The 72,089-nt window shown below is 36.5% G+C and overlaps 4 protein-coding genes across 9 annotated transcripts; 2 read left to right on the top strand and 2 right to left on the bottom strand.

The window, feature by feature from the left end:
- The first annotated feature begins 3,658 nt into the window (after window positions 1-3,658).
- LOC145806054 (uncharacterized) lies at window positions 3,659-6,723 on the top strand. 3 transcript variants are annotated; one of them, XR_014348489.1, is made up of 4 exons: window positions 3,659-4,523; window positions 5,142-5,237; window positions 6,436-6,527; window positions 6,607-6,723. XR_014348489.1 is itself a non-coding variant. In XM_082901711.1 (4 exons), the coding sequence occupies exons 2-4, from the start codon at window positions 4,461-4,463 to the stop codon at window positions 5,885-5,887; spliced, it is 351 nt and encodes a 116-aa protein (XP_082757837.1). In that variant the 5' UTR covers window positions 3,659-3,817; window positions 4,410-4,460; the 3' UTR covers window positions 5,888-6,401. The 3 variants fall into 3 exon arrangements, 2 of the variants coding, with proteins under 2 accessions (XP_082757837.1, XP_082757835.1); XM_082901711.1 differs by lacking the exons at window positions 6,436-6,527; window positions 6,607-6,723 and adding an exon at window positions 5,696-6,401 and having other exon boundaries at window positions 3,659-3,817; window positions 4,410-4,523; XM_082901709.1 differs by lacking the exons at window positions 6,436-6,527; window positions 6,607-6,723 and adding an exon at window positions 5,696-6,401.
- Window positions 6,724-8,776: 2,053 nt separating this feature from the next.
- Window positions 8,777-20,185, top strand: LOC114274023 (homeobox-leucine zipper protein ATHB-15). Of its 4 annotated transcripts, none has more exons than XM_028215882.2 (18): window positions 8,777-9,162; window positions 9,592-9,811; window positions 9,936-10,095; window positions 10,449-10,552; window positions 10,663-10,753; window positions 11,785-11,880; window positions 11,965-12,078; window positions 12,170-12,409; window positions 12,499-12,573; window positions 12,817-12,923; window positions 13,011-13,203; window positions 14,374-14,559; window positions 14,697-14,777; window positions 15,693-15,827; window positions 15,928-16,253; window positions 17,042-17,147; window positions 18,665-18,814; window positions 19,732-20,185. In XM_028215882.2, the coding sequence occupies exons 2-18, from the start codon at window positions 9,594-9,596 to the stop codon at window positions 19,876-19,878; spliced, it is 2,529 nt and encodes an 842-aa protein (XP_028071683.2). In that variant the 5' UTR covers window positions 8,777-9,162; window positions 9,592-9,593; the 3' UTR covers window positions 19,879-20,185. The 4 variants fall into 4 exon arrangements, 2 of the variants coding, with proteins under 2 accessions (XP_028071683.2, XP_028071682.2); XR_003633275.2 differs by having other exon boundaries at window positions 8,813-9,162; window positions 15,919-16,253; window positions 17,053-17,147; XR_014348490.1 differs by having other exon boundaries at window positions 8,813-9,162; window positions 17,053-17,147.
- A 9,337-nt stretch (window positions 20,186-29,522) lies between these two features.
- On the bottom strand, window positions 29,523-34,273 carry LOC114274024 (uncharacterized). The gene is made up of 3 exons (XM_028215883.2): window positions 34,077-34,273; window positions 31,027-33,604; window positions 29,523-30,208 (listed from the first exon to the last, which is right to left on the bottom strand). Exons 2-3 carry the CDS (start codon window positions 33,599-33,601, stop codon window positions 29,844-29,846), a joined length of 2,940 nt encoding a protein of 979 aa, XP_028071684.2. The 5' UTR covers window positions 33,602-33,604; window positions 34,077-34,273; the 3' UTR covers window positions 29,523-29,843.
- Window positions 34,274-58,387: 24,114 nt separating this feature from the next.
- LOC114274069 (uncharacterized) lies at window positions 58,388-61,474 on the bottom strand. Its single transcript, XM_028215940.1, has 2 exons — window positions 61,471-61,474; window positions 58,388-58,878 (listed from the first exon to the last, which is right to left on the bottom strand). Exons 1-2 carry the CDS (start codon window positions 61,472-61,474, stop codon window positions 58,388-58,390), a joined length of 495 nt encoding a protein of 164 aa, XP_028071741.1.
- Between the last annotated feature and the right edge of the window lie 10,615 nt (window positions 61,475-72,089).

The following is a 72,089-nucleotide window of genomic DNA, read 5'->3' on the forward strand; positions in this document are numbered from 1 at the left end:
GTGAGGGTCTTGGTTAGTAATAACAGGGTAAAATTTATGTCCAGTGCTTTGACATAGTGTGAGATTGAAACACAAATTGTCCCAATCTAATATATCAAATCTAAAATTTAAACATTTTTTTTCCTAATATAGTTTCGATTGATATTCATGTTTTTGTTTGCTTCTGTTGATCAATGAAAAGGAGCCAAGCATATGAAGCTAATATCAAGCTATCCTCTGCCAACCTGCCATACTGCCACAGCTATAGGGCAATGTAAAAACAGATGATCAATGCTTTCCTCATTCATCTTAATGCATAATGCTAATTGCTAAGAGATCCATTTGAAGAACATAGTGCCTAATTGAAGTAGCAAGCCTCTAACAATGGGTGGCTGATACTTTAACTGAGATAATGAAAAATCATTTCAACTTGTTAGTTGGAAGTTTAGACGGTTCTTGAAAAAAGATAGTGAAAAAAATAAATAAATATCCCAAGAGTCAAGACAAAGAGATAAACCAAAATTTTCCCTCTCTTTGGCATTTCTTCTTTTAGATTGATACATCTGTCCACTTCAATGTGTTATACAATGTTGATTAGATTTTTTAGATTGTCTTTTTTATTCTTGAAATTTTATAATAGCAACGTGATGATAATCAAACTTTACTATTTTAAGTCTTGAAATTTATTCAAATAAAATCTTATTATAAAAAGAAAATGATAGCATTCCGCTATCTAAAAAATATTCAGAAGTTATTGTAGTTCATTATTATTTTTTTAAAAAATGTTTGGCTTGTATGATAGGAGTGCGAGTTCATTATTTATTTATTTTTGATGGTTTGTTGTTTAAGACAACTTCATTGAATGCACAAATAGGATGAAGCAATACTAATTCAATCTGATTGACTACATAATATCAAAGGTAAACTCTTATTATTCGTCCATTTTAGTTCCATTTGAATATCAATACTAATTCCATCCTTGATCATCATGTTCAAATCCTTTCAGGTTATATCCATATCTATTTATCTAAAATGAGCTACTTGATTGATATCTTAGAATTGAGTTTGTATTTTGTAATATTGTTAATATATAATTGGACAAGATTTTTTTCTCCTCCTTCATGGATTCACACAGCAAGCATCATGTGTTCATGTAGGTCCCATCTTTTCCAAAAATAATGGTGGTCTCATTATTTTTTGAATATAGTGGGTCCTACATGTGCACATGGTGTTTGATTCTGTGCATTGACTTGGTTCTGCTCTTGGGTTCAATGCCTGTTTGTTACTGACTATACATTAAGATCATTTTTTTCCCCCTGTGAAATATGGCATAAAATTGGAGTAATGAAGGCATACAATTTGCATACTGGCATCATACTTGTCATTGATCATCCCTTTTTCTTGACATATATGTTCTTAGGATTAATATTTTTTTGCATTTACAAGGATATGGCAAAAGGTCACAATTAAATAAAGATCTTCAAAAAAAAAAAAATTTGAGAAAATATTTCCTTATTAATTAAGCCGAGTTACTAGCTTTGAGTGTAGTGAGTACTTGCTGGGCTTAGCTTGAATAAAGGTTGCCTTCCATTTTGTTTGTGATAGTATTAACTCATGCTTGGCATCTTTGATGCTTAACATATCAAATATCATTTTTTTGCAAGTGGGGTTTTATATCTAGTCTGAGTGGGGTCGGTCGGCTCTCTAGTGCGTTCGGTGCTCTAGCAAGCCCAAGCACTCGGTGAATGAGTCAAAATATGAAGAGTCTAAGGTATAGACTGAGGCAAGCTCATCTACTCAACCAGTCTGCTCAACAACAAGCACTGTGGCTTGGCACCCTCGAGTCCCAATTCGCCCAAATGAGCCCTTGTTCGACCATGGACCATCATACCTCATTTCCATAGGGTATGCCAAGGAGCGACCAGGAGCATCGCTCGACCAACATGCAACTCCTTAATTGATCTTAGAGATAGAGGGTCATTGATCAAATACTTGACACGTTGAGAGATATCGTAGCTACCATCTATGTAACTACGTTATGCCATGATACACCCTCCGAAGTATAATACCTAACTTTGCAGCACTCATGATACAACCTCTAAGGTCTGAATCATGTAAAGATAGGCCTGATACCTCTACTCTGTCCAGCCAAGGAGAACCAGGCACCTGTCCATTAGTGAGCTTGTTGGTTACGAAAACTATGCAGAAGAGTATAAATTTTAAAATTCAGATCTTAACTCGTGTTAATAATGTTCTAGATGGTGAATAGGTAGAATTGTTCCTTTGTAGCTCTTCTTGCAAGCCAAACTATGAAATAATGATAAAGATAAATTTTAGACTCTTCACCTAATCTCATAAGGATAAGAGTTATATATAATTGTGCTTATAGGTTTAGCATCTTTCATATTAAACATTTCAAGCGTCCATTCAATATACTTCACTCGTGACAACCACAACTGCTTAGCTTTCCTGTCACAAATTATTTATATTCCTAATAGTTTACGTGCATCTCCTAACTCTTACAGGTCAATTGTCTTGGATAATTCCTATTTCAGCTTGTTAATCATCTTCACATCATGTCCCGCTATTAAATGCCATCAACATAGAGTAGAAGGATTATGAAGTTGAATAAAATTCATATTGAGAAAATCACTTGATATGATGACTAAAGTTGTCCCTAAAGAGAAGTTTTTGTTCTGCACAAAGTGGCCGGTATGAGCTTCAATTACAATGTTACGTGGTGGTTTTATCTCTATGGACTAGAGGGGGTGATTGTTGTGGGTCCAGCCCATAATGGTACTAATTGCATTGGATAGAGAGTACAGCAATTTGTCGGATAATAGCTTTGGAAAGATGTATATGATGACTTCTTTCGAAAACTATTATCTGGCCATTATGCAATGTAATTATTACTATTATGTACTGGAACCACAAGTAGTGCATATTAAAATGATATGTTTTCAATTTCACACTTCTGTTATAGTTGAGTCATTTTACTCATATTGTTAACAAATTTTGCAGCTCCAATCTAAAGCCATTGGTATTGGACCAAGATATCGTGAAAAAGATATGGACAACATGGCCCAGATATTCAGGCATGAAGAATTGCTAGAAACATGGTATACTCAGTTTTTTGAGAGGTATAAAGCTACTAAACCATATAGGTTATCATTTGCGGATCGGGAAACAGACAAGCGTACACCTGAGCTGATGTCTACTTATCTTAAAACCCTCAAGAAGCATAAGAGAAGACGAGTAGCATTTAAGGAAGATGAAACTAATGGTTTTGGCAATCCCATGTTAGAAAATGGATCAAACATGCTCCGAAATTCGGTTTTAAATGACAATGATGCAATTGATGATGATACATATTTTTTCCCTGAAACGATGTGTCCATTTAATTGTGTCCCTGATAGTGCTCTTCCTCACATAAACCGAGTGGAAGAAAACCACAAAGTGGATTTTAATGGTGTTCTTGATATGCTGCCCCAAATTATGACAAGGAGCCCTATTATGATTGAGAGGCTTGGTATTAGACCAGAATACCTGAGCATGGAACAATGAGGGAATCAATGTCGTGGAAAAAATGGATCTCATGGAAACAGGAAACTTCTCAGTCAAGAGCAAGCATCAGAGATATCTAGAAAAGTGATAGCTCGTGTGCTAACAAACGTGGGGTTTGAAGCTTCTTCAGAAGTCCCAATGGAAGTCTTGTCTCAGTTGCTGAGTTGTCATATTGGTAAGCTAGGCTGTATCTTGAAAGTCCTTTCTGATAGTTACAGAAACAGTGCTCAGCCATCGAACTACTCAAGATGTTCCTTCAAACAGCGGGGTATAGGTGAGTGAAGCTGTTTTTATGTTATAAGCTTGAATTTGATTGGTTTTTTTTATTTACGTTTGTTTAGTAGACTATTGGCTTTGAATTTCTGATAAAGTAGAAATGAACTCTGAAGTAGGATATTGGTGGAAAAAAATTATTTATGCAGTATATATGGGAAGCAATTTGTTTGAATTCCTCTTGGGTTGACCTTGAATTCTGTTCTAGGCAGGCTTGGTCTGGTTTAAATTTTATCAAATCTGGTATCAAATAGTGAACTATGTTACTTTATTTAGGTATATATGATTTTTGTCCATGGAAAATTGGAATCAATGTTGTGCTATTTTAGGTATGTTATGCATGTTTGGGATCTTTATGTGCATGATAATGTGCTCACATGTATCATTTGTTTTGTGACTCTTTCTACGTTTACTTCATTAGTCTCTCTCGTTAAGTTTTGATTCATGAACTGTCATTTCTTGAAAGTTGTTATATATCTGGCTTCTCTCTCTCTCTCTCTCTCTCCCTCTCATCACAATTATCTAACCTATTTTCCCCTTCTATCATTACGTATTTTCCCCTTCCATCATTAGTAATCTTGGGGCTTTAGGAGAGCTCGTGAAGGATAGTATGAGGAATTCTGTGCAACAAAACTCATCAACAAATGCAGGTTATCCAGTCACAGATAGAGTCACAGCAGCAGGCGCCCCTTCGACAACCCCAGCAAGTATGTCTATCTACTTTTCTTGCCTTTCTATAGGGAAGTGCTCTGCTTCTGGTTCTATAGTGCATGTAGTTGTTTGTGTGGTGGTTAGAATCGTGTGATTCACGATTCGATTCTTACTGTTTGATGTGATTTCCCACCAAAATGTTCTGAATCATGCTGTTGAATGAAAAATTGAGTGAAACTGATGCATTTTGCATTTACAGTTTATAATATTCCTGATTTTTACTAGGGTCTTGGAATTTGTTGCTTTTAATTTGGAAGATAGCAGTAAGATGATGAAAATGATTGCTCTGGTGGTGTGACTCTACAGATACCAAGAATGTGAATGTAACTACTATCTAATCATTATTACAGTGCTTTACATATGCTTTTACAAGGCAATTAAATGCTTTCCAGACTGGTGATATGTTATTTGGCATGTAAGAGACTTTGTTTAAATGCTGTATAGAGTTGCAAACTATGTTCATGTTAATGTTTACTACATATTGTTCTTCATTAGATGTTTCTAAACATGAAAGGACGATGTTTCAGAATTTGCTATCTTATGGTGTCACTTCTTACACATTGTCTTCCATTAAAATGCTTCTTAATAAGCAATCATGCCCTTGTTTTTCATAGGTTAATTTAAAACCAAAGGTTCCAACCAAAGCTGTATGTGCAGAGTATCTTGAGTTGAGAAAAGAAATATTGACTTTATTGAATCTTCAGAAACAGGTACTTCTACCTAAGGTTCATCTTGAATTTGCATCTTTTTTCATTGTTCAAATATTTATATAATTTAAGTTTGCAAATGTTCTGCTGTGCTTTGACTGATATTTCAAGGTTGTGAATTTTCTTTATTGTGCTTTGCCTTTTTATAGTTTATAGAATCCTTAAAGTGACTTTAGGCCATGTTTGGATCTTAGATTTATTAAGGGAAAGCAAAATGAAATAAAAAAAGATAGGAAACGAGACTAAAGTAAAAGGAGTTAAATTTATTTATTTATTTTTTAATGCTTTATCTGATAGAAACAACTTCTTGAATAAACTTGCAATCTTCACATTTACCAGCAACTTATAGCAAATTAAACTAGTAAATCTCTAAATTCCTAACTTCCACAAACTTAATATCCTGTGAAGTTCTCTTGTTGCCTTTTGATTTAATATCTTGTGTTTCCTTCTCTTTGTTTCAGATATTGATTGTGGTAGCACTTGGGTTTCAAAGTTTGTCTGTTTTATTTGTTTCTAATGGCGGTATGTTAGACAATGACACATCGAATGGAATGATGAGAAATCTGCTCCTTTCTTTCTTTCTTTTCCTTTTGCTTATGTTCTTACTTGGGCCATTGTTTAGATTGAGAAGCTTTTTAAAGATGAAGCTATAGAAGAAAAGGGTGAGCGAGCTAATGTTTCTAGTCACTCTCAAGTTTGTAGTCAATGTTTCTAGTGACCTTCAGCAATTCGTAATATAAATCCCCTTGTTTATGTCAAGTTCTTCTTTAGCCATCCTATAATTTTTAATAATTTTAGAATTATACATATCATTCATGGCTCTGTTAACATTTGTTGTTATGCATAAGGGGTTTTGTCTAGTTCTACTCTGTGATGCTTATTCCCATTTTTTTATTTGTTACCTTCCCCAAGTAAGTATGTGAGATTTAGTTAACTAACTCCAAAATCCTATTTGTTCAGAATGATGAATAAATTATGGGCTCGTTTTATCGAGTATAGACCTTAATCTTGTTCGAGAATTTTCATCAGCGTTGGATATCACAACTTTCATCTTATTTTTTAATTGACTTTATTGTATTTTTCTAGATGGATGATGATTATTATTCAGAATATGTTGTTTCTAGCATTTCAATATCTAATGATTATCTTATGAAAATCCTGATAATGGAAGGGACTTAGTTTATTGGTGTGTTTTTGTCAGGACTTCTTGTAAAAGAAGGCCACCAGGTATCAATCCTATTGGGGGCAGTTTAACAACTGGATAAATTACATTATTTTTGGTGTGATCTAAATGTAAGTTTATAAATTAATTAGTAAGTTTATTCATATGCTTCTGGCGGTTTTTAAATTAATTTGTTTTTTTATTTTTCAGGTCAAAAATTTCTTGGAGAGATGCAAAATATGGTCAAAGAATTCAAGAACTTATTTTTTTCAAGTTTTTTATTTTTTATTTTTTAATGTATGTAATCAAAGTTAATTTTTTTTTTATTAATTTCTTTGTATATACTTTTAAACATTAAACTTTCATTTATGAAATATATGATATTATTTCATTCAATATATGGTTGTGATTCGAAATATAGTATATAGTGTGTATTACATTATTCAAATGCGCGTGCAAAAATAATATTGATTATTCTTTAAATATGTCAATTTTTTTTTTATCACAGGTTTTATTAGTTATTAATCACACTTAAAAGATGTGATCTAAATGTTTTTAATCACACTTAAAAGGTGTGAACTAAAGTCTTTAATCACACTTAAAAGGTGTGATCTAAATGTTTTTAACCACACTTAAAAGGTGTGATCTAAATGTTTTTAATCACACTTAAAAGGTGTGATCTAAAGTTTTTAATCACACTTAAAAGGTGTGAACTAAAGTTTTTAATCACACTTAAAAGGTGTGATCTAAATATTTTTAATCACACTTAAAAGGTGTGATCTAAATGTTTTTAACCACACTTAAAAGGTGTGATCTAAATGTTTTTAATCACACTTAAAAGGTGTGATCTAAATATTATTAATCACACTTAAAAGATGTGATGAAAGCATTTTTTAATGACACTTAAAAAGTGTGATTAAAAATGACCATTTTTAATCACACTCCTAAAGACCACACTTTAATAAAACTTAAAAGGTGTGATTAAAAAACATACATCACACCAAAAAAGTGTGATCTTTATCTATATTTGTAGTAGTGAGTGTATTACCGAACATAATTCTAACAGTCAGCAAACCAGTACTGAATAGCTCGAACGAAACAAGAACGACCGAAAAAGATCGAGAATGTTAATACAAGACAGATAAACTTACCAATGGAACGCCGGTCTCACTAGAATTGTTGTCCTCGTCCTCTATTGCTCTACACAGTGAAATAAGTGATGAAGTATACGTTATACTTGAAGCAAAACTTTCAAGTTTAATAGCGTTGATGATCGTGATGAAGATGACACATTCAGGATTTAATATGATTATGAAAAATAATAGATTTAGGGTTTGTGTTAGTTGGTTATGAAAAGTAATAGGTTTAGGGTTTACAAAGATGGAATACGTACAGTTGGAGTTGGAGGTGGGGGTGGGGGTGGGGGTGGGGGCGGGGGTGGGTGTCCAATATTATAAAGTATTAGTTTTTATTGATAGGTGGGTGTTCCATTTAATAATGTCTTTTAATGTAATTTTACTTTAAGGTATAATTGTAATAAAAAAAAATTATAAAATGGGGGATCCAAAGAATTTTGATAGGTGCTAATAGCAGCACTCTTAAATTTAGATAAGTGTCTTTTTGTCTTTTCAAAGGAGACAAATAAGTAGTAAAATTTACTATTCCAATCAATAATACTAAGATTAAAATATCACCTAAATTTATCCCCGAGATAATAAATAATTTCCCTTCCTTCCGTCTCTCCTTTGTCGTTCCCGATTTCTAAAGTCCCTCACATTGTCTTCCCTCTACTACAATCTCTCTAGACAGTATATATGACTGTATTTACTTGGACGGATTGTATTAGGTTAGATTAGCATTTTCATGACTAATAGTCCTAAAATTACAAATCCCTTTAAATTGTGTATCCTATCTTATGTTTGGATTGAGGTAGGATTATAAGAAAGGACTAATAGTCCAGACTTTAGTTTAGTCCTCTAATTTATATTTCACCCCTGTCTGTGGGATTGAATAGTTCATCATATGTAGAACACCATATCCTGGTAGATTGTTAGTCCGTATTTCAATTGTTTAACCAAACATTAGATTAATAATTTTATTGGACTATTAGTCAAATCCCAAACTCATGTCCACCCAAACAAACATGACCTATTTGAACTACATTATAAATATATATATATATATTTTAATTTTTTTAAAATTATATTATTTTCTTTATTTTTTTATACTATCTTTTAATAAAAAATTAAAAAATATGCAAACAATTCCTAATATGAAAATGATTTGACTCAAGTTGAGAATTGGACTAAACCGTTAAAATGTTTATTCAGAAAAAATCATTAAACGAATTATTTTAATTAAAAAGAATCATTAAACAGAATTTTTTTTAAAAAAAAATCTTACTAATAAGAACCTTACATTTAATGATTTTTTTCAGTCAAACATAATCTCCCTAATCCAGTTCAAATTTCAACCTGCGTGAAGCCAAATTCCTATATTATATACGCATAGAGGAGCAGTACCAGTGCGACAAAATCACAAGACTCACTTGGACACCGAAAGCTCTTTCTTTTATTTGTCCGTTCGTATTCTATGTTCTCTTCTCTCGTGTAATTACAGAATTTCCAAGCCTTACAAAACTAGAACTTGAAGATCATTCGAGCTCTCTCGACGATCCTGTAATGGAAATATCTAAAAATATCGCCCTCAATGCTACGTGGTAGTCGCGAGTTAAAAAGTCGGCAACCTTTCGGCTCAAAGAATAAGGTAATGGCGGTTTCTCTCCTTCTCTCGCTTTACTTTTCTTAATTTGCCTTTGAATAATCTCAAAGCTTCACACTTCACACACAAGCTTCACTATATATATATATGTATATATGTATGTACTTATCTATGTATGCGTGGACAAAGTGGTGGCTTCGTGTTTGATTGTCTTAAGAATTTGATTTGAGTTTTGAAAGCTATTGGACTTTTGTCAATTTGATTGCTTCAATATTAGCAGAGGAAGAGGATTTGCTTGGTTAGTCTGATTGTTTGTAGTAGGCATTGCAGATTAGTTTTTTTTTTCTATGCTTGTTTGATTTGGAGAATTGACAAAGAATTGCATATCTTAATTTTAATACCAAAAAAAGAAAAAAGAAAAGGGTTTTTGTTTGATTGTGAAAATTAAGGAATTTGATTTTTTGGATTTTGAAGTGATGATGGCGGTGACTTCGGCCTGCAAAGAGGGTAAAATGGGGATGATGGACAATGGAAAATATGTGAGGTACACGCCGGAGCAAGTTGAAGCTCTGGAAAGGGTCTACCATGATTGTCCAAAACCAAGTTCACTTCGCCGGCAACAGCTGATTCGCGAATGCCCAATTCTCTCTAACATTGAGCCAAAGCAGATCAAAGTCTGGTTTCAGAACCGAAGGTATTGTATGGAATTCAAATATAACTTTTTGATGAATTTCTAGCCTTTTGGATGCCTCCTGTATTGTATTGTATTGAATTGTTACTGTCTTTAATTGAGTGATATATGTACTTGGTTTTTGCAGATGTAGGGAGAAACAGCGAAAAGAGTCCTCTCGTCTCCAAGCTGTGAACAGAAAGTTAACAGCAATGAATAAGTTGTTGATGGAGGAAAATGATAGGCTGCAAAAGCAAGTGTCACAGTTGGTGTATGAGAATGGCCATTTTCGTCAACAAACTCGGAATGTAAAGAACTACATTTCCTTTCTATTTTCTCCGTTTTCTCAAAATATTAAAATTTAAAATAAAAATTTCATATCTGAAGTTCTCAACCAATTGATGAGGCTCAAGAAAATAAAAATTTATATGCAAATTGCTCTCCTGCAATTGTGTCCCTTTTCGGGGTTGTTTGCTTTTGGAAATTAGAACATCAACAAACATAAGAATCAAAATTTGTATGTGATTTTATTTTACTCAATTCTCAATTCTCTTGGCAACAAATTAAGAGTTTTTAAACTTTTGAACCATTTAAATGCATATGACAAGACCCCTTTGTTTTTATGTTTTCTGAATTGTGGGTTATGCTGACTGATTTGCAGGCAAATCTTGCCACCACAGACACAAGTTGTGAATCGGTGGTGACACGGAGTGGTCAAAACCACTTAACTCCTCAGCATCCACCAAGGGATGCAAGTCCCGCAGGGTTAGTTAGCGGAAAGTGCTTCTTTTTCTCGTTTGGTCGATTGCTGTTCTTGTTGGTTACAATTACTTGACTTCATATGGCTCATGGGATTGTGCTTGTATGTTTTCTAGACTTTTGTCCATTGCAGAGGAGACTTTAACAGAGTTTCTGTCAAAGGCCACTGGAACTGCTGTTGAGTGGGTCCAAATGCCTGGGATGAAGGTTAATGCCTTCTTTAATGTCAAAATTTTTTTTTTTTTAATTGTGTTAAGCTTCACTCCATTCCTGTTTATTATATTATTGACATGAACCAATAGACACTTGCTAACCCTCCAAGCAACACCCAGACTACTGCATCATGTCAGTCACTATCCCACATTCCCACTTTTGATATAGTAAATTCCTTTTGCTTTATCCCATGCTTCTGTTTTTTATTCTCTTTATTCTTTTCCTGTTTTCTTTGGGAAGAGAAGGTTAGGTTGACTAAAACAATACAGCTGCTCGCAGAACCAAAAAATTAATCTTGAGGGGGAAATAATTAGTGACAATCTCGATATTTTTTATTTATTTATTTCATAATCAATAACAATAAGATGATTTTTTTTTTGAGCTAATATTACGATAAAAGCTTAAATATTCATTACAAAATTTTTCAATGTAAACTTTTACAATTGATCCCGACAATTTTTATCATCTTTTATAAATAAAAATAAATAATTTCTTATCAAAGTCCCCAATTTTAGAACAAATCACTACAAATTAAAATTTCTAATTTTAGCACATCAAAATTTCTAATTTTAACACAAATACCCACAAATTAAAATCCCTAATTTTAGTAAATCAGGCATAGCATTTTTAGCACAAATAAAATAAAACATAATTTAAAAAAAAAAATACCAAGTGAGGGGGGCATGAGACCCCCTGAACCCTCAATAGTTCCACCCTTGGGTGCTCACTAGTGGATTACAATTTTCTTCCTTTTTCCATAAAACTTGCACAATTTCATTTTTCATAAAATACAATTGAAAAGAGTACATTTTATCTTTCTTTACGAGCATCATCTTAACTGCATGGCCTATGCTGCTATGCAACATATTAGGCATATCCATCTTGAGGATACAAACTACTGTTTCTTGTAATTGTTCGAAACATCTTCTCTTTGTTTTATACTGTCGTACTTTCGCACAAATTTCTGACCAACATTGGTTTTATTAGTTCTCCATGTTCTTATAATCTCTCTTTGATTGGCACAGCCTGGTCCGGATTCCATTGGAATCATTGCTATTTCTCGTGGTTGCACTGGAGTGGCAGCACGTGCATGTGGCCTTGTGGGTCTAGAACCTACAAGAGTAAGTTTTGTTACAGTCACTTGGTAATGGGAGAGTTTCACTTCTCAGAATTGTTAATAATTTTTATTGGTGACACTCCACCAGGTGGTTGAAATCCTCAAGAATCGACCTTCATGGTATCATGATTGTCGAGTTGTGGATGTTCTTAACGTGATGTCTACTGGAAATGGTGGAACCATTGAGCTACTTTACATGCAGGTTGGTGCTCTGCACTTGGTGTCTGGGTTATCTGTTCTAGGATCAATTGTTGACTTACTTGAGAAACTTCTATTTTGTATACTTGATGTAGCTCTATGCACCAACTACTTTGGCTCCTGCTCGTGATTTCTGGTTGTTGCGCTATACATCTGTTTTGGAGGATGGAAGCCTTGTGGTCTGTGAAAGATCACTGAACAACACTCAGAATGGTCCTAGTATGCCACCTGTGCAGCATTTTGTCAGAGCAGAAATGCTGCCAAGTGGCTATCTGATAAGACCCTGCGAAGGGGGTGGATCGATCATCCATATTGTCGATCATTTGGATTTAGAGGTATGTAAAAATCTTTCTACATTTGCTTAAGTCCTCTTTTTTTGTGATTGATGAATTAACAATTCTAGCTTAATGATCATGTCAACCAGCCATTGAGTGTACCTGAAGTGCTGCGCCCACTGTATGAATCATCAACCTTGCTTTCTCAAAGGGCAACCATGGCAGTAAGAATGTTTTCTATTCCATCCTGATAATAGTTTAAAGTCTGTCAGCACTGTATCAGTCTTACTTGTAAAGTTGTTAATAACCAACTTTTATAAGATGAATCATCTTTTGCAGGGAAGGTTATTTTTAATTTTAGTTTTCTTTAAAGCTTAGAACAATGTATTTTTAAAAAAATGTGTAGGGAGAGAAAATTAGGACTTAGGATTTATATGCTCTAATATAACATTATCATTTTCATACAGGCGTTACGCCAGTTGAGGCAGATTTCGCAAGAGGTTTCTCAGCCAACTGTCACAGGTTGGGGGAGAAGACCTGTAGCTTTACGTGCACTTAGCCAGAGACTGAACAAGTAGGCTTTTCGAGTTGTTTAGATTGTTCCATGCAGTGATTGGCTAACCTTTTGTCACATGGAAATCTAACATATTTTGTTGTGCAGGGGTTTTAATGAGGCTGTTAATGGGTTCACAGATGAGGGATGGTCTATGATTGAAAGTGATGGCATTGATGATGTCACCATTCTTGTTAACTCATCTCCTGGCAAATTGATGGGTGCGGATCCTTCTCATGCTAATGGATTTCCATCTATGAGCAATGCAGTGTTATGCGCCAAAGCATCCATGCTTTTACAAGTAAGGTTTAGATATGATTTTCCCCCTTCGTTTGTTTTATGTTCCTTTCAATACAGTGTGAATCAGGAACATAAAAGCAGTTTCATTGTATGGTTATGACCTTGAGGCAAGACAGGAACACTAGTGGTTTAATTGTTTTTCTGACGTGGGTATTGGTGAATAAATAATGGTTGATTAAATATTTGGCTTCTAGAGAACTGTTGCAACAAGAAAATAAATTTTGTTTCAGGATCATGGTACCAAATCCCTCAAATGTCCAATAGGAATCTTCCCAACATGACAGTGAGGCTTATTTAATGAATGAAAGCTTAATCATGTAGTGCAGAATCTAGCTTGTTATGTTGGGGATTAGGAACATAGAAACACTTTCTTAAGTCTAAATTTTTGTTTGATATCTGAAGTGCTAGCGAATGTGGTTGACTCTGTGAGGGATTATTTAAATGGTGATATGGATCTAGATCACTTAAAGTGGTAAAAAAGATGTGTTTTGATGTCAATTGTTGAGATTTCGCTTTGTTGAGCATATCTAGGTGTGAGACATGAACCACAATCATTTGATCATGCTTTATGGTGTAGCGCATTTCTTTGCTTGACCAAATGAGGTGTAAGCATTGTACCGTTGGACTCTGACACTAGTGAGCACCATGATTAGTTTTTGTTGTGCATATTTACATATGGTAATATAATGCTGAACACTTATATTGTTGGGTGGCTTGAGGAGGGCATTGTTTCTTTGTCATCATTGTTGCCCTCATTCACATCACATTGATGACGATGAAAATGAGGTTAGTGTTATAATGTACCTATTATTTGATGTTGTTGCAATAATTTTGTTCAACCTCATGATGTGCATTAAGATGAACAATCAATTTCTTCTAATTCAATGGCAAAATCTATGTCAGAACCTATTGAGAAAAATCCTAGAAATTGGTCTGATATACTGTTCATCAGTCTATAGCCAAATTTTTACCAAATCATTTTTCACCATTTTGTAATGGGTCCCTAAAATGTTTAACTTTTCTTTGGAACTGGAATGTTATAATCCTAGTTCTAGGGTGTGTGCTTTTTTTTTTTTGTTTTTTTGTTCTCTTCTTGTCTAACCAGTCCTGTTCTTTCCATTGTAGAATGTTTCTCATGATTCTCTGTTGTGCTTTCTTTCTATTTTGGCAGGATGTGCCTCCTGCAATACTTGTCAGATTTTTGCGGGAACACCGATCAGAATGGGCAGACAGTGGTATTGATTCTTATTCAGCTGCTGCCATCAAAGCTGGTCCTTATAGTTTGCCTGGGACTCTAGCCAGAAGTTTTGGTGGACAGGTTATTCTTCCATTGGCTCACACTATTGAGCATGAAGAGGCAAGCATTTGGTTCTAATTTATGGCTTCTAAAAATGTTACCATGTCTTTTGCTTCACCACTGGGGAGAGATATCTTCCTAATTGGCTATCCTACATAGCTGTTGTATGCTTATTTAGCTTTACTTCTTCAAAACAGTTCATGGAGGTCATTAAACTTGAGAATTTTGGCCACTATCGAGATGACGTGATTATGCCTGGAGACATCTTTCTTTTGCAAGTAAGTAGTTTCCACTAAATTGATGTCTTAATGCCAAATATTCCAAGACTACCTTTCCTGGAACCCCACATTGGCAGGACCAATGTTGTACAATGGCCTTTCTTTTAAGTTATATTGTTGTAGACATCTCTCATGCATTCATGAAAGGACTTGCCAGCCTTGATAAGAGTTCTATTTGTTTGTAATTTTTATAGTAGTTTTTAGTCGGACTTAATTTTATAAAGGGTGCTTTTGTTTCACATTAGTCAGCCACTAGTCCTCATTTAATAAATCCATTAATGGTAGGGTATCCAAATCATTCATTGCCCAAACCCAAAACTAATTTATTCTTAACGTAAGTTAAACAGATTCACTCCAACAATAGTTATAAAACAAACTACGGCTGAGGGTTTACATTTTGTCTCTTCTCCTTTTCCGTATATCATTTTTTTGGGGGTCACAAATCTAGGAGCCACGTGTTAGTGAGTGTTCCATTTTGGTCTTACTGTTATGTGTGAAAAAATTGATGCTAGCATCCTTCAGGTCTTATTGTTGGACAGTTATAGAATGCAGTCTTTTCTGGAAAATGTTATAGGCTCACACAGTTATGTTCATGCATTAAGGTAGTGTTTGGTTCATTGGAATGGAGGTGGAATGGAATGATCATTCCATCAGAATGGTCATTCTCACAGTTGGTTCACTAGAAAAATGATGAAAAATATATTGTGAATGGAATCATCATTCACAATTGTAAGTGAATGGTCATTCTGTAGGGAGGCTAAGGAATGGGCATTGTATCCCATTTTACTTTCATTTCAGTGAACCAAATATAGCACAAGTATTTTGTAGTAACTATAATCATTTTATGATTATCAAGCACATAAAAATCATAATCAGCATTTATGCTTACTTCTCCCGGTTAATTTGATCCCCCAGCTTTGTAGTGGAGTAGACGAGAATGCCGTTGGTGCCTGTGCAGAACTCATCTTTGCTCCAATTGATGCCTCTTTCTCTGATGATGCGCCTCTTCTACCATCTGGTTTTCGCATCATTCCTCTTGATTCTGGGATGGTAAGTGTTTCTCTTGTCTGATATAACCTAAAGATGGGTTCTTTTAGGCTCTTCCCTCTGTTGAGTTCATTCCTTAATACAAATCTTCAAGATGATGCAGGATGCCTCTAGTCCAAATCGTACACTTGATCTTGCATCTGCTCTTGAGGTTGGACCAACTGGAAATAGAGGGTCCGGTGATTATTCTGGCCATGGTGGGAGTGGAAAATCCGTTATGACAATAGCATTTCAATTTGCATTTGAGATTCACCTTCAGGAAAATATAGCAGCTATGGCTCGTCTGTATGTGCGAAGCATCATAGCATCTGTTCAGAGGGTGGCATTGGCACTCTACCCTTCTCGTTTTAGTTCTGATGTTGGTTTGCGGCCACCCCCAGTCCCTCCAGAAGCACACACAGTTGCTCGTTGGATCTGTCTCAGCTACAGGTGTGTTTTCAGATCATTTATTTTGCGACTTAGATATGGTTCTTACTTGAGTGCAACATGTTGAAGTCCATGTCATAATTAGAATTCATATTTGAATACATTTCACTATGAGTGTGAGGTGAGAAACATTGCTTACAATTGACATTCTGCATGCTGGCCAGAATAGTGAAATTTACCACAAGGAAACTGATATTCGGTCCTTTATAAAATCATGCATGGAAGCTGTTTTATGGTGACGAGAATTTTAGTTTGACTTTCGCGATTAAGTTGAGTCATGCTAGATTCGATAAGGAAAGATTAGATCAAATCTGATATTTGGTTATGAAGTTCCTTTCTTTGGAGCTTATTGATTATTTTTTGGTACTTCTATGATGGATATATACATGTATAAGTGAAGAGGCTGGTTTGGTTTTTATGTGGAAGCAATGATAATTTTCTTCAGAAAAAGATTCCAGTATGTTTTAATTTGAATTGGTAATCTGTGGGTAAGAAAATATGTTGTTAAGGTAACATTAAAATAGTATAGGACTGTTTAGACCATCCTTATCAAATCTCCGTAGTTTGTCTCAGAAGCTTGGACAACACTGCCTTAGTACAATTGACCACCTCTGACCCAATTTATTATTTGTGAGTGAACTGGACTTGCTAGCAACATATCTTCTGATACTTAAGTTATAGAAGCACTTTGGACATTCGATGTACATGACAGGAGTTAGTGTCCATGACAGTTAAGGACACCAGTTAGCAAATTTCTTACATTCTAGGTTCATTGATTGCTTCTTTGACAGGTGCTTTTTAGGTGTGGAGCTAATTAAACCTGTTAATGAAGGAAGTGAATCGATTCTCAAGACACTTTGGCATCACTCAGATGCTGTGATGTGTTGCTCTTTGAAGGTATTCTTTTGATTGTTTAACTTCTCATTTTATAACAAATTTCTGTTCTCTGTATTTGCAGAAGTCTAAATGTTCTTCATTTATGATTTTTTAGAAATAACCCTTGCTGTGTAACATTTATTTATTTGTCAACCAGTTAAAACGTAATTCTTTCTTTACCTGCTGAATTGTGTGATTGTGAATATTGAGGATGGGAACAATGTAAACATGTACAACAATATGTTCTGTGTTATTTAGAGCCTTGCCTGTTTTTGTCACTTTGAAAACAAACTAGCTTAGACAATTGATACACTGCTATGCATTTGGGTTGATCACTCTTGTTTTTTCAATTCCATTTGTAGTCAACAACAGAGCTATAATACGCAAGTAGCGGCCACCAACAATTTAACTTATTTCAATTAAGTTATATTCCATTCTTCATGAAGGATTTCTACTTAGAAGAGTAAGCTCAAAGTATATGCATTTGACTTAAGATCTTGTTTGACTCGTGACAGATAAAATTAAGAGGATTAGGGTGTTTGGACCACAGGGTCACAAGTAATTTCACTATATGAGGGGAAAATTTTAGTTAAGACACAACTACAACTTAAGAACTTTCTATTTGCTATCCTTCTACAATTTAAATTTCATAAAAATATCTCACATTTTGTGTGTGTGTGTGTGTGTGTGTGTGTGTGTGTGTGTGACATCTACATAAGTATCTTCTTTTGAATATTATAAATCTAATGTTAAATCATAATAAATCTATACTGAATTCCATGTTCCATTTGAAACTATGATTATTGTTACTCTTCCACCATATCATTTTCTTTTTAAACTTGGTTTTGTACACATTTCTTTTAAATATTTTGCTATTGTTTTATCGATGTGTAAAATGTTGCCTCTCCAAAGTAATTTAATCTTTGGTTATTTTTCAATTTTCTTCGAACTTGTTCCTATGGGCCTTGTAACACAGATACGGGAAGGACACATCACAACATAAACACATTGACCCAACACATTTTGAAGTAGGACACATGCATGGCGCTGTATTATAAATTTATGTGTCTTCTTTAAGTGCATTACAAAAGAAAAGACGAAAATTAAGTTAATTATCTGGATTTTTGTATTTGCAATTGCAAAATATGGAAGAAGCTCCATCATGTCATGTATATGAACCATATTACCATGTCTATTGTTGTTAATTCTTTATTACTGTGTCCTTTTTTTATATTAGAAATTTCCTCATACTTCTGTTTTGTTGATAATGCATGTGATATCTTTCTTTAGCAATAATATTAGACACATCTGGGGTGTGTGAGTCACATTATCAAGAAATGCGGACATCACTCTTGTTAAGATATTCGCTATATTGGTTATATTGAGGAGAGTCTTAGAACTTAGAAGCATTTTCCCATGAAGTTTCAATTTTAAATTGGGGCACAAATCTAAGGAGTGTGCTAGTTTCTAGGAGTATACAAATAGCATTAAGTATGCTTGTGAATAGACCATTCTAACCTTAAAAATGGTTAATGCAGGCATTGCCAGTTTTTACATTTGCAAATCAAGCAGGACTTGATCTTCTTGAGACAACTCTGGTAGCACTTCAAGACATTGCTTTGGAGAGGATTCTTGATGACCATGGAAAAAAGACCCTCTTCTCTGAGCTCCCACAGATCATGCAGCAGGTTCAGTTCTTCATAATCTATAAAAGAGTAATTAACTGCTAAAGCTTAATTTGGTTGTTGGAGACTTTGAGGGAATGATGTTTTGAAATCTGATGAAGATAACACATATTCTTTCTTTTCTCAATCTCCCCAAAAACCAAAAAAGAGCTAACTATTGTCGTCGTTGTCATCATCATCATCTTCTTTTTGAACGATGTTCAGTGTATCACTGAAGTGATGGGGGCGCTGCATTGGCAATTCATGTTCAGTACCTATAAATATGTCTAGTACATTTTTGGACTTCCATTACTGTCATGGAAACGTTGAGAAAATTTGATTCCCAAATGTTTAAGAAGCAAACATATTGTATTTCCACAGTGTGTGATGGCACGTGACTTGCCACATGTTCATTGAATATATGCTTTTCCTCATTACTGGAACTGAAATTTTCAGAGAGGTCCACCTGAGCTTTGGTGGTAGGTTTCTTAGGAAATAGGTTACCTCAACCTTAATATTGTGAGTTAAGGTAATGATCTTGTTCTGGGACTGACTAGGACTCAGAACTGTCAAGTGGGCTCAATATTTTGTTAATTCAACCCATATAGTGTCATTTGTAACCGCTGGCCTTGCTTAACACCGATTCTTGACTTTGTTACTCTCAAAGCATTAATTCAACCTTTTATAAGTTCTTGAAATAGTTGACGAGACCAAGACAATACCAGCTGTCTTAATAAACACAATAGTCTAAAACGTAAAACCTAATCTTGGACATGGCCTCCCAAATTGCATGGCTGCTAATTAACTGTTGGCTCCTGCTATGGGTTTATTCAATTGAGCGTGAAGTAAAATACTGTTCAAACCATGTATTGTTTGTCCCCTTCAAAATATTGAGTTTGTCTATTGCTTTTGTCTTTAATCTCCCCATGTTTTCTGGGCAGGGTTTCGCTTGTCTTGAAGGCGGTGTCTGCTTGTCAAGCATGGGAAGGCCGGTGTCCTATGAGAGAGCAGTTGCTTGGAAGGTATTGGATGATGAAGAAGCCGCTCACTGCATCTGCTTCATGTTCATCAACTGGTCTTTCGTCTGATATGCTCTGAACACAAAGATAGGATTTAGAACAAAACTAGATTAGAACATCTCACCCTTTTTGTCCTCCCGGTATGGAATGACCCAGAAGTGCCTCCACGCTGTTTAAGCAAGCTGCATTCAAGGCATTTCAGGTTATTTCTCGGTATCCTACACTTTGTATTTTGCTCTGACCTTAATTTATGAATCTTCATATACTCTTTTGCCTTTTCTTTTGCATTTTATCCGTGTGCACATTGTATATCTAAACTTAAATGACATTAACAACTCTCTGATTGCTCAGCGACGGGGAAAAAATCTTATTTTCAGACGTGTTAATTGTGCCAATGTCATTGTTTAATCTCCACTTAGTATTGCAAAAGAAACATGTCCTTGAACTGTTGTTTGAATAGCAACTAGATAACATGATATGAAAACCTGTTCGGTTGTGTTTACTTTTTCTATTTTCATTTTCATTTTTTGAAAAACACTAAACTTATTTTCTGAACTGTTTTAGGACTGGTTATATATTTCTATTGGGCACGTTCTAGGGAGTGTTATATTTACGAGTAAATCTTTTGTCAATTCTAATCAGCAAACAAACCCAACAAGTAAGAAACAAATTGATGTCATTTGCTGATAATCTTGTCATGTTGAGGATCAATTATAATTTCAACGACTCTTCCCATTTAGGTAGGGTTAGAACTGATGTTTTCTTAGGGAAAAAAGTTGAAAACTGTACACAAGTTAATTAAAAATGGAATTCAATTACGAAATGTCATGCGACAAATGAGGTTCGGCTATGCTTCTCAATGTATCAGTCAAATATTGAGAATGAACTACTAAATTATGCAGAATGTACCACATTTTGGTACTTAATAGTTTGACCATTACATAATTGACTCATTTAAGTAAATACCATTTTAATAATTAATTAGTACATTTGGTAACATGCTTTGTACGTTTGGGTAGTGTGATTAAATCTCATTATAAAAAATAATCCTATTTCTTGTGATCCATAATGTCCGCAAAACAGCAAAGAAGAGGGCTTCCCAAATATCCTTCATCATAAACTTATATTTAAATCCAAACCACCAAACAACCATTCCCTCCATGCTTCGTGGACTCATCCATGATAACTCCCACAACTGGTTGATTTCACTCCAAACTTTTGACGCCTTATTACATAATAGAGAGAATTTTGGGGGGGAATAAATGAGAAATTTTGTTTTATTTATTTATTTATTTATATGTTGTACCAGTATTCTTTGTATTCTAAGCTCAATTTTCAAATTTCCAAGTTATTTTGAAGTTATGAGCATCCTTAAAGAAAAATGAAACTCCTGCCAATATTTGGCCATTCAGTCAGAAATTAACAGATGTGGTTGTTCTTGATTGAGGATTTCTTGGGGGTTGGAATGCAGTTAAAAAAGTTACTTTTTGGCTAAAATAATGAACTAAAAAAAGTAAATAAAAAAAAAATTCAACTTTTTCACTCACAAAAAAGTAACCTTTTTAATTAGTTCCCAAATTAGTTGTTGTTGTTGTTGTATTTTATTATTATTTTCTTTTTAAATCTTCTTAAAAGGTTAAAAAAATACTACGAAAGCTAATCTAAAATCAAGAGACGTTACATCTATTACGTCTAGGCTGAGAGTTTGCTGAGTAGCATTATTGCTGTAAACTTAATAAGAGCTTGCCATAATATTACTGGTGAAATCGAATGGTAAAGATTGTCCCGTAAGAAGAATACTCAACATACCAAGACACATATAAGCACAATAAATCCATTATTCCAATGGTTGAAGTCATAGCACAATCCTCATATTTTGTCACTCAAAATATTGCGAGAAACACAACACATCAACCATCCCACAAAGCACAACACAAGCCTCTGATTCATTTTAACAACATATTATGCACAAGCAGCTCGAGTGCTAGGCAAATAAGACTTCCACCTTAGGCCCTGACACTAAGATGCCTCACTTTTATGTATTTTAATATTGTAAATATAAATTTGCAATCACATTAACAGTTAAAAAGTAGGAAGAATTCTCTTAATCTTTCATTGTAGTTTTTTTATGTCTTAGGTTCCAAATGAACTTGAGCCATCCCTGATATTATGATTCTAGTTTGACATGAAATATTAATTACCAAAATGATGATAGTGTTTTTTTTCTCATAATTATGATAGCTATCTGCCTTAGCTTTATGATTATCTTTCCACATGACCAAAAATGCTAAAAGTTTACTTGATCTTTGAAGGAGAATGATAGAAGAATTAAGTATCTCATGAATGCACCAATTGATAAATTTTCAAATGAGCGAGAGATTATATGGCCACTAAAGGATTTAGTAGTATATAATAATATAAGCTTGATAATTAGGTTTTGATGAACTATATAATGTTTGAGAATCTTATGATTAATCCCTATATTCTGATTAGCTACCCCATAATTAGCTCTATGCAATTTTATTGCCATCAACTATGTCTGTCCTCTCAATTTTCATCTTTTGTACAACATCTTATGATATTCTTAAAAGGAAATATTGACTGGAATATTGAAAATGGCATGAAATTATTTACTTTTTGACAGAGAGAATGAATAATTCCTCTCTTTTTCCCTTTTGTGAATAAGAACAAAACATAAAATGGTAAGTCACTCAAGTATCAAACATCAGAGGGACATAGCGCCTTATTTTCAGCTAATTAATCACATCATGGATGTCCACTCCAATAGTTCCAATTTTTATTGCTTCAAGCACTTGGCTTATTCACCACCTCAAGAAGATGAAAAGGTGAGATTTCAGGCCTGCTTGAAGTGGTGATCATATACCACCCAATACTTTTCCCTTGCAAGGATAGTTTCCTACTAAAAAATGACAAGGTTTGATGAAATGACACAAATTCTTTCCTTTTCATGTTTTTGTTTTTTTTCTCTGTTGATTTTGAATCACTGTTTTCCCTTTTCAATACAAGTTCTTCCACTTCCAAAGTCTTTATGTAAGGCTTTATTGAAGATCATAATAATGAATTGAGAGAGATGTTTCCCTTACAGCACTGATCGCCTTCAATCATTAATTTTTTTCTCTTTAGACCCATCAATTCATGATCATAAGACTCTATGGTATGTATAACCACTTCAAATTTAAATCTTTTGAAGTCCATTGTTGAATGGCCACTAGTCCATCCAATACCCTTCTTTTAATTTCAATCAAACTCCATAATATCATTCCTATGTCATTTCTAATGATATTGAACCATCCTTACCATCAATTTGATTGTACTTTTAAATGCTTGGAATATCTTTGGGTCCATTTTACCCCATGATGCGTTGTCTGTGTCTTATGGATTTAACCATTCTCCAACCTTTGCTCCCCTAAAGTTGAAGTCATGTGTGTTGTCTATGGTTCTAATAAATCCAATTTGTTCCCCACTAAATAGAGAGCAAATCTATTGTCTCCAGAAAGGCATATGCACAAAGTAATAGTGTAATCTCACTCTAGGGCTAGCAGTTTGAAAATTTGTTTGAGCTTAACTTATTTATTTACATTTTAAGCCGATTTGAAACGAGCTTTAATTGAGCATAGCATGAGTAGCATGTTTTTTTACCGTGTATATAAACTTATTGAGCTAAACTAGGAAAATTAACGTGTATCAAAATAAGTTCAAACTTAGTTTATTTACATGAGTAGACTCCAAACGAGTTTTTAACGAGTCGAACACTAGAAGTCGAGTAGCTTAGTTTGTTCTAGTGCCCTCTCTGACTCCCAACAACTTATTCAAGATGATGCACTTGTAATTTTTCTCGCATACTATATTTGAAAATTCAAGATTTCTGTTACAAAGATGTTGCTGCACTATAAAGCATACTCTTAGGGAAAGTAATCAATGTGCTGACTACCTTATTGTAAGATTGATGTGATTCAATAGATGCATCATACAGTGAACTCTATCAATTTGTTGCATGAATTATTGACAAGTAAATACATGGATGTATCAAGCTTATCAGTATGTATGTGAATATATATACATATTTGTTCATACTTTTGACTGCACGCATGTGAATGCAGTGGTGACAAACAAAGTGCTCTAGCATATCTCTAGGGTTTCGAAATATATACAACTTGGTCAAACTGCACAACCAACTCATTGTCCACCATATCTCTCCCCCACTTCAGACTCCACAGATTGTGTCAAGTGGGTTGGTGTTACACATTCCGAGGGATCGCTCTTGTTATCCAATTATTGTTATTATAATCAACAATATTACGAAATCCAAAAAGGTTACTCAAAAAATTATCAGAAAATGAAATGTGTAGACTAGATTCATTTTACGTGTAACCTATATGATTACTAAATTTGAATCTATATCACACAACTTTTTACAACCTTTCAAGATACTTTTTCAGTTCCCCTAATTTTTTTCATAGGCTCTCAAAAAACAAAACCAGCTGTCTTTGAAGAAAGGAACAGTCATAAAAAATGTTAGATGTGTGACCTACAAAGTGAACATTCAGCACTTTTGACCCTCTAACCAAAGAAGTTGTCTCTACAATATTGGGAGAAATGAGCTTTTTTTAATGGAAAGAAGGAGAGCAAAGAGCCTTTTGCATGGTCTCCAAGGACCATAATTGAAATCTTCAGGCTTTAAAACAAAAAAGAAAAAAAAAAAATGAAATATCAAATCTCTGCCAACCAAAGTTAGCTGGTTTTTCTCATAATGTCAGCTAGTTTATATTTTATTTGTTTAGACTGATCTTTAAGGATGGAATCTTCTAACTATGTAAGCCCCCCATGAGTTCTCATTGAGCTAAAGTGAAAAGGATGTTTGTCACAACCATCATTGCTAAGAGGGAATAGAAGAAAAAAAAAGGGATAAAAGAAAGAAAAAACAAGAATATCATCATTAGAGCAGAGAAAGGAAAATGGGTTCACAAGAAAGTGTTGTGGCTGATGAGAGCACTGGTTGGGATGAGGCCCATCATAAAATGCTCCTTTTGACCTCAGTGGAAACCATCCTTGCTTGAGCAAACATTGGAATAAAAAATAAAATAAAATTAACAGTTAGTATTTTTGTTAGGAATTTATAACACCTAATTAAAATTAGTGAGATATGAAAAACAGAGAAGAATAAATGCAAAAGAGCTGTAAATAAGAGACACACATGAACACAGAGATTTCGGTAGTTTATCCCAAAACTAAGATTATGTCCATGTTTGTTGCAGTTTCATTGTGATTGGAAAAGTTACGTGAGATTAAGACACAATTGACCCTCCTCCCTCAACTACATATATATATATATATATATAGAATTAGTGTAACTATTCATAAGTGCGAAAATATAAAAAATACCCTTACTCTAAATTTGGGTCAAGTAGTTAGTGTCGAGAACATATTACAATCCACGCTACCCCAACATATTTAACTCTTACATAAAGAGCAGAAAAAAACAAAACAAAAGCATATGACTAGCTTGTTTGCTTGTTGTATTCCCTTGTTTTTTTAGCTTATTTTAAGTATGAGTTTATTACTGCAGATTTAGAGTATTTTTATTTTATTTTATGTTTTTATTTTTTATGGAGCTTCTGGGTGATAAATCAATTATGCAAACAAAAATTTGGGAAGTAATCTTTGTTAGGGAAGTCACAAATTATTTTACTGTGGTTGTCGGAAATCATGTAATTCCATTTTTGAATCATGGTTCAACAAAAATTCTAAAAAAAATTGGCAGGATTAAAGCATGACAATAAAATAGTCATCATCAACTCAACTATATATGATGTTATATGTTCAAATTAAATCTTGCTTCATTATGGAAAAGCATGTCAATCAATTGAGTCGAAAAGAATTCCAACTCCTCTCCTAATCATTGCTGGTGATCTTTGAATTATATATATTAGTACCACAGAAGCTACAAAAGGTCATATTCAAATCTTAGAAACCTAAATAGAGACTATTAAAATTGCACCGTTGGAACAATTATTGGATCAAGAATGTGATTGCATCATTAGGTCGCAGCTTGATTGATTATCCTAAAAGAATATAAATTATACTCAATTTGTTCAGCAGTGTGCCAAACGTTCTGTTTTTATTTTTTTATTTTATTTTTTGCTAACAAACTTAGAATATTATTATTATTATTATTATTATTATTTGTTTATAAAACAAAAAAATTAGCCAAATTGAGCTTATAGCTTAAGAGAAAAGTTAATTAGGTTACACTAATGTATCACACAAGCCAAAAAGAAAGCACAATTGTTATATTCCGCTGAGTTAAACATTCACTTGACTCAAAATACTGGATATTCTTAATTTAGATTTGGTTTGAGTAAGTTTATATACACAAATTAACCATAAAAAGTACTATGAATGTACATATCAGTGAAATAAGGTTTGCCACAAGTTTCAGATTACTTTCAGTAGAGTTGGGCACATTGTGCTGATATATACATTCTTAATGCTTTTCCATGATTAAACTTGTATATGTTAACTTATTTGAATAAACTACGCCATTTATTTTCAAATTTTTGACTTGAAGAGCTTTGAGTTACAGTAGTAGGTGGTGAAATATTCTGAACCATCAGTGATGATTTTTTTTTAAGACCATGTGTGATGAGTTACTACAACTTTATCTTTATTTTTGTCAACTTTTCAGTGATCGATAGCTCGGGTTACGAGAAAGCTGTTAAATTCTTAGGTTTATGTACTTGTATACACAAAACCCTTTGACTATATTGTATGTGATGATGTAAAGGTAGAGACATTGAAAATGTGAGGTTGAAGTATAAAGGTGTGTCTTCTTCACTGTATAACCAAGCTTTTATTACATGCAGCTTTGTGTTTCATAGAGTAATATTTTGCCTTCTTTCGCTGTGAAAACAATCCAACAATAATGGGACAAAGATTATCATCAGGCCACACATTGGTCCCCTACCACATGAGAATTTTTTGGTGCCTAGCTATTGACCTCTCATCTCATCACTGTTGATCATGGACCATTGAGTTTCCTTGATTTGTGCTTTGTATAAGAACCAGTGGAAAAGCTTGTATTGTGAAATTTTAAGGGAAATTGCAAATTAGAGTAAGTAATTATAAAATTATGGAGGTGCAAGTCCGGTGCTACTGAGATTGGTTTGCGGACTTATCGGTGAGTGCGATGAGTGATATTGAGATGATAAGGCGGACTTATCGGTGCCAACCTAGTTGGGGTTGGTTTGCTTCGTTTTGATGCTCTTTGCACTCATCGTTTCCTTTATTGATGTAATACTCTTTTGTTTCATCAATAAAATTTATCTTTTGCTAATAAAAAAAAAAAAGTCCGGTGCTACTGAGAGTTGTGTTTTAGGGCAGCGTTTTTATTTGTACCCAAAAGACTCATCTGCACCATGTTTTTTGCAATTATTTTCTGCACTAATTTGTAATTTTCTCAAATTTTAATTGATTATTTGATGGTATGTGGGCAACTACCTTGTGGATCTTTTCATGATAAAAACATGTTGGGGAATGATACAAGTTCCTTAATGTTGAGTGCTTTGGGAGATCAAGATTTAAGGTTCAGCTTGATCAAGTGGTCCCAAAAATATGCAAACGTGTATAGCTAAACTGTCAAAATTGATGGCCTTTTGAACCAAACATTTTAGATTTGAGGATTGCATCTTGATAATGTTTTAAATTATTGTATCAGGAGTATTGAGTGATAGATATTGATAGTTAGGTGATGTGTTCGTTACATTTTTTTTTTTATTTTATAAAAATCATCAATCACGAAAAAGAACTTTATAGCAACAAAACTTGTATTGGTTGTGAATCGGCTATAAACCAATATGTGTGATAATCGATCGTTACACATTTGATTTTCATTTCCACTGTTATATTAGGATGTATCAGTATAAGAAAGGCAAAACCCCAATAAGTATTGACCAATATGTAGGTGTCGGCTAATATTTAAACCATGATATCTATGAGCTTACTTAGAAAATGTAGGTAGTTTGTCTTGACTCAAAAATTTTGTTGCACACCATGGAATTATCTGGAAAATGGAGAGAGAATCTGTCACTTTATCTTCATTTTTTGACCGACAGAACTTAAGAAGTATGAACACGGACACGCCGACACATTAATTTTTAAAAAATACAGGACATGACACGTGGAGTATATGCATGAAATATATAATTTTATATATTTATTATATATTATACATATGAATGTATCATTCAAAGATTAAAAAAAAATGAATATGATGCTAATTTTTATAAATTTATATGGTTTTTGTTTTATTATTGTATTTTAAATTGTTTTGTTCAAACTTATAATTAGTTTTACATATCTAATCAATAGATGCGTGTGTTTAAGCAATTGACACGTGTGTCTTCTAAGTGTTCAAAGAGTGTCCGAGTCTTTAAAAAAATTTAAAAAATAAAACACGTTTTAAATAGTGTCAGACACGTATCCTAAAAGTGTCCAAAAAGTGTCGGTGTCCGATACACATACGACATGGATACACGTCACATTTTTAAAAGTGCCCGTACTTCTTAGGACAGAACAAGTGCTGAAGATCAAACAACTAATGCAGAAACAGACGGGTAAGAAGAAGCAAAGCAGAGAGCACCATGAAAAATCCAATGACAAATGCCACTTTGAAACAAGGAGAACAAAAAGGAAAACAACATATGAATAGAAACAACTGACAATCTATGCCATGGGGGTATGGAGTGTCAAAAAGGTATATCTTCTTTCTTTGCAACTCTTTTTCCTTTTTTCTCTTCACATGAAAGTGTTGGCTCTCCTCAGTATGATTACAGGTAAAAGAAAGAATATCTTTTAGTTTTTTTTCAACTTCCACTTACCCACTTACCATTTTTACTTCATGAGAGAGAGAGAGAGAGGATGAATTCTTACAGTGGGATCTCCACTCACTTGAATATGGAAAAGAGAATGTTTCCTTTTAGTATTCATATATATATGCCAAATATCATAGAAAGAGCATCTGGATCATTTCTTATATCTTGTAAAAGCCAATGATCAAAACCAAGTGTTTTCATGTGATGATATGAGCATATATACAGCATATGATCTAAAACTAGGAAAATCTTGATCAGAGAACTCATCAACTTGATAAATTTACTGAGATTGTTGGAGTTTTCTAAGTGGATGACCAGTCCACCAAGAGATTTGGCAGGCAGCCACTTGCTCAAAAGCAGAGCCACTTTTTGTGTGGCACTTTTCACTCTCCACTTTGAGAGCTTATATATATATATATATATATATATATAACCTTTGAACTCAAATACATGGCATGCGTGAGTTTGGAGTGCACCCATTTGAAACTGAAATTTTTGGTCTATCTTGAATATATATATATATATATATATGTCACTGGATGAATTTTATTTATAAAAAAAATAATTATAATTTATAATTTAACAATAATATTCATTTTGATTGTGACCCTACAACAACAATCTATATGGCAAATTTCAAATTCCGAACAATTTTCAAAGTAACTTTCGGAGATAGCATTTTGATAAGGCAAATTATTTACTTTGACACTGGTTCTCACCTTTTACTTTGCTCTAATCCTTTGCTTGCAATGTTAATCTAATCTGGTCATATAAAACCGAAATCACCAAAATGTAAATAGTAAAAGTAAAAAACAGAAGACCTTTTAGATCAAGAAGCTGTAATTCATATATAATGGCATTTCATTCTATCTACATTTTTACACTCAGTATTATGTCATCATAACCTTAGACAAAACATATAATTAACACTCAATTAATACCTTATAATAGAAAACAGATAATGCTATACATGAACAATTTTTTTACTAATTTTTTTTTATCATTAGACACAGATAATAAATGTATGTGTCTAATGGTAAGAAAATAAAGTAAAAAAATTGTTTATGTATAGCATTTTCTTTATAATAAAAAAGCTGAACAAAAATCATATGAGTTAACCAAAAAAAAAAAAACAAAAAAACACTAGATGGTAGAAGAACACTTGAGGCCTAGAACACAAGAACTTGGTCTGATAACAGACTCTAGGGTTTTGACAACATCACTTGCACATGGTCTAGCCATCGGATCGCTGGCGGTGCAGTGAAGAGCCAGATTCATGATCTCCACGATCTCGTTATGGTTATTTGATCCGTGTTCCTTGATCGTTGGATCAACCCACGTGTCAAGATGACAATCGGAGTAGCAGTAACGCGCCCATTCGACGATGGTCTCATGCGTGCTGCCAATTTCAGTGTCAGAAGGACCTTTTCCGGTGAGTAATTCGATCAAGATGAGGCCAAATCCATAGGTATCACTCTTCTCTGTGATGTCTTTGGTTTCTCTAGTTTCTGCAATCAATTGTAGAAAATACACCTTAGTCTGTAAATAACACGTGCATGGAAATGAACATACGTACGTGGAATTGTCAAATGTAGCACATATTGTCACATTGTAGCACATATTGAAATGTGAAAATTTGGAGACATGATTAAATATTTATGATTTAATCAAAGTATGTGATTTATTTTATTTTAGTTCTTAATATTTCGATTGTATTAATTTGTTCCCAACTTGTTCAATATCATAGGTGATCTAATGAAATTGTCATATTATCAATTGAAGACGAAGAGAGGTATAGGGACTATTTAGGGTCTGTTTGGGTAAAGGTTGTTTTAACCCAAAAAAAATGACTAAAAAAATAAAAAAATTCAACTCATACAAAAAAAAATAAAAAATTCCTTTTCTTTCACTCTATTTTTTGCATGTATTTCTATAAAAAATTAAAAGTTATTATTAAATATATTACTTAATTTTTTTACCTCATATTTTAACTACAAAAATTAAAAAGAAAATACTAAAAAATCACTTTTGAAACGGGCCCTTAATAATAAAATTAATAAGTTAGGAATTAATTTCACAAATTTAAAACATGGATAACCAAAATGATATAAGAAATACTGTGAAGACTATTTATATATTTTACCTTCAAAATAGTAATATTATATTTTTGTTCATATTTTTTTATTAACCAATAACATCAAATCTAATAAGATACAACATGGATATTTAACCTATGCCATATAATCGCAGGAGTACTAAATAATTTTTTAATAAATCAAATGCAATAGTAGTATAGAGTTAAATTATTTAAAAAAAAAAAAAAAACCTGGAGCAACGTAGGCCGAAGAGATGAAGCTCTTGCTATCCATACATGTCCTCCCGGGAAGCCTCAATCTCAAGTGAGGCTCATCTTTTCCGTCCACGATAATCTTCTCTGGCGAAAGCTCACTTACTATGACACTTTGTGACCGGTGACAGTGTAGATAACGGAGAGCTTTCGCAATTCCAAGCGCAATCTTTCGCCGACGTTCCCAACTCAGTCCCTGAAAAACTTCATTCAAACTCTTCCCTTCAATGTACTCGAAAACCACAAATCCAACGCTTTTTGACCTAATCATGGCGATAACCCTAGCAATGTTTTCATGGCGAAGTTTACCCAACTCGGTCCAAAACCCAGTTGGGACCGAGTTGATTTCACTCATCTCCTTCATCACAAACTGTATGTTGGTTGTGTTAGACTTTCCTTTGTAGGAAACTCCTCTTCTTCCTCTTGAAATGACATTTTCGTCCCTCATGGACGATAAAATATCATCCATTTTTATTGATTTTGAGAACTTGGAATCGAAGAATTGCATTTCCCAAACTCCATCTCCATTTTCCACCCTCTTGAGCTCCAAATCTTTTCTCTGTTGTCGAGTGAAAACGATAAAAAATGCAACAACTGCAAGAGCTGCCAAAACAACCAAGAGAGAAGCCGCGAAGAACCACCAAACCGGTGTCTTCACGCCTTTGCACGGTGGCAAACCGGCTGTGGTGTCACCACCGCAGAGGTTGTTGCCTGCGATTGCGCTCGTGTTGATAGCTAGAAATGCTCCGGTGGATGGTAAATGCCCATGGAAGTGATTGTGAGAGATGTTTACTAGAACAAGTGACTCCACTTCCCCTAAGCTTTTTGGGATTTCGCCTGATAATTGGTTCACCGACAAGTCAACCTGGCCGAGAACTGGCATTTCGGAGAGACTCGATGGAATTATGCCACTGAGCTGGTTGTGACTAAGGTCTAGACTCACAAGCTTCTTGCACAAAGATAACTCTTCAGGGATGCCACCAGAGAGCTTGTTTTTGCTTAGCTTTAGTTGCATTAGCTCTGATAATTTTCCAAAACTGACTGGAATTCTGCCTGATAAACTATTCTCCGATAAGTCCAAATTCTCAAGATTGTCACTTCCAAAAGACTCTGGCAAGTCCCCAAAAAAATTGTTTCTTGCAAAATTCAACATTTGAAGCTCCGGCATATCCCATTTCCTTCCACTGATTGTGCCTGACAGCTTGTTGTTTGATAAATCAAGGAAGTAAACAAGCGGTAGCTTGGTGAATTCTGAAGATAATTCACCAGAGAGTTGATTGTTTTGAAGCCGTACTCGCTTTAAGCTTTTGCAGTGACTCAAACTCTTTGGAATTTGGCCTTCGATGGAATTGGAGAAGAGTATGAGCTTAAAAAGCTGGCCGGATCCACAAACGCTTTCTGGGATTTTCCCGGTGAGGTTATTGGTGGATAGGTCTAAAACAGTGAGATTGTTTTGCTTTCCAAGATCTTTGGGTATTTCGCCGGAGAATTTGTTGGACCATAATTGAAGGAATTGGAGATGAGGCAAAGAGATTATAGCATTTGGAATTTTCCCAGTGAAGTTGTTGGAAAACAGGTGAAGAATTTCCAAGTTTTGTAATTGATTTAAGAGTTCAGGAATTTCACCGGATAGAAAATTATCGCTTAGATCAAGTGAGATTAAGTTTTTTAGGCTAAAAATGGAGCGAGGAATGGGACCGGTGAGCTTGTTTAGGTAGAGGAAGAGGTACTGAAGATTGGTGAGATTTCCAAGAGACGATGGAATTTCACCGGTGAGATTGTTATTCACAAGATCAAGATGATTCAATGAAGTCAATTCTCCAATGTCAGTTGGAATTCCACCTGAGAGATTGTTGTATCCCAAATAAATCCACTTCAAGCTCTTCGACATGCCTAATTCACGAGGAATTTCTCCGATTAATTGGTTTGAAGCCAAAGTCAAGAATTGCAAACCTGTAATATTTGATAAGGACTTCGGAATTATTCCCATCAAAACATTTCCACCGAGATCAAGATACTCAAGGCCCGAAAACAATCCAATTTCCTCAGGAATTTTACCCGAAAGCATGTTGTTTGAAAGATCCAACACTTGAAGCTGCGAATTTGAGCCTTTGGGCAGTGGACCGGTGAAATTATTGTTGCTAAGATTGAGATATCGCAGCGACAAACAAGAAGAAAAATTGATTTGAATTTCACCAGAGAGCTGATTACTTGAAAGATCGATGGTTTCAATATATGGGAGATGGAAAATTGATTCCGGGATTTTCCCTGATAAGTTCTTTCCAGAGAGCTCAATTTTGGCTACATGAGATGAATTGTCGCAGGCGATACCTTTCCATTGGCAAAAAGGGAGAGAAAGGTTCCAGTTGGAGAGGGACTGTAAAGGATCGCTCATCGAACTTTTGATGGATAATAAGAGCTCAAATTCATTGTCGGTGCACGAGCATGAGCTAAAGAACAAGAACATGAACACGAGCGATAATCTGCCTGTTTCAGCTCCATTTTTGGCCATCTTTAAACGAAGAAAGAGCACTGATAAAATACGATCGATCATTTTCTGTCACAATCATAACAGATTTTTACTATCACACACCTTGGATTGGAAGCAATGAAAAGATGATGATTAAACAAAACAAATATGCAACTAAACACGAAAAGAAAAGAAAAGAAAAGAAAAGAAAAGAAAAGAAAAAGGTTCATTTTATCAAGAGTTTAAAGCACTTGCAACTTTTTCATCAAAAAAATGATTAACCCAAAAGAATTTCACATCCTGCAATAACTTAAACGTTAAGAATTATGTCAGTACAACATAATTCAGATAAAAAAAATATACATACACATAAATATTCACATTCGTTTGTGTGGGTTTGTCAACATACCCATGAAATAAAAAGAAAAAAAAAAAAAACTAAAAAAATTTATGAATGAATGGAATTCAATAACAGAATTCAATACAACTCTTTATTTTGTAATTGAATTCTGTACATATAGAAGAACTAAAAAGACTATATCAAACATTTGTAACGTACCTAAATATCATGATTAGGGTTTTGAAATTGGAAGAGTGATAGAATGATTTGTTGCATAAGAGAACAAAAACTTGGATTTGAGAGAGAAGAAGAAAGAAGAGAGGAGGTTGTGAAGTGGTGAAGTGTGAGAGAGAGGAAGTTAGGGTTATGAAAGTTGGAGTTTTGATTGTATAAATAGAGAGGGAGGGTTTGAAGGCAAGGAAGTGGACAGGGATTTGGGAGGTAATTACGAAAGTGCAACTTGACTCATGTTTGAACACCAACGGTTGGAAAAGAGAGAAGGCAGGGACAGAATGTTGGGGAAAAGACTCTGATTTTGTCGGATATTTACTAAAATGCTCTTTGACTGACTTTAGTTATAATGTCCTGGATTTTCTGTAACCGTTGAAAAATTAGGAAAAAAAAAAGTTTATTAGATTTTTGAGGGATTGATAATATTAATATAGCCGATAATATTAATATAGCAGAGGTATTGGGCATAAGTCTCAAAGTACAAAATGAAAAATAAAAGTAATATGCAATACAAGGTTCATTCAATAGTTAGTTTTTGAGATTTTTCTTTTTTTTAAATGTGTGATATGATATCAGAATTGAAATATTTAGGAATAGATAGGATTTGTGTTCTTATACGATCATATAAAAAAAATAATTTTTAGTGCAAATCATGTGGTAAGCACAATGGAATTTTGAAAATGAAGGAGATAGAGATTGGGGGTGAATGAGAGTGCATTAGTTTCCGTATATAGAACAAATCATGTGGTGACAACAATGGGTTTACGAAGAGTAGGAAGATGGTGGTTGTTGGTGACTGCTAGTAAAATGGACTATTTATCTTTGATTTTCACAAAAATTTTTAGTCGAAATTATCAATTTGATAAAATCAGCACAACATAAAAACTTAAAATGACAAAATTAATACAACTACACTATATAGATTAATTTTTTTTTTTTAAAAAATACGTAATTTGTTCAAATAATATTTGGAAATTGATGGTGGAAACAAGCCATGATTAACTCAAGTTTGAAGTCTAAGCTTGGTTGTTAGACATAGCAAACCAATCTTGTCTTTTTGACTTGATTTTTTTGAATCTCAATGAACCTTATTTTAGCTTTTTACTAGAAAGGGTTTACCTGAACTTGTGTTTCTTTCATGCAGTTTTGGAAAGTTTGGCAGCTGGTACAACTTATTAGATTCTTCTTGGCAACTAGAAAATAAATAATCTAAGAAAACCCTACTGATAAATCTCATCTCTAAAAAGAGAATTGTCTTCCTAATGATTAAAGCCTTAAAACCAAAAGTAAATTGTTGTGCCAGTGAGTTGTCATTTGTTGTGTAATATATTAATTATTTATTTATTTATGAGACAAAATTATGACTGCTTATTCATTCAAATTATTCATGCAAGTGCCTCTCTTTTTTTTTCTTTCTCCCCCCCTTTTTTTCTGTTTTCTTTTTTATGCAGGTTAAATAAAAAAGAAGTTGGTGTGAAGAGTAATTTTCAGGCAGAAATGAGGGGATAATTGGCAGAGCCAGCAGAGGGTAAAAAGCAATGTTCTTGAACCCCTTTTGTTTGGACACTTTATATAATTATCTTGGATTCTCCCACTCTGTAGAGATTGAAAGAGACAGTATTTTCTTTCTATCAATATGTCACATTTTGTTTATCACTAACTAGATGAGTGGTAACATTTATTAATTGAATACAGAAGTAAATAAATAAAATAATAAATATATTTTGATACATGGATATGATTATTATTGCATTATTATCTCTGTATCTCTCTATCTCTTTGCATACTGGGAATTCTTTATTCTCAAATTTCTTAATCTCCTACTTCAGTTGTGCCTCAAGATTCTTATATATATATTTTTTGATACATCGGAAATAAAAGATTCTTATATTTTGAAATGGATAATGCCACCTTTATACTGTTCAATCTCCATTATTATAATTTACAATTGTTAGAATATTATTGAAACAACAATTTGATTGAATATTTTTTGTAATTTTTTTTATTTATTTATAAATCATTTTCAATTTACACTACGTTATACATATTGACTTTTTTAGTAATTTTTGTTGACCTTTTTTTATGGATTTTTTTTTTATAAAAAAAAAATAATTTTAAGTTCTACATGATTTTTTTTTAGATGGTTGGTTTTATGTTAAAAATTAAAAAGATTTGAAAAAAATATTAGCTAAAGACAAATAAATAAATAATTTTTTTTAGTGAGATCCCAAACTCACTCAAAATATGTCAAATAGAAAGAGGAATGAATTTTGGAGATAAAAGATGTCTAATGCTGTTAGACATATACAAATAGAAAAGGAAGTGACAAACGATATAATGTTAATGGATTAGTAAATTAAATTATAATTACAATTATTCTATCGATTCAAATTCTGAATTTATAACCTACTTATTGTCTAAAAAAAGAGATATATAGACCACTGAGACAACTGATTTTTCTAATTCAGTAAAATTTAAGCCGAATAAAATAGGAAAGGAAAGAGAGAGAAGGAAAAAAAAGGAAGAAAAGAAGGAAAAGTGGAATGGCTTTATGTTAGAGTAATGGTCGTGCGCCCACTTTAATAGAGCCCACAATCTCCTCTTTCTCGAAGGAATATACAGCGTGTGGTCTTTGTCACTCCTCCCTCTCCGGCATGCTTTCTTCCTTCTCCATTTTCTATGGCTTTTCTCTCTCTCTCTCTCTCTCTCTCTCTCTCTCTCCATGCCCATCCAATACTCCACTTCCTCCTCCTTTTCAAAGTTTAAAACACCCCTTCTTATGCATAACACTGTAATATCTTTATATATATAAAGTTGAGAAGAACCAAACATGGAATATCTGTTTTGTTTAATGTACATATTTATTTATTATAAAATGTTATATATCCTGACATAATAATGTTAATTAATTATATTATATTTATCATCTCATAAATATAATATAATAAAAATATGGTAAATCTAGGGTTACTTGGTTTATGATGTGTGTCACAATCAGAACAATTTTGATCCTTACATTTTTAATTCTAAACATTTTTTTTTTCTTCTAAAGGAATTGGATTATATTAAATATGATTTTGAATTCATTATTTTGAAAATAAATGTAATCTAATCATATAGTTACGATTTTTCGATCAATCTAATTTATTGTATAAATAATCTACTCAAAGAACACTACAAGTGAACAGTTAGGCTTATCATGTGACAAGCCTATTCAAACCCAACAAAACCGTCCAATAGATCAAGCTAATTGGGAAAAATCTAATCATTTTCTAAATACTTTTTCTTAACATTATTTTTTAATTTATGTGTGCGTGTGAATGTGTGATTGTTCCACTACATTCACTCATTAAATTAAAGAGGGCATTAGAAATGTATGACAATGACCCTAATTGCATTTTGGTAAATTTATTAGGGAATTAAAGGGACAAATGGTAGCCTGGGATGAGCAAGAAAAGCAACAAAAAATGTAGGTTTTGATAAGCTTGAAAAGAACTAAACCCCTGATTAGTTCAGCCCATTCAAACATACAGTCAAATCAATCATTAGATTTGAATCATTTTTAACTTTAACTCCAAACTAGAAATATGGATTCAATCCAATCCACACATGTACATGTACTCGCTTTAACAGCTCACCCCGTATGTCTCACATCACATGTCATATGTGACCGAATATGTTTATAGTGGATTTTTTTGGCAAATTACAAAGCCTCTTTTTGGTTTGATTTTTATTATTATTTTTTTAATTTAGAATTTAATTTGGTGAAAAAAATATTGATCATTTTCTTATAGTTTTATCTTTTTGAAATGTATAAATAATTTTTTTTAAAAATTAAATTATTTTTATCAAACTCATTTTTATTTTTTTTAAAAAAATTACAAAACTGTTTCTAAAAAGAAAACCAAAAAAAGCCATTGATTATATTGATCTATCTTTAATAAAGTTAAAGAAACCAAAACTAATGTAAATAGAGCGTGTGAGGATATATTTTTTGAATACCAACACGTGATAAAGTGACGCCGACGTGTCAGCCGAAGTGTCACGTGTCTTGGTTGTTACGCCGAGGTTATCTCGGCAAGGCCGAGGTTATCTCCGAAGATATCGGAATCCGAGATAAATGGATAAAAGATAAGGGACAAGAGTCCTAGAGTAAAGAGAAGACTTAGCTAAGATAAGGATAAAACTCTTAGGGAGTTTATCCTTATCTCTTGAGAAATCCAAAGTAAACAGTGAATGAGAGTCTATAGAAGTCAGGCTTCTAGTGGGATCAGGATTGAGTTGGCTATAAAAGAGAGGTACCCCGTGGGTCTAAGGTACGCAGTTTTATGCTTTTGATACTCAAGCTTGTGAGTTTAAGCACTTAATTTATCTTTGAGAGATATACTGACTTGATCGTCGGAGTGCCCCCGGGTGAACGAACCACCGCCGGAATCTTCTCTTTCTGTTGCAGGTTAGCTACGTGCCATCTATTCTGTCAGTGCTCTCCAGCTGGTTACTAAGCGGGCAGTGTGGTCAGAAAATCACCTACACAATTTGGCGCCGTCTGTGGGAAACTTAGAAGAATAGATGGCCAGTAACGGACAGAAGGAAAACATTGGGGGCGACACTTCTGCTGGGAGTGACAGACCAATTGACCTTGACATTGAAGGAGACAACCACAATGTAGAAACTCATGACCAGACCCACAGCGCGAAAGACGTCGGCCAGGAGGGCGACACTTCGAAGAGGACAGAACAAGGCAAGTACTATAACGAAGATAACCTTCAGGTATGGAGGGATAGGTGCCTACGGAGGGATGAGAAAGTAAAAGAATTGGCAAACAAGTTGGCAGACCTTCAGTCGGTCATCAACTTTATGATGCAAAATAATGTCATGCAGCCACCATACCCGCTGCAGGATACGCCGATGCCCGCAACTAATACACAGAAGAAGGGAAGAAGAGCAATCCCCGAAGTCCCTTAGCACACCAGGAGCGGAAGGCACTTTCACCGACCTTCCAGGGAAGTCGGACAAGAGGAGCCAAGATGAGAGGAGTCCCGAAGGACGTATCAGACGAAGGACCCAGAGCCCAAAGAATATCGGCATGTTCAAGGGCCAGCGCTCTGCTTTGACACAACACATGGAGAGAGATCGAAACGAGCCCACCACGAGGCTGAAAGTAGTGTGCCAAAAAGATTGAAGTCCAAAGATAGCCGAGCTCCAGGGAGGAGTAAAGATGACTTGAGAGATTACCTCAAGAGGAAACAACAGAATGCTGAAGCCGAGGTAACTTCCCCGGTTAAGCTAAAGACACCATTCTCAGTGGAACTGGACAAATTTCAAGCACCAAAGAGATTTAGTATGCCGAGATTCCAAATATATGATGGTAAGTCAGATCCCAACTTCTATGTTGGGTTATACCTGAATTCAATGGCATTATATAGTGGGAACGAGCCGTTGCTCTGCAAAGTATTCCCCTCGTCCTTTGGGGAAATTGCATAAGATTGGTTCCATAAACTACCGAAGGGAAGCGTAAAGACTTGGGAAGGCCTGGCCAAGATGTTTGTGGCCAGGTTTGTGACAAACAACTTCAGCCCTTGAGGGTTGACGCACTGATGGCTTTAAAGATCGCCAAGGATGAAGGGCTTAGGACCTACGCAAAAAGGTACTACGAGGTGTTTAATCGAATACCTGATTACAACCAAGAGGTGGCGGTTGTGTCCTTCAAGAACGGCTGAAAAGATGACTGCCCATTACGGAAATCTTTGGCAAAGACATTGCCAAAAAGCATGGAAGAACTCATGGCGAGAATAGAGAAATACACCAGAGCCGAGGAGGATACATCGGGAAATAAAGAAATAAAGCAAGAGAAAGGAAACGGCTCGTCGAAGCGAAACTGAGGTAACAACGGACCAACTAAACAAGAAACGGACTTGAAGGCAAAACAAGCAGTAACGACCATATTCCGAGTCCCGATCCACAAAGTCTTGGATCAAATACGAAACCAACCCTATTTCAGAGGACCGACAGGAACACTAGGGGAATTTATGGAAAGAAACGTCGGTAGGCGTTGTGCTTACCACAATGAAGAAGGGCACCCAACTCAGGGCTGCAGAGCCCTAAAAGCACACTTAGAAGACTTGGTAAGGCAAGGACATCTGAGGGACCTTGTTTATGAGGCCAGGACTAGAGAAGAACATGCAAGATTGCCTCAAGCACCAGCAGCTCCGCCTCTCCCTGCACAACAACCATCCGCAGGAGGACCACGGGTGGTTAACGTAATTCACTCAAAAGTGAACGAAAACGACATACGAGGGGAGACCCAGAAGGTAAAACACTTGCAGCACGTGAACCATGTTGGACATAAACGACCTCGACCTAAAGAAAGCCAGGGACCGACGATAGCGTTTACTGAAGCCGACCTAGAGATGGTCCAGCATCCCCATAGTGATGCTTTGGTAGTATCCCTCCAGGTTGGGGAGTGCCAAGTGAAACGCATCTTGATTGATTAAGACAGCTCTTGCGACATCATGTACGTTAGATGTTACAAAGAGCTGGGCCTTCATCCTGATGACTTGGAGCAATCAAATGGCCCGATGGTCGGCTTCAATGGAACGCCGACGTGGCCACTCGGCGCAACAAGCTTGGAAGTACAAGCTGGCACTAAGAAGATCAGGACAGAATTCTTGGTGATTGACACACCTTCGCCATATAACATCATCTTGGGAAGACCATGGTTGCATGCAATGGGGGCAGTTCCCTCAACATTGCATCAACTACTGCGATTCCCAACAGAGCATGGGATTGAAGAAGTCAGAGGAGATCAACTGCAGGCAAAGAATTGCTCCATGGCAGCAATGAAATCCACCTGCAACATTCGAGAACCAGAAAAGGCAGAAATTGAAGACGAGGACGTGAAAGTCCTGGAAGACGTCGGCAAAGAACCAGCCGAGAAGAGCGAAGAGGCGCTGAAGAAAATCCTCGTTCAGGATGGGCATGAAGAACGCTTCTTTCTTCTCGGCTCGGGCTTAGCCGAAGAGGAAGAAAAAGAGTTGGAGACTTTTCTAAGAATCAACATTGAGGTGTTCGCCTGGACACCTTACGAAATGCCTGGCATTGACCCTGAGGTCACTTGCCACAGACTGAATGTCGACAGGTCGGCAAAACCTGTGATTCAGCGAGCCAGAAGACCGACGCTGATGCACGCCGAAGTAGTAGAAGAAGAAGTGGACAGACTTCTGAAGGCCAGGGCCATCCGAGAAGTTCATTACCCGACATGGCTATCCAACACAGTAGTGGTAAAGAAGAAGAACGGTAAATGGCGGGTCTGCGTAGATTTTACAAGCCTGAATAAATCTTGTCCTAAAGACTATTTTCCTCTACCCAAGATTGACTAGTTGGTAGACGCCACATCTGGACATGAAATGATGAGCTTCCTGGACGCTTACAAAGGATACCACCAGATAGCCATATACCCTCCAGACGAAGAGAAGACAGCGTTTATCACCCCGAAAGGACTGTGTTGTTACAAGGTAATGCCTTTTGGGTTGAAAAACGCAGGAGCGACTTACCAAAGGTTGGTAACCAAGATGTTCAAAAATCTAATTGGCCAATCAGTGGGAGTCTACATCGACGACATGGTCATGAAGACCAAGGAACCAAAGGGGTCATCTTGCCGACCTAAAAGAGGTCTTTGAGATTCTCAAAGTATACCGGTTTCGACTCAACGCATCGAAGTGCGCATTTGGAGTTGGATCAGGTAAATTTTTGGAGTACCTGGTAACAAGAAAGGGCATTGAGGCCAGCCCAGATCAAATCAAGGCCATCCTAGAGCTAAAAAGCCTGACGTTGGCAAAACAAGTTTAGATGCTTACTGGAAAGGCCGCAGCCCTAAACAGGTTCATAAGTCGAAGCTTAGACAAATGTAAACCTTTCTTCAAGTTGGTAAAGAAGGCCACAGACTTCCTATGGACTGATGAATGTGAAGCCGCCTTGGCTGACCTAAAAAAGTATCTGACCACGGCTCCAGTCCTCTCAACACCTGAACCTGGAGAAGAGCTGTTTTTGTACTTAGCCATTTCAGAACATGCAATAAGTGCGGTATTAATTCGTGAAGAAAAAGGGGAGCAAAGGGCTGTTTACTATGTAAGCAAAACCTTAGCCGATGCAGAAACAAGGTATCTACCCTTAAAAAAATTAGCACTAGCTTTGGTAATGGCTTCAAAGAAGCTAAGCCATTACTTTCAAGCGCACAAGATTATAGTGCTGACAGAACACCCACTGAAGTCCTTGAGACTTAACTGGAAGAATAGCAAGATGGTCAGTGGCCTTAGGCCAATATGACCTGGAGTTCAGGCCGAGAACAGCAATTAAGGGCCAAGTTTTGGCCGACTTCGTGGCCGAATTCACGCCGGAATCCATCGAACATCAGGCTCCGTTGAGCCGAGATAAACGATGTCCAAGCAAGCAAGGAAAAGCCCAGCCAAAGACAAAAGAACAAGGAAAAGAAAAATTAAGACCCTGCAGCATTTACATCGGCGACTCCTTTCACCTGTTTGTCGATAGGAGTTCAAACCGGCATGGAGCGGGGGCAAGAGTAGTGTTAATATCCCCTGATGGGGAGATATTAGAACAGTCTATTCGATTGGGGTTCAAGGCCTCAAACAATAAGGCAGAATACGAAGCACTAATTGCAGGATTGAAGCTAGCAGTGGCAGCAGAGGCAGATGAGGTAATAGTTTTTTGTGATTCACAACTTATAGTAAATCAAACAACAGGAGAGTTTGCAACCCGAGATGAGAGGATGTCCGCATACGCAAAGGAGGTCATCAGACTGGCAAGTTTGTTTCGCAATTTCTGACTTCTTCAAGTCAGCCGAGATGATAACAACCACGCCGACACGTTGGCCAACTTGGAAAACTCAATGCAAACTGGAAAAACAAGAACAATAATGATCGACTATCTGTTAAGCCCGAGCACAGAACAGCCGATCACAGAGCAAAAAGCAATATGTGTGGACTTGGGTCCAAGCTGGATGGATGCAATTGTTGCATTCCTGAAAGAGAAAAAGTTACCAGAGGACCATAAGAAAGCACACAAGATCAGATTGAAATCGGCAAGATTCAGCCTAACAGCAGATGAACATCTCTACAGAAGGTCCTTCACAGGACCCCTTTTAAGGTGCGTACACCCTTTGCAGGTTGAAGACTTTCTATACGAAATTCATGAAGGGATTTGTGGAAGCCACGCTGGGGGCAGATCACTAGCTCACAGGGCCATTACCCAGGGGTATTGGTGGCCCTACATGCAAAAAGATGCAGAAGCCTACGTAAAGAAGTGTGAACAATGCCAAAGGTTTACACCTTTAATACACCAGCTAGCTGCTGACCTGAACCCTGTATCCAGTCCATGGCCATTTGCCCAATGGGGCATAGATCTCATTGGACAGTTGCCCCAAGCAACTGGGCAAAAGAAGTACTTGCTGGTAGCAACAGATTACTTCACAAAGTGGATAGAAGCAGAACCTCTTGCCAAAATTCGAGATGTGGATGTTAAGAATTTCATATGGAGAAACATCATCACCAGATTTGGCATTCCAAGAGCAATCGTTACCGACAACGGAATGCAGTGTGACAGCAAACTCATCAAGAACTTCTGTGCAAAATTCAAGATAAAAAATTACTTTTCAACACCAAGTTTTCCCCAAAGCAATGGGCAATCAGAAGCATCCAACAAAGTAATTTTGGATGGGATAAAAAAGAGGCTGCAGGCAGCAAAAGGAAAGTGGGTAGACGAGTTGCCCAATGTACTCTAGGCATATCGGACTACGCTGAGAAGATCAACAGGGGAAACCCCCTTTGCCATGGCTTATGGTACAGAAGCAGTCATCCCACTGGAGATCGGCATCCCAGGGATCAGAACCGAAGGAGTAGAGAATGGTACAAATGATATATTTCTAGCCTGAGATCTGGATCTCTTAAAGGAAAGAAAGGAGAAAGCTGCAATTCAGCTTGCAGTATACCAGCAGCAACTCACTAGAGCTTACAATAAAAAGGTTAATCCAAGGGATTTTCAGGTCGGCGACCTAGTCCTGAGAAAAGTTGTTGGCAACAAGAAGGACTCCAGAGAAGGCAAGCTTGGACCAAACTGGGAAGGACCCTACAGAATCACTTCGGTATTGGGCAATAGAGCATACCAACTTGAAGACAATGAGGGCAAAGCATTACCAAGACCTTGGAACACTTGTAATTTAAAATTTTTCTATCATTAGATGTTCTTTGTTATTATTCATCAATAAAATTTTAGCAAGAGTTCTCCAAAGACTTGTAAATTGTTAAAAGATACATAATAATTGTTTCTGAGTAATGAGAACCCAAGTGAAACTCAGGTTCACATTGGGGGCAGAGAGAAGACAGTAATGCTTAATGCTTGTTGAAATTTGTAGCAATTTACAAGTTGAAATTAAGCCGAGATAATTGTTTATCTTCACTTGTTGAAATTTGTAGCAATTTACAAGTTGAAGTTAAGTCGAGATAATTGTTTATCTTCACTTGTTGAAATTTGTAGCAATTTACAAGTTGAAGTTAAACTAAAGTAATGCTTAACGCTTGTTGAAATTTGTAGCAATTTACAAGTTGAAGTTAAGCCGAGATAATTGTTTATCTTCACTTGTTGAAATTTGTAGCAATTTACAAGTTGAAGTTAAACTAAAGTAATGCTTAACGCTTGTTGAAATTTGTAGCAATTTACAAGTTGAAGTTAAGCCGAGATAATTGTTTATCTTCACTTGTTGAAATTTGTAGCAATTTACAAGTTGAAGTTAAGCCGAGATAATTGTTTATCTTCACTCGTTGAAATTTGTAACAATTTACAAGTTGAAGTTAAATCGAAGTAATGCTTAACGCTTGTTGAAATTTGTAGCAATTTACAAGTTGAAGTTAAACTAAAGTAATGCTTAACGCTTGTTGAAATTTGTAGCAATTTACAAGTTGAAGTTAAGCCGAGATAATTGTTTATCTTCACTTGTTGAAATTTGTAGCAATTTACAAGTTGAAATTAAGCCGAGATAATTGTTTATCTTCACTCGTTGAAATTTGTAACAATTTACAAGTTGAAGCTAAACCGAAATAATGCTTAACGCTTGTTGAAATTTGTAGCAATTTACAAGTTAAAGTTAGGCAAATACATTGCTTAGCACTTATAATTTAAGAAAAGTTTATAGAAATTAAACCTTTACATGTTTATCCTTGTTGAAACTTATAAAGTGATTTATAGGACAAGTACTTGCCGAGGTAAATTATCAGGTGGAATAACCGAGGTATGTTACCCCGAGAAGATTGCGCAAAAAAGAAAGAATACATACGATATATGCAGAATATTCTAAGTATAGAATCATACGAAGACAAAGAAGAAAAAACAAGAGTACAAGCATTCAATAAAAGAGAAAAGTTGTATTAACATTCCAAGAAAAAAGGAGGGCACATCGGCCATACAAAAAGCGTACATTGCTGCCCAAAACAAAGAAGCCAGAAAATACAAAGAAAACATAAACAGCTAAGACTCCTCCCCAACAGCTGATTGAGTGTAAAGATCAGACACCACCTCGGCTTCTTTCTCTGCCGCTATCTCGGCGTCAATTTCTTGAAAAGTTTCTTCAACAGTCTTGACCTCAGAAGGGATGTCGGCTGGTGTGATGTCGGGAACAGCTTCATGGATAACCTCATCACCTTCCTCATCTTGAGTCAAGTCTAGAACTTGCTCATTCTGAGGAGAGGACTTGGCCCCATCAGCATCTTTGGATTTTCTGACCAAAGCCTCATCCTTTTCCTCATCGGCATCCTCAGACTCAGATTCGCCGACGTCTTGATTTGAGGGTTGGGCTGGAGGGAATGGAAGAGGAATATTGTCGGCATTTCTCAGAGGCGAATCATCAGGAACATTTAGTTTTTTCAGAAGAGACATCCAACCAAGGGTGAAACCCTTGTTGCATGCCTGCTTCACTTGAAGTTCATAGGCCTCTGTAACGTCGGCCATGCCTTGATTATAGGCCTTTTCGTCGGCTTCTTTAATTTCAGCTTCTTTGGTGACCAGGGCCTCCTGAAGCTCTTTCTCAGCTTGGGCCATCTTTTCCTCGGCCTCTCCCCTTTGAGATTCAGCCACCTTTCTAATAGCCTCAACCGCTTTAGCCTTTTCTTCGGCATTGGTCTGGGCTTTTATTGCAGCCTCGGCTTGGTTCTCTAGTTTTTTCATCTTCGATTGAAGACCTTTGTTGGTCTTTTGAAGGGAAGAGAACTCCCTCTTCATCTCAACAAGCCTTTCCCGATTTTCGAAAGACTGCATTGAAAATGAGTGGGCATGCTGGATGGCCTGAAAGAAAACAGAAGTATTAAAGAAAATTCAAAGTATGAAAGAGGAAAATTACCAATTAGAAGACATTTACCTGAACAAAGTGTTGAAGCATTAAGGCGTAATTCTTATACTCGCTAAAGCTAGCATTTCGCTCCAAATCCCTTGGCAGAAGCAAAGCTGTACTGAGCACTACGCCGACATTGATATCATCGGCACTGTCAGTGGACAGGACTAGCTTGTACTCCAGAGTAATTTTTGGAGTCCAAGGGGCGCCGCTCTGCTTGGACCCCGAAGTCGTCGCAAAAGAAGACCTCGGCTTTTTGGATTTTGGGGACTCTGATGGTTGAGTTTCGGAACGCCTCTTCCCAGCAGAGGGTTGAGGTTTGTCGCTCTCCGCCAACTTTGAGATAGGTAGGCTATCTTCGGACTCGACCTGAGTTATCTTAGACTTTGGTTGAGCCTTTTTTATTCTCTTTGGCTTCGATAGAGGAAGGGTTTGGGTTGGCTGCTCATCAACAGATGTTGGAATACTAGCTAGGAGGTCTTTAGCAACTGGTTTTGCACGACCCATCTCGGACGCAAGAACAAGACGTCGGTGACACTTTCTTTGGTATGGTGGAATGAGGTATGGAGCCAAGGTCGACGGTTGTTCTGCTGGATCAGAGGTTGATCCTTGGTCCGTTTGCGATGATGAAGCAACTGGAAGAGTTGTAGCAGAGGGAGGAGATGAGCTCTTTTTCTTCGGTTTCTTGGGGATGTCGGGGAGAGCTGATCTGTATGTTGGGATGAAATTGAGAAGCAGGGGTGCCTTTCGCTTCTCAATTGGAAAATCCAGAAGTCTCTTCAAGTTTTTGCTGGGGACAAAGGATTGACGAAAATTTTTAGGTGGCTGACAAACAGCTGCAAAAAGAACAGACGTCAGAAACAGACAGAATATTTAAGACTTTGAAAGAAAACAAGCAAAGCTAAATGCTGGGCTCTTACCCTTGCCCTCTAAAACGGATCGGGGAAGAGGGTAGAGATGGATGTCCTCGTCTGGAGCAAACTCCCAATTTTTCGAGGTAATAAGATAGCCATCTCCAGCCCCCTTGTTGGATTTGAATTCTGTAGACCTCAGCTTAAGATAGTAAATGAAGTCTTTTTCTTTCAAGTTAAGGGCACACATGGTGTAACAATACTGTATATCGGTTAGGGTGATCCTAACGTTTTCTTGTCTAGCTAAGGCAATAATACCAAAAATCACTCGATAAGAGTTGATTGCCAACTGCATGGGGTTCAACTTATAATAATGAAGGATCTCGCGAAAAAGGATGTTGAGTGGGAGCCAGAGTCCACACTCAGTAAAAGCTACAATGGGAAGGGGCATGGCGTTTTCTGTAGGCATGATGGAGTCATTATCCCCAGCCAGTCTCAGATGGACATCGGCAGGGATGGAGAAAACGTACTCAAGTTTGGTCGGGGTATCTACCTTGTGTCTCCACATACCCATGATATCGGCCTGAACTAGAAGGGTTGAAATTCAGAAGAAAGATGTTTCTTATTAATGAGATCTCGGCAAAAACCTAGGTTTAAGCTGGTACAGAAATTTGTAAGGAATGTTTCAGTTTTGCCCTAAATCGTGGGTTCTACAAACAAATCCCAAACTTAAGCTATGAAGATGAAGATCAAAGGTACAGATCTGGAAAAGATGTAAAAAACAAAAAAAATGAAGTTTCAGAAACAAGAATTGAGATGGGCTATCAAGAACATGAAGAATACAAGAGTATATGGCCAAAAATAGTGGCAAAAGTGTAAAGATGTGGTGAAACAGTGCGTATGTTCAAAATATGGGCAAAGGCAAAATCATGAATGAATGCATTCAGATGTACGATTTATAAATTGAAAAAGCTTGAAACAGTACAGTCATGGCGACAGCAAAAGAAGAAGAAACATCAGGAACTGAAAACAAAAGGAACAGTAACTTACCAGAGAAAGGAAAACCGGAAAGAGATTTGCCGATGCCCTACGACGATTTCAGGAGCAAAAGACCGGTGGAAATCTCGCCGGAAGGGCTGAACGAAAGAGGTTGCAGAGCTTTGGAGCTTAAGCAATAGGGGATTTCAAAGGCTAGAGAGAGAGAGCAGGGAATTCGAAATGAAAAAGTGAAAAGACGGAAAAAAGAGAGAAATGTTTTTGATTAAACAGAAACAGCGGCAAAAGCAATCAATATGCCTAGAAGAATAAGGACGTCAGACGGCGCACGTGAGAAAAGAGGTGGCTAACTGGTGCGTCACGTATACGGACCAGTAAGAAGGAAACGCGTGGATGAAACGGTTGGGTTGAAGTGCATGACAGCTCATGCACGTGAGAAGTTCCTTAAAAATCTTGATTTTTTTAGGAAAAGCATATCGGCCAGAAATGAATGATCTCGGCTATCAAATTTTAAGCTGATTTACTGGAAGAAAATACAGATATAGGTTCCATCACCTCAGAATGCCGAGGTAATAGAACCTAGGGGGCAGTTGTGGGGATATATTTTTTGAATACCAACACATGGCAAGGTGACACCGACGTGTCAGCCGAAGTGCCACGTGTCCTGGTTGTTACGCCGAGGTTATCTCGGCAAGGCCGAGGTTATCTCCGAAGATATCGGAATCTGAGATAAATGGATAAAAGATAAGGGACAAGAGTCCTAGTGTAAACAGAAGACTTAGCTAAGATAAGGATAAAGCTCTTAGGGAGTTTATCTTTATCTCTTGAGAAATCCAAAGTAAGCACTGAATGGGAGTCCATAGAAGTCAGGCTTCTAGTGGGATCAGGATTGAGTTGGCTATAAAAGAGAGACACCCCCGTGGGTCTAAGGTACGCAGTTTTATGTTTTTGATACTCAAGCTTGTGAATTTAAGCACTTGATTTATCTTTGAGAGATATACTGACTTGATCGTTGGAGTGCCCCCGGGTGGATGAACCACCGCCGGAATCTTCTCTTTCTGTTGCAGGTCAGCCAGGTGCCATCTATTTTGCTGGTGCTCTCCAGCTGGTTACTAAACGGCCAGTGTGGTCAGAAAATCACCCACACAGAGTGAATATACAAAAATAAACCAAATAAAACATGTATAACAGATATGACAACATTATTTATTTATATGACTAATAAAGTTTTGATGAAAAATAACCAAGTGTTATAGGAATTAAAATTTTAAAGAAGTTCAATGTAATTATGTCCAATTTGTGAGTCATATTATATTTATTTCAAATCTCAAGAGAAATTAATATAATTTACCCTTTTTTTTTGCACACTACATTTGACACTGCGGTTCAAAATTATACAACTAGTTAGATGCATGATCCAAGAAAGAAATACAATCAATTTCTCTTTATTTTTTATAATTGAGTGCCTAAACCAATTTATGAGTACCTTAACTAATTTCGAAACTTGAAATTAACAATCACATAAACTTTCAATAACTCCTAAATAATTCAAAATCAAAAACTTAAATCTTATTCTCAGGAAAATGTCTCGTAGCTCAAATTTTGTGGCTCAAAAGTGGCTCAAATGGTCAAAACGACGTCGTTTTGACCATTTTTATGTTGTTCTGTACTCAAAACGACGTCGTTTTGACCATTTGAGTCACTTTTGAGCCACAAAATTTGAGCTACGTATCATTGTCGTTATTCTCATGTCTTAGACTTACATCATCTGATCCAAGAAAATAATTTGCCACGCACTGTTTATGTGCTTGTACAGCAACAACCACATTAACCATAGTGGAATATAATATTACACTCTTAAAGGTTGGGTTTTCTCTTGTCCGTGATCAGATTAAAAAGTACTGTTGAACCCTTGGAGGCTTATAATAGGTCCTGTTTTGATAATCCAAAACATTTAATATCTAGAACTTGTTAAGTACTATATGTCTATAAAAAATCACGTTAATCAGATATCGATAGCTATCTATCGGATCAGATTTCTATCAACCGTTTATTATTTTACCATCTATTTTTTTTTATTATAAAAAACTGATTTAATCGCGTAGCTATCGATATCCGATCAATATAATTTTTTATATGCATATAGTACTCGATGAGTTTTACACATTGATGGTTCAGATTATTAAAACGTGACTCATGGTAGACCTCCACTGACTCATTAGTACCCTCCAGTCTGTATCGAATTGAAGGGAAGCAAGCCCCAATCTTAAACTATTGCTATTTTTTTTTTTTTTTCTTTTTTTCCACTCTAGTTTTTGGCCTATCTGTTTTTTTATATGAAGCATGATCGAAATTAATGCTGATTCAATCCATCCATCCCCTTTGTAGATAATATTGAAAAGTTCATTTATGCCATTATACTGCAAAGTGCATTAGCATAAAAAACTAGGTTTAGTGCTAGACTTTGTACTTGTACTAATTAATTAGTTTGCACTTTTATTTTAATCAATCTTATTTTTATTCTTCTTAATTGTATGAGGTATGCATGACGTGGACCAGACCCAACTACATTGATTAAAGGGTGGTCTATCTTCTTAAAAATGGTAATACAATAGACTCATAAAAAAAATTTAGAAAAGTATTTAAAATTTAAAATGTGCAGATCAATTTAATTTAAGTGTGACTGATATTATATCAATAAATTTAAATTTATTGATGTTTGTTTTTTCAAGTACATAACATTTATGCTTTAAAAAATCTAAGACTTTATAATTTCATTTTCTATAGTGGTCCAATGTGAACACTTTTATTAATTAAACAAGGAATATTAACTGAGAATGGGAGATATGCTGCCTAATGTGTTAAAAAGGGAAGGAAACTAAATCTACTGTGATTTATGAATGTCGGGCATAAGGGTCCACTAATGGGTTTCAAAAAAAAATAAAAAATAAAAAATTGGATTGGTTTTTAGTTTGATGAGTCAAATTTAGCATTGTGATCAATATAATTTCTCAGGTTGTTTATTGAATTCATTCCACAAACATGTAACACTACTTTAGCACATGGAATTTAATAGATTGGGAATAATTGGCAACAACTTGAATAATGTGTCATAATTAGTGAAATTCAAGTATTGGGTTTTTCTATAGTCCACATAAATGAATTGAACCGTTCAGCTGGATCTATGGGCTCACCATGGACTTTATTTTAGTAATCTAAGTCGTTCATCTTATTAGGCTTTGTGTGTATTGATCATCTATAAATAAATAAATAAAATCAAATTGATAGCCAAATGATTTATTAAATTCATTTTTAAAAGCATATTTTTGTTTATTTTTTAAAAACAAATATAATAAAATTATGTGACTATAATTATTAAAAATCACTATAGTGAAATTCGTGATACATCTTAAGGGTCCAATTACATGGTGAGCCTCCTTAATGTAAGACATAGCAGAGTGTGACAAAAACATTATACCAATCATTTTTATCGTATTTTATAAGGATGTCGCTGTCATATTATTCCTGCACTAAATTTTATACAAAATTTAAAATTTTTCAATAAATAAATAGAGGCCGCACATATTCGCACAGTAAGTTTAATGCAAAATAATAGTTGTGCCGAGTTCATAACAATCATCACAAAAATAAATCCAAAGAAATAACTTAACCCAACTCAATCCAATAATCATCATAAAAAATCTAATGAATTCAACAATCACATAATACAACCCCACATTAAGAGCTTCACGAATGTTAATGTACATTGTATAATTTACCATCACCTACCACACCCTTACCATCACCTACCACACACTCACCTACTACACTCACCTACTACACTCACCTACCACCACCTACTCCCTACACCTACATCTATATAAGGAACCCCTCATTTGTAATGCAGATATACAACAAGCATACATTATTCAATAATACAATTTTCTATACATCTGTTTTAACATGGTATCAGAGCTATAAGATTTAGGCCTATACTTTTTTTTTCCGGCGGGCAGCCGGCCGGCAACCTTGCCTTCGCTGCCCGCGGGAGTTTTTCACCACATATCACTTACACATACCTCCTACTCCTACAGCTTCTCCTCCTACTTCAAATCAAGCACGAACAGCCTTGAACATCCCCATGGCCTTGTCTTTTCCACCTGCCATTTCCTCTTCGGTGAGTTCCATGTCGCCTTTGGCGTGATAGTAGCTTGTGCTTGTCCCCTTACTTCCGCCATCAATAGTCTCACACTTGACCTCATCAGCGAGAGCTTCAAGCTTGCCGCTCAATGCTTCACCTTCAATCACAGTGTACTTGCACTCATAGTTCTCCACATCAAGTAAATCGATCTTGTGCTTCAAGCACGTCATGTGACTCCCTTCATGGAAGTTGGTTTGGCTATTCTCTCTCTACCCCTCTCACGTGCGCCACTCCGGTGCCGGACTCCGTCGCGCGCTACCACACTCACGCCGTGGGTCCCAACCAGTGCTGCTCCACCACATCGCCGCTCCCGTCTCCACCGTCTGGTCCGTCGTCCGCCGCTTCGACGACCCACTGACGCGCCAGTTCGCCACCCTCAACGACCTCTGCTACGAGCTCTCCTGGGCTGCCCTGGAACCCCGGCGACTCCTTCGCCGCCGCTTGAATCCCACGCCGCCGCTGTCGTGGTGGAGGCAGCTTGGCTCCGGGCACACGAAAACCCGCTTCCTCACCTCCGGCGACTCCCTCTTCAACAACAAATTCTGATCCCTCTGAAATCCTTGATTGCAAATCTCACAGACGTATCGGTCCGATTCCAATAAAGTCTTGGGGGAAAGAGAGACAACTTCGGCGTCTGGATCTGTACAGCTGTTGAAGTGGGTGCTGTTTCTTTCAGCTTTACTCATAGATAGAATAGAACACAATTGGGAAGAGAGAGAGAGAGAGAGTCCACCCCATTACCCAAAGCCACCTTTTTTTTTTATTATTCCTTTTTGGTTCTCTCCGTGCATAGCTCACTCACCAACTCTCTTTAATATTCTCTACCTTTTCATTTTTAAACAAAATGCATACACACCCACCGAACCCAGCTCTCTTCTCTCTCTAGATTCCTAGGTTTCTCTCTCCCTTTACACCCTCTCTTTTTCTTTCTTTTTCTTTTACTAATATTTATCTCCACTAGCCCACTTTAATCCCATCTCATGATTCCCACTCTTTCTTTTGTCAGACTCCACACCACTCACAATATCTGTCGCGAGAACCCACTATTCATCCCACTAGGAGTATATAAAATATATATATATTAAAAAAAAAAAAAAAAAAAAAAAAAAAAAAAAACAATTTACACATTTGCACAACACCCATATTTTATTCATCTCCGGGACCAACCCCGTTCACAATTTTACACAAAAAAAAAAAAAAAAAAAAAAAAAAAAAAAAAACCAACCAACCACAAAACAAAACAACAAACCACCACATCCACAGGCGGGATTTTCCTTCTCTACTCTGCCGCCGGTCTCTTCTTCTTGCCTCCGTCCTGAGCGGCCCTTGACGGTGTTGCCTCCGTGTTTCCCACTCCACTGGGCACGATCACTACTCCCTGCTCCTCCACTGCAGCATATGGCGGACCTCCAAATCGGAACATCACGGTGGCCTTCTGCTTCAGCTCCTTGTTTTCTGCCCTTAGCACGCTTATCTCTGCTCGCGCATCCTTATACATGCGTTGGAGCAGAGCCAGCTGGGAGTTTAACTGCTGCACCTCATTTGTCCTACTCTGTAGCCGGTGCGACAGATTTGTGACCGCCGTCATGGACTCCACACATGCCTTCAACGTATACTGATTGGCCTCCACATCCGACTGCACCGCCATTTTTTGCTCCACAGACCGCATCGGAAAGTTCAGCGGAGCAAACCCAGCAGTGTTTGGTTGAGGTTCACTGGCCACAGCACCAGTTCTCTCTCCTGTGGACTCGTTGAGGTCGGGAAAGAGGGTAAGCAGCCCGCGGGAAGACGAAGCCATTTTTTCTGGGCAACAGAGTGTTACAGAATATCTCTCACAACAGAGTGTTACAGACTATCTCTCTCAGCAATCTCAGCAAAACGACCTCTCTTTCTCAGCAAAACGAAGAATTTTTCAGAGGTTTCTCTCAGTTTTTCTGTCTCAGTTTCTGCCTCCTCCGCTTCGGTTTATAAAGACCATGACACAGAGGCAGCCACGCGCATCGCGCGCCTCTTCTCGCCGACAAACTGGCACGCCTTTTCATGGCACGCCTTTTGATGCATTCGGGCACGCCTTTTAATGGCACGCCTTTTGAGGGTGCGGGCACACCTTTTGAGGGCACGACTTTTGAGGGCTCGATATCTACATCCATGTATATTTTTTGGGCAGCCTATATACACCCTCATACAGTGTCTTCTACACCGGTCAGCTTTATCAATCCCTTTGTTTCAACCTCAAATAGATGTTTCTATCTTCACACCTATTTGAGTTTGAGGGGGGGTTATACACAGTATCATGTTCAAGCCACCTCATGGCGCACTCCCTAAGTCGCCCCCTTGGTGCACCACCACACAGCGTCTGCTACAACGGTCCGACATGACCCCGTAAACTGTCCTGCTACACCGGTCCGACATGACCTCGTAAACTGTCTTCTACATCGGTCCGACATGACCCCGTAAACTGTCCTGCTACATCGGTCCGACATGACCCCATAAACTGTCTTCTACAACGGTCTGATACGACCACACAGTGTCTGCTACAACGGTCCGACATGACCCCGTAAACTGTCCTGCTACATCGGTCCGACATGACCCCGTAAACTGTCTTCTACAACGGTCCAACATGACCCCGTAAACTGTCCTGTTACAACGGTCCGACATGACCCCGTAAACTGTCTGCTACAACGGTCCGACACGACCATACCGTGTCTTCTACAACGGTCTGACACAACCATACAGTGTCTCCTATCCCATTTTTAATTTTATTTGTCAGCTTATTTTTCTGTTTTGTTACTCTCTCCAAACTCAAGTTGGCTAGTACCTATCCTCCTTGAGTTTGAGGGGGGCTGTTAATGTACATTGTATAATTTACCATCACCTACCACACCCTTACCATCACCTACCACACACTCACCTACTACACTCACCTACTACACTCACCTACCACCACCTACTCCCTACACCTACATCTATATAAGGAACCCCTCATTTGTAATGCAGATATACAACAAGCATACATTATTCAATAATACAATTTTCTATACATCTGTTTTAACAACGAAAACGTCGTTGTCGCGATGAATCCACAATTTGCAAATTGAATTGAGAGAACAAATAGAAATCAGATGATCAAATTCACATGAGTTTCTTTTAGTAAAGTGTATGGACCATGGTCTAAATGATGCACGCTTTCAAGCCCTAAAGTGGAGCTGGCGAATTGCACGTGTGCAAGCCCTGTGCTATGTGCGACTTTGCGACAAAGTAGGGCTATATATATAGCTTTGATTAATATGCTACCAAAAACAAATAAAAGGATTTTGGGGATTGGGAAATTGGGGCCATATTGCACTTATTACCCTCCATGTTAAACATCAACTCCATGAATTAATTAAGGAAGGAACCCCTATATATATAGGCAGATGATCAATGAGATAGGTCGGATTTATCTGGTCTGTAATTGTTGTGTCTACATTCCACATATTAGTAGGTTTTTCAGATTTTCACTGGTTAACATATTGGTACGGACCGAATTTATTTCAAAAAATTAATCACTTCTCACTTGTAACTCCGAATCTTATGATCAAAATCAAATTAAACCGAATTACAGATTTTTTATTAGATTTATATTATTAAGTTCTAAATATATATATATATTTTTTAATAATTCATATGATCAAACTAATTAACACTATTAAAACAATCAAATTAAAGTATAAATTCACTAAACTAACAAATTATGACAATGTTATATGTAAAAAGTCAAAAATTAGGAAGATATCAGTGGTCACTGTTAAATTCAATTTTAACAATTGTGTTTTATGTATTTTTTTAAAATATAATTTACAAGGATAATATAGCTTGTCAAATGTTGTTGTTTTTAAATGGAACATTATTGATTTTAATGGATTAAAATTGAATTTAATAGTGTTATTTTTTTTAACAACAATGATTCATCCCCCATTTTCCTCCACCCCCTTTGACCCCCTCTCTCTCTCTCATTGGTTACATTTTCTTTTTCTTTTTCTTTTTTTTCCTACTCCTCCAATCACCACCCGCCACGTGGTAAAGGGGGTGAGGGGGTGACTTCCAAAAGGGGGTCCCAGTATTATTCTTTTTTTAATATACATATATATATATATATATTTTTTTTTTGGACAAGATGGTTTGAGTGGGGTTGATGGGGGTTGGATTTATCCATGTAGGCTTTGCACGGGCCCAGTTCATGGGCGGGTTTGGGTTTCAAATATTTGTCAAAAATCTTGAACAATCTTCTATGGGATGGGATGGGATGGCCTGGGCAGTCAAGGGGGTTTAGATAGGTTATGGAACAGATTGAATGGATTTGGTAATATCGAATTTTTTATCTACGAGCCATTTGATGAGCCTATATATAGGCTTTGTTTTTTGTCCACATCAAAAAAATTGGAAGGGTTTTTTCTTGCAGAAATTAATATAAGAAACAATCCCATAATGGGTAGAAATTATCTAATCTTCTCGAAACAGCACGTGTTTATATTTATGTACCCATCTAATAATATCTAATAATATTTTGTTATTTCCCTTTATAATTTCTATTTTTTTAGGCCTTTGTAAGTACATGGCCTTGCTATACTTGATCCAATGAGTAATATTAACTACTAGTTTCCATAAATTTCTTATATTTAAAAAAGAAATTATGATATTATCATGTGGTATTATAACTCAATAACAAATTATGATATTGTTGGTTTTTTTGGGTTTCAAAGGTTAATAATGTAATTTTAAGCGTATCAACAAGGATCAATGGCCATGTTTGATTCACAACACTAATAGTGAGGTATTAATAATCCTATTAAATTAGTGTGGTATTAGTTATCCCACCCTTACCCCATTACTAATAATCCTACAAATTTGTTGGATTAATTATCCATTGGATTAATAATCCTAAACTAAAATGTCAAAACAAATATAGGATGATTGGGCCCACGGATTAATAATCCCAATCCTATGCTTTAATCCTTCCAATCAAACATGCCAAATAAGTTTTTATAGAAATTTTAATTGTCAACCAATTATTAAACGATTGTGTTAAAGTTCTTTAAGTCTCAATGAAGAGAACTTTTACTGATGGCTTTGCTTAGGAGAAAATTAAAGATATTGATAATGACAATAGATAAAAACAGTTTCATGAACTGAATTTCATTAACTAATAAGAACTTACAATGATACATTCGCACTTTCACAGCCTCAAAGGGTTTCGTAGCAACAGACTACTTGGAACTACTCCTAAGAATTGAAGTGCAGTACAGGAATTGAAGAACATGAAATGTAAAAACTAGAAAGAAAAATATAAAGTAAATAACTGGTTTCTACATTTAAGTCTGGGTCCCTTTCCTGTTGGCCTTCTCTTCTATTTATACCCTCTAATGGTAACCGTCGAAGTGATCTTCTAACTGTCGAAGTGGTCATGGCTTTGAACAGTTTGCTTCCACTACGCCATTCTTGTAATTGGACTTCTCTCCTTAATTTGACTTTGAATTTGAATTGTAAATAACCATTGGGCCACGTCACCTCGCGCCTTCTAACTGGTCCAATACTGCTCAGATCCATTGTTATCAATATAAGCTGTCACGTGTCTGTTGTTAACTGGAGACTTGCATTAACTCCTCAAATTATCTTTTAGGAACTACGTGTTAAACTGCTATTGGCTTGTACAAAATATGTAACCAATGGATATAAACATCATAAACCTCACTATCCAATAACAAATTATGACATTATTAACTTCAAATAAGTATTTACATTGAAAAATAACGGGTAGATTATCTCATATGTATTTTATTATTAGTCATTGAAACTATTTGTCAATAATGATGCGGTATTATACTGAATTTCTTCGACCAATCATTGATGTGGAGTTGTTTGGAGAATTTCTATTCTCACGGCTTCTCTTTGCTATACTCCTCATTGCATATGTCAACGAAAGCTTTGGGTTGAGTCTAGTATTGTTGAACTCTTCACAAACACTTCTGTGAGTGGTTACAGCTTCTTCAATAACTATTGTTGGTTCTTTGATTAGTGTTTCTTTCACAGCTTCTGAACAAAGTCCGCAAACCCATTTATCCGAATGAGAATCCATGATATTTTGTATGTAGTCTGGAGTGCAGTCTTCTTTGAGGCCACAACATTCGCATTCTGCTTGCTCCAGTACTTCTTCAGCTTTAACAATGGCTTCCAACTCATTACCAGTTTTATCTATTTTATGGGAAACATCAGAGACTGCCTTATGAAGCTTGTGTCCATTCTGTTCAGAGCGAGAGCGAGAGCGAGACAGAGACAGAGACAGAGAATTCAATCTACCAAGCTCAATGACTTATAGAAATGAAGTATAATGATGGATAATTACATCCACAGTCTGTTAATAAATGTGACAAATTTTTTATTCTAGGTAACCCTTTTTTTAGATTTATACAAAAAAATAAATAACATAAGAATGATATGGTAATATAATTTTTTGAGTAAATTAGATAAATGGTCCCTATAGTTTATATGATATGCCAATTTAATTCTTGTTGTTTGTTTCAATTTGTTCGATTTTGCCCCTTAATTTAATAAATTGTGTCATTTTAGTTCAATAAATAACGGTGGTTAAGTTTGGTAGACGGAAAGCCTACATAATGTGTCAATTGGTCTTTGTAATTTACACAATGTGTCAATTTAGTCTTTGTTGTTTTAATTTGCTCAATTTTGAGAGGGACCAAATTGACACATTGGGTAAACTACAAGTACTAAATTGACACATAGTTTGACTTTCCGTCTACCAAACTTAACAACCGTTAATTATTGCACTATAATGACACAATCCGATAAATTAAGGAGCAAAATCGAACAAATTGAAATAACAGGGACCAAATTGACACATCGTGTAAATTATAGGGACTATTTGTATAATTTACCCTAATTTTTTTTAATAAAAGGCGTCTTTATGGTTTTTTTTTTTTTTTTTTTTTTATAAAAAAAATAAATTTTTTTGAAAAGTCTACACCAAGTCACATAATTTTGTATGAAAATTTTACGTGTAAATTATAACTTTTTATTTTATTACTTTAATACAAAATACTTATCAAAGAGAGTTTAAAAAAATATTACTACCATATTATCATGCTAGTCTTAAATTTCAATCAAAATTCTCTAAAGATAATTAGAGCTGTGATTGAGGCCTCGAAATTGCCTCAAATGCAATTTTTTTTTTTTTTTTTTTGGGCTAATACATTACAAAAAAAAAAAAAATAATAATAATAATAATAATAACAAGCAAAGCATCAACCAAAAAAAAAAAAAAGAAAAAAAAAAGGGAAATTCGAGCCAAATTTGAGCCAAAAATTTGAGGCCTCAATCTTTTTCCAGATAATTAATAGCATGCAGAGAGAAGATTAGACTATCGGGATCAACATCTAATAATTAAGTTAAAGGATTCAATTGATAGGCTTCTAAACTCATTTTAGACCCATCTCAATGATTTGAATTGTTCATTCAAATTATTCATATCCGCTCACACACAAGAGCTAGAGAGAAAAGACAACCAACTCTTATCAATTACTATATAACAACATATATATGGAAGAAGTGATAGTTGAAATGAACATACCATGAGAGGGAAAAGATGGTTTTCTTCATTGAGTGGTTTGCTTATCATCTTCTAACTGAAATAGTGTCCTTTTTGCTTGAAAATAGACTGTGATGTAAATTTGTACAACTATTTATATAGGGTTTGAATAAGTGGTTTGATAAGAAGAATATATGAGGAGGATTCAAAGAGATTGAATTATGACACGAGAAAGATGAGAGAACCAGTGCCGTTTTCAGGAAACTTCTGTTCATGTTAAAATATTTGTATATTTTGCAGAGATAATGGTGGGGGTTTGCTTTTTCGATGACATTAATGACCAAATTGCACAACTTGAAGCCTTCTGTACCAATTTGCAGCAGACTGTTAGGATATCAAATTATATTGGTACTTCTTACATTTTGTCTTTTATATCATTTTTATTTTTATATTTTTAATTAGCTCAAATTTGATCCTTAATTTTATATTTTGTGTCAATTTGATCCAATTGATAATGCCATTAGTGTTTTTTATGAAAAATTATCATTGAATTAGTTAAAATTAACTCAATGATTTAAACAAGTTTATGATTTTGCCTTGAAAAGTATGGCATATATCATTTATGTGCATATTTTTATTAAAAAAATGTTAATAATTGAAGCAATTGGAATAAATTGAAATAAAATCATAAACTTAAGATCAAAATCGAACAAATTGAAATTATGTAGACCAAAATGACAGAAAGACCAAAATACAGGGAGTAATAGTGTAATTTGCCGTATAATCTATATAGGGATGTAATTCGGACGGATATGGGGACGTTGCTGCGCAGCCGACGCAACAGCGTCTGTTGTGCGGCAATTTGAGCCCATTTCGGAGTTTATTTTGATAATCTGAACCATTCACATTTTAAAATACGTCAAGTAGAACATGTCTGCAAAAAATCAAGTTAATCGGATATCGTTTACGCATTCATCAATTCACATTTGTATCTATAAAAATAAATACAAATGTATTTTAGCTTGATTAAAATGAATACAAATGTGTATGGATGAATAGGTAAACGATATCCGATTAACTTGATTTTTTGCAGGCATATTCTACTTGACGTATTCTAAAATGTGAACGGTTCGGATTTTCAAAATAGACCCCGAAATGGGCCCAAATCGCCGCACAACAGACGCTGTTGCGCGGGCTGCGCAGTAGCGTCCCCACTTCCAATTCGGACAAAATCAGGCAGGTTGAGAGGTTATCCAAATCTAGTTCAAATTGTGTTAAGAGTTGTCCAAATCTAACTTATAATTCAAGATTGTTCTGGCCAAGCTTGACCTGAGTTTGATAAGACTTGCCTGAATTACCCATAATTCAAGGGTTTTTTTTCTTAGGTTGTTTAATCTGTTAAAATTAGACTTTATTGATTTTTTTTAGTGAAATCATTAATAATACCAAAATAAATAATTTATATGATGTGAGAGGTGAGAATTAAGGAATTGATGCACCGTTGCTGAGGTCATTGCCATTTTTGAGTGAGAAATATAAGGTAAAATTTTGTGTTGCATTACTTTTTGATTGCATTACTTATGTGTATAATAATATAGTAAATATGATTTAACAAACCAAATTATTTTTGCAGGATCAAAAAGCTAAAAAATTATATGTATATTAAATATTTATGCACATAACTTGGTTTTCAAGTTGTTTCGCATCTCTACCCATATTCGACTTGAATTTATTTTAAAATTTTGAATTTCTCCTTGACTTTGTACAAAATTTAAAAATATTTTATTTAAATCTTACAAAGTTTTGGATTGAACTCTGATTGCTCGTATTGAGCCCATCGAAGCTACACCACTATGAGTACATGTACATGAATATTAGATAAAGGTTGTAATAAACAACTAAAAACTTTAGAAAAGATTGGGATAAGATCAAACTGCGTAGGTCATGAAAAGGGAACCCTAAAAATAAATAAATAAAACAAGTAACAAGTTAACATTAATTGAAAAATACGCATGGCAGCTGGAGGAGGGAGGAAATAAAATGATCCCAATGGGTAAGGATTAGTTTGGCATTGTGGTGAAAAAATTAATTCAACAAACAAGGCCTAAATTATGAAGAATGAGTAGAAAATGATGATATATATTATGTACTTTGGTGGGGGAAAATAAAAAATAAATAAAAATAATTTTGGGGGGGGGGATATGAAAATATGGGAATGGAAAATGGGCCAGGTCGGGGCTTCAAATTTGCAAGATTTCAAATGGACCCCATCTACAAATGTGAAATGGGTCACCTGGGCCGACCCATAGCAAATGGGTACCCTTAACCACGATCCCATTCATTAATGAAGCATGAGTCATTCAATTTTCTTTAACATGGATTGTTGCGAAATATTTGAATAATCATTAAAAGAGATATAATTAAAATTTTAATGAGCTTTTAGGCCAAAGTGTAAATAGGAAATTTTTTTACCATAGTGTGGTATATCATGTGGTAAATCACATGGTGTGGTAAATAGTGAGGGTTTTATCATCTATAAATATAAATAGGTGAGTTTACATCGTAATGATGAGATAGAAAAAAAACTCTTTATTTCTTCTTTTATTGTGGCTCTTTCTTCTTTATTTTCTTTAGTTTTATAACACGTTATCAGCACTAGATCCTGACCAGCTGAGAAACAAAAGTGGAATCACATACAAATAAGGTTTTGCAAACTTGATTGAAAGCTCTATAAGAGCAAATATTATGATTATCAAATGGAATCAAATTTGGTATCGATGAAATATATTCTACCAGATCTAGAAGACATCTATTAAGTTTTAAAGATATATGTCGTATCAGTTATTGAAACCATAAATAAAGGTAAAGAAGAATATCTATATATTACTTCTACTAAAGTTACTTAATATTCATATGAGTTGTATTCTACATCAATAAAAGTAATTGAATCAAATGTGGAGATACACCAGAAGTTTTCCCAACTTAATGCATCAAAAGTGTTATAATTCAAAAAGCGGTCATGATAGGGCATGATTACCCTAAGCATTGAAAAATTCAAATAGGACATCCATTGAAAAACCAAAAAATTCTTTTACCAAGAGTTTATCCATCAAGTGATTATCTAAGCTCTGTCTGTTCATTGAGAAAATTAATTATTAGACTGTTCCATTCATATCAATATGGACTATTCGTTATTTAATGATTTTAATAGATATATTAACTAGATAGTCTCATTCGTAACACAACTTTTAATGATGTCAAGCATCCTATTGTCCATGTTCATATTCAAAATGGTATAGTTTAATATTTAATTAAATGGCTTTGGTTGGTCGCTCAACCTTTGCTTATGAAAAATAAATTACTTGTTTCAGCATGGGATTATGCTAAATGTCACGACCCAGACCCGCCCCTATGAGTTTAGCATCGTAACCGGCCAGTAATCCGTGATTACCAAAGGCCTGCTCAACAGTAATGACAGTAATACAGAGTAAAGCTGCTGGCGGAAGCCAAAATAGTAAATAAAAGGTGTCCAATGAGCTGTGACAGTCTGAATGCAAAAAGACTTTTATGAACAAGTCACATTCGTAACCAAAACACATTTACATACCAGATATATATACATACTAGTTAGGGATTCAATCCCTATGCCATAACTGTACAGTAGGAGTCTATATCATCTATTACAAAACAGAAACAGAAGGGTTAATTCGAACACCCCAAAACAGCCGTAGCTTGAACGGACTTGGAACCTCGAGACGAGGCACAAAGGTTGGTTTGACAAAATAAGAGCTAACCCGACACCCCTAGCTCTGGTCTGGTGCCTGGACACCTACATATATATATATATATATAAACAGTAAGCTAAAACCCAGTGAATAACAGTTATGTAAAGAGGTTAATAATGAATATCCTTTCAACAATTAAACAGTCATATCAGTCACTTAGAAACCATAGCAGTTATATGTGGTGCATCCCATAGCAAAACAGAACAGTAGGTCTTAACATACCGAACAGTCAGTTGATGGTCATCATAACAGTAAACAGTAGTAGTTCCCAACATGGGAACCGACAGAGATCTCTGTGACAGTAGTAGTAACAGTACAGTAACAGTAAATTGCTATGGATGCCACGAATACAGTTTACAAATAGGACAAACATTCATTCATTAAACAATAACGTTTCAGTAAGCAAAACAGTTGATCATTCAGAAAATAATCATAATCGAATATATCTTTACAACATTGTTACTCACAGAGCACTGGGCTATAAGTAGCTAGTGGGCGTCCTCGGGTGCTAACCCTACACAGTTACAGAAAGAACACACACTAAGTTACACACTCGAGAATCAACAACTTAGTCCCTATCTTGACTCGGTGTGATTTTACATCAATAACCTCATTAAGATGCCTTAAACATGGCCTAGGAATGCCTAGGATGGAAAGAGGATGCAAGGATGCACTTTAAAACACTTTTCAAAATTTGCTGAAACAGGGGTCCACGCTTGAGCGTGGCTTTTTACGCTCGAGCGGACATGCAGACAAAGGAGCCTCGCTCGAGCGTAACTTCTCTCGCTCGAGCGGACTGTAAATTCAAGAAAAGTACTGGATGCATGCAATTTACGCTCGACGGACGCTCGACCTCCGCTCGAGTGTGAGACTTAGATCCTCGCTCGAGCGTGAATTCTCTCGCTCGAGCGGACTGCAAAACATATGAACTTCTGGGCATATGCATTTCACGCTCGAGCGTGACTTCCTATGCTCGAGCGGAAGTGCATGTACTCAGAGTGCACGCTCGAGCGTGAAGTCCTACGCTCGAGCATGGGTCCAAAATCTGGAATTTCCAGATTGAACCTCAAGCATGAAATTCAACTTTTAAAGCTTCAAATTCGATCCCTTTGGGCTAATTTTCTAGAAAACTCTTGGAAACTCATAGTATAACATGTTTTTGAAGATCATTTGTAAAATCAAGCCTAAAGGTAAGCCAATTGAACACAAAAATTAAGTGTAAGCATGAAGAACATTGCAAGATCATACATGCATGAGTTCTCATGAACTCTAGTGTTTCAAAACAAGATCAAATGCAATGTTGAGCTCAAAATCATGATGAATTCATGGACCATAACAAAAATATGAACTTGCATGTGGAAATTCTCATGAAACAACTCCAAAATTCAAGAATATGCACATGCATGCAAGGATTAACTCTCAATTCAACTCTTAAATTAATTCTTGACATTAATCTCCAAATTTCCATGAATCATGCAAGAAACAACTTAAATACATAAACCAAAGGATGAATTCTCTACCTTAGGTCTTGAATTCGAGGTATGAAAACTCAATTTTGCAATCTACTTCAATTTCTCTAAGTGTCCAAGCTAATCCTTGTTGAAATCAAGTTTCTCCTACTCTCCCACTCTCTCTCTCGGTTTTGGACTAGAAGATGGACAAAATGATGCACCAACTGATATGAATTAAGTCTCAAAGTGTTGTATGAAAAGTGGCCCACTAATGGCAATTTGGTAATAACTCAAACTAATGTAATTTAGCTTTATTTAATCTAATTTAATCATACCAAATCGCATTTCAATTAAATCTACCATAAAATCACATAAATTCTAATTAGCATAAAATACCAATCAATTTCAAATTCGGCCGCCAATAAGGCCTTCAATTTACAGTTCGAAACTTAAAACATGAACAGATCGATCAAATGACAAACAGATAGAAATGCAAGTAAAGCAATATACTCTTGCAATCAATTCAGAATTTCAGCCAAATCAGTTACTTATCATTCTCAGTTATAGTTTAGCATTAATCAGAGGTGAGGGTTGTCACACTAGATCAACTGTATACATGAGTACTCATCATTATAGCTTGTATTTGGTCAACCATCAAATATTATTTATTTAGAATGTTTGGTTATGTTGTATATGTTTTTATTGCAAATGGGTCCTCAAACGTAAACTTGGAGTTCATTTTAATTTTGATTCTCCATCTATTATTAGATATTGAGAGGGTAATTTGAGTACAAATTGGGCCGAGCTAGGTGCAGTCTCGTTTGGATGTTGGGCCAACGAAAGGGCAGGTGTAGCTCGATTGACCATACAGGCATTGAGCCAGGGCCTGAACGAGGCTACCTAGATATAGTCCAGAAATGAACCGAGGTTTTTCCAGTACATAGAGCCGAGTTGGAGTTAGTTTAGTAGAATGCCATCTTGGTTCTGTCCAGCACACAACCATACTAGGCTAGCTCGGTTGACTGTGCTACCAGCCAAGGTAACAGACTTGAACCATCTCACTTGGTTGTGAGAAGAGCGTGCTTAGGATAGACTTTATCCTTGGGAGTGTGATTTCTAGGAGGACTCTGCTAAGGAAAGTTGGAGTCCTACTAGGATTGTGCCAAACAGAATTTATAAAAGCTCATAACAGGACCTATGCACAGGTATCACAATTCTTATTCTCAAATACACAGAGCTTTTGGGTCTATTATCTATTTTGTTGACTTAGGCATCAGAGAGGTTTCCGGCACACACTCGCCAGCTAGCTCACATTTGTGTTTTCAGGTAGCAAAGCGACGATGTTTTGAAGAGTGCAAACTTGATCAATAGGATTATACGAGAAGATTATTCTGTACTCGTACAATTGGTGCCGTCTGTGGGAAGTGTGACAGAGAACGAACTTTTTGATCAGATTCTCCCTTAACTAATTTCAAATGGCGCATAATGACAACTTGCCACACTCTGCTATTGATGGACGAACCCCATAGGGGGGCACAAGGTGCAAAGGTTTGCCCTTTGTCCCTCCCATAGCAGAGTTGGACCCCCAAAGACGGAACACACAGAGGGATATGTGAAAGAGGCGAGGCATTAGTCCAAGTCGTTCTCAAAGCCCTGATAGGCAAAGGTAGAAGATTGATCCTTAGGCTCTACAAGATTGCGTAAGGGAGAAAGACGAATTAATAAAGAGAATGACAGCCGACATCGAGACGATGATACGCTAGATAAAGGGTAAAGGGGTGGCAGGAGAAGAAATTTGCGAAGGCAGAATGCGTTCTCACCACTCAGGGGATCGTGGCAATCAAATCACACCATTCCAGACTAAAAGCAGGAGCCTCAAGACAGGCGAGACACAATCAAGGACATCCAGGACTCGTTTCTCTAGATCTGAGAGAATGAGGACTAAAAGGTCTTGTACGGAGGGAAGCAGTTATCGGCCTTGGCATACACACCAAACGACATCTAGGCACACTAAGTTGCCTAGGTCAGTGGACTTGCGGACAGTACTGGACAGGAGAGCTTAAAAGAGAGAAAAAGCCTATGCACGCGACCCCGAAAGGGTCTCTACTTTGCAGCGGTTGGCTCCTCGGACACATGGAAGTGTTGAGGTTGGAATGCCAGTACTACGCCTTGCTTACGAGCTAGCAGACAAAGTGTTAGCAAGGTTGCAAAGCTCGCCGTTCGTTCCAGCAATTGAGAATGCACCATTACCCTTGGGCTTCCATTAGTCCCAGTTCACTACTTATGAGGGGAAGTCAGACCCCTACATGCACTTGAGCCACTTCTGCCAGGTCATGGCTGTATACCGACGGAATGAGGCTCTAATGTGTATCTTGTTTCCCTCAAGCCTAGGTGACCTGGGCTTGACATGATTTGAAAGATTGCCAGAGGGTAGCATAGCTTCATGGGCGCAACTTGCAGAGGCGTTTGTTACCAGGTTTAAGATGAACACCAAGACACTGGTGGAGATAGACCAACTGCTCTCCATCGACATGGACAAGAAAAAAACACAAAAATCTTACAACAACCGATATTGGGAGACTTTTAATCCAATTGGAGAATGCCCCGCAAACTTAGCTATTTCACAATACAAACGGGGTTTACAAGTTAAATGACAATGACACCACCTCTTACAATGGAAGCCCTAATGGAGAAAGTGCATTAGCATATCAGGGTAGATGAAGATGGCGTTCACGCCAAAGCAAAATTCGGCACAATAGCGATGTCGGACAAAAAGCCCATGACAAAATGGTTAACACAATTGGCTGTGATGACCCACTGAACAAGAATGGTCGAGGCAGGCAACCAAGTGGCGAGGACATCAGGCAAGGAGGTTGAGAGTCCGCACCACCATCACCACGGTGTTCAATAAACCTATCTACCGAATTCTTAGTGAGATACGCGATAAACCCTTCGTTCGGCGGCTAACCAAGTTGGGAGAAGCGCAAAAGGGTTACGACAATAGGTACCGGTGCATCTTCTATGATGAAGTGGGGCACCGAACTAAAAATTGTAAGCCCTTAAGGCAGCATCTGGAAACGTTAGTGGCTGCAGGCCACCTAGACCAGTATATTGAGGGGGGAGCTCAGCCAACCCCCCAAGAACTGTGACTGGCCAGATGGGATGCCCGTCGACGGTTCGCCCCAAGGTGTAATCAATGTGATACATGGGATCATTGAGCCTGAATGAGTATATGAGCTCAGAGAGATGATAAAAAAAGGTTAACCACATGAAAGAGGTATTGAGTGCATAACCTACTATGAAGAAGGAAAAAAACGGAGGCAACAAACGTCATTACCTTCCCTGACAAGGACTTAGCACGGTTATAATGCCCTCACAACGACGTACTAGTCGTTACTCTGTACGTCAAGAATTTCGACATCAAACGGATTCTAATTGACCAAGGGCGCTCATACGAGATAATGTACTACGAAACCTTTAAGAAACTCAAATTGGAGGACAAAGATTTAGCACCCGCAACATTTCCCTTAAAGCAGAATGGCCGGTTGGCAAGATAATTCTACCAGTTAAAGCAGGAACAATGGCAAAACAAGTGAAATTTTAGGTATTGAAAATCCCATCCACTTATAACATAATCTTGGAAAGAGCATGGTTGCACGCCATGCAAGCGGTAGCATCAACCTACCACTAGGTGTTACGGTTCCCTAACGAAATAAGAATGGTTAAAGAAGTCTTAGGAGACCAAATCATGTCCAAACAATGCTTCATGACAGTGAATGGCAGTCGAGCAGCCAAAGGGTTCATACAAATGGTGGAGTAACCAGAAAGCAACAAGTTGTTTGCATACGTCGGCAAGGCAGACGAACAAAAGGCAGTAGAAGATCTGGTGGAGGTCAGAATAGACGAAAAAATCCCAGAAAAGTTCTTTATGCTTGGCTCATCTTTGTCCAGCACCAAGATAATAGAGATCATGGAATTTTTGATTTCTAACATCGAGGTGTTTTCCTGGACACCGTATGACATGCCTGGCATTGACCCTAACTTCATTTGCCATCAACTCAATGTCCACCTAACTGCCATATCAATTATACAGCGAACCCGCCGATCGACACTTCACTACACCAAGGTAGTGGCTGAGGAAGTGGGGAATCTTCTAGAAGCAGGGGCAATTAGGGAGGTTGATTATCCCAAGTGGATCTCCAATACCATGATGGTTCCAAAAAAGAATGGCAAGTGGCATGTTTGCATAGACTATAAGACAATCAACAAAGCATGCCCAAAAGACAGTTTTCCTCTACCACAAATAGACCAACTAGTGGACTTAACTGCAGGTCACTACCGACTTAGCTTTCTTGATACGTATTATGGTTATCATCAGATTGCTATGCATGAACTAGACCAGGAGGTCACATCGTTTACAACATCTAGAGGATTGTATTGCTATAGGGTCATGCCCTTTGGCCTGAAAAATATAAGGGCGACATTCCAGCGAATGATCACCAAAATGTTCGAGTCATTGTTAGGCAGAACAATGGAGACTTATATAGACGACATGGTGGTCAAAAGCAAGAATGAAGGAGGCCATCTCAAGGATCTCGCTGGGATGTTCCAAATTTTGAAGACCTACAAGCTACAACTGAATGCATCTAAGTACGTGTTTGGCGTGGGGTCAGGAAAATTCTTTGGCTCTCTAGTGACCAACCGAGCTATAGAAGTTGATCTCTTAGATCAAAGCCATTCAAGATCCCGAGAGGCCCAACACAGTCAGGGAGGTACAACATCTCACTGGCCTAGCAGCCGCGCTAAACCGATTCATAAGTTGGTCATTAGATAGGTGTCGACCATTCTTCCAAGCACTAAAGGCCAAGTTTGAGTGGGATGACGAGTGCGACCGTGCTCTGGAAAGCTTGAAAGAGTACATGACCTCTCCACCATTGTTGGTAACCCCTATACCAGGAGAGGAACTTTTTTTATACTTAGCAGTTTCTCAACATGCAGTAAGCGCAGTGTTGGTACGAGCTAAGGGAATACAACACCTACCTATCTTTTATGTTAGCCAGACATTGCTGGGTATCGAAACAAGGTAGCTACCATTGGAAAAGTTGGCCTTAGCTTTGATGATGGCTTCAAGAAAATTAGCGCACTACTTCCATGCCCACACCGTGATCGTCTTAATGGCCTTCCCCTTAAAAGTCTTGTTTGAAAAGGCGGACTTTTCAAGGTGAACACTAAAGTGGGCTATGGAGTTAGGACAGTTTGACATCAAGTTCCGACCACGAACCATGATAAAAGCCCAAGCATTGGCAGACTTCGTGGCAGAGTTTGCGCCAGGTAGTCATTATGTGTGCCCGATAGACTTATCTGAGATAACCGAGCAAAGTGGGGAAAGGGCCGTAGGAATAAAGCAGCCCTCGCAGCAAGGCGAGCAAGTGAGCAACGAACCGCCTAGCCCTACAACGATTCTTGAAGATACGCCTGAGAACGGAGTGCTAAGACAATCAAGCAGTGAGAAACAATTTGCTATAATGGATAAAAATATGGAGAAGGCACCATTAACATCCCAGATCCTAAGGCGTCATCAAATCCCTCCACCTGCTGAAAGTTGTTTGTAGGGGAGATGTGGAAGCTCTTCGTGGATAGAGCGTCCAACAGACACAGCGCTGGACTGGGGATAGTCCTCATCTTGCTAGATGGCTTGACCATTGAACAAACAATCAACCTTGGATTTATAGCATCCAGCAACAAGGCCGAGTACGAAGTACTGTTAGTCGATTTGAAGTCAGCATTCTGCATGGAAGTCACTGAGCTGATGGAATACAGTGACTCCTAATTAGTAGTCAACCAAATTTCGTGCGACTACGAAGCAAAGGACGATAGAATGGCCAAGTATCAAGAGTTGGTCAGAAAGAAGATCATGAAATTTGATGTGGTAAAGATAGAGCAAATTAGTCAAGAAGAAAATAGCAAGGCAGATGAGTTGGCCGATTTTGCGTCGATGGCAGACACGTCTATCCCATACCCATTGCTAATGGATTTCTTGCCAAGACCAAGTATTGGAGAACCTGAAGCAACCGAAGTATGCTGCGCCGAGTTAGGTCCCTCCTAGATGGACCCCATAGTGGTGTTCTTAAAAGATGGCATCCTGTCGGAGGACAAGAAAGAGGCCAACAAATTAGAGCAAAGTTACAGCGATTTTGGCTCTCCCCGTCACTAGCATTGTACAAAAAATCCTTTACAGGACCATACTTGAAGTGTGTCCATCCTAGCAAGGTCGAGGCATTTTTGTTCGAAATACATGAAGGTATTTGCAGAAGCCACCAAGGGGAAAGAACACTGGCCTATTGGGCCATTTCATAAGGGTATTGGTGGCTGTACATGCAAGCAAACGTTGAGAAGTACATCAAAAAATGCGAGAAATGTCAGAAGTTCGCGCATCAAATCCATCAGCCATCTAGAAAGCTCCTATCCTTGACCAGCCCTTGGCCTTTTGCAATGTGGGGCCTAGACATTGTAGGACCACTCCCAACCGCGTCGGGCAACAAAAAGTTCTTTATTACGACAACGGACTACTTCACCAAGTGGGTAGAAGCAGAGACACTCGCTTCCATTAAAGAGAAAGACGTCAAGAAGTTTGTCTAGCAGAACATTATAACTCGGTTTGGAATACCCAAGCCCTTGATATCTAACAACGACACTCAATTTGTTGGACGACTCTTCAGGGGGTTTTGCGAAGAACACAAG

Source organism: Camellia sinensis, chromosome 13 (assembly GCF_055761805.1).
Source record: "Camellia sinensis isolate YWXY chromosome 13, ASM5576180v1, whole genome shotgun sequence".
Lineage (NCBI taxonomy): Eukaryota > Viridiplantae > Streptophyta > Magnoliopsida > Ericales > Theaceae > Camellia > Camellia sinensis.

What these genes read in the sequence shown, in the direction of transcription:
- LOC145806054 (XM_082901709.1), top strand. Translation starts at nt 4,461, where the DNA reads ATGCAGGTTATCCAGTCACAGATAGAGTCACAGCAGCAGGCGCCCCTT. An exon ending in CCCTTCGACAACCCCAGCAA is followed by an intron (nt 4,524 to 5,141) that starts GTATGTCTATCT and finishes TGTTTTTCATAG; the next exon opens with GTTAATTTAAAACCAAAGGT. An exon ending in TATTGAATCTTCAGAAACAG is followed by an intron (nt 5,238 to 5,695) that starts GTACTTCTACCT and finishes TCTTTGTTTCAG; the next exon opens with ATATTGATTGTGGTAGCACT.
- LOC114274023 (XM_028215881.2), top strand. Translation starts at nt 9,594, where the DNA reads ATGATGGCGGTGACTTCGGCCTGCAAAGAGGGTAAAATGGGGATGATG. An exon ending in TTCGTCAACAAACTCGGAAT is followed by an intron (nt 10,096 to 10,448) that starts GTAAAGAACTAC and finishes ACTGATTTGCAG; the next exon opens with GCAAATCTTGCCACCACAGA. An exon ending in TTCCTCTTGATTCTGGGATG is followed by an intron (nt 15,828 to 15,918) that starts GTAAGTGTTTCT and finishes CAAATCTTCAAG; the next exon opens with ATGATGCAGGATGCCTCTAG.
- LOC114274024 (XM_028215883.2), bottom strand. Translation starts at nt 33,601, where the DNA reads ATGATCGATCGTATTTTATCAGTGCTCTTTCTTCGTTTAAAGATGGCC. An exon ending in TTCGGCCTACGTTGCTCCAG is followed by an intron (nt 30,209 to 31,026) that starts GTTTTTTTTTTT and finishes AATTGATTGCAG; the next exon opens with AAACTAGAGAAACCAAAGAC.